We start from the raw sequence: 60,948 nt of genomic DNA on the forward strand, positions 1-60,948 counted from the left end.
CCCCACCAGTAGCAGCGCAGAAGTAAAGGTGGCAATACCGTACCATGCCACCCTTACTTCTGCATTGCTGCCTTCAGAGCTGGGTGACCGCAGAGTGGCAGCTACTGACTGATGGCCTAGCTCTGCAGGCAGCAGCGCAGAAGTAAGGGTGTCAATTCCATACCATACTCTGCCTTCAGAGTTGGGTTCCCAGCCAGCAGCCGCCACTCTCCGGCCGCCCAGGTCTGAAGGCAGCGCCGCCATCAGAAGCAGCACAGAAGTAGGGTAGCAGTACCACAACCTTCCGCTACAATAACCTTGTGACTCCCCTCCACAACTCCTTTTTGAGCCAGGACCCCTACAATTCCAACACTGTAAAATGTCAGCTATAAATAGCTGAAATTTGTGATTTTTAAAATCCTACGACCTTGAAATTGACCAAAATGTGCCATGAATTTGGTAGGGCCCTACATATGTCCCCACTGGAAAATCTCCTTACTCAGTCGGGGAGGAGGGGGGATAAGTGGAAATTTGGCTCTGTTTACCAAACTTTGTATAATGTGAAAAAAGCTTGGCGATGGAATAGCAGAATCTCCAACTATGGTTTAATCATGTACATGCTACAAGGATTCAGTAAAATGACAGAAAACCTCCCTTGCTCCAAGAATTGAGATATGCCACCTGAGATTGTAGCAATATTTTCTTTTGCAACAACTGAATTTCAGAATGAAATCTTAGAGAAATCCAAGCCACTCTGGTATTAATTCTGTTCAAACTGAAAGTCCACTGCCATTATGCAATTTCAGTAATGGATAAATAGCATAACCCAAACCATATTTAGTATTTCAAAACCTGACCACTCATTGCACTACCAGTCGCTTTTCTAAACTCCTAGTTCCCTTTTTATGTTTAAGGTTTTTTTTCATATTGTGGTCTTGTACTGCAAAGTCTGGTCTGCATAACTAGTTCTCCCTTGCCAGTCTTTGACAGATTATGCCAACTCCATGCCCACTTTAAAAGAAGGATGGAGATTTTTGTGCAGCTGATGACATTCATCCTTTGAATATGCAATTTCCTCACCACTGTGTCTGCTGACACATTGTCTTTGGAACCATATGCATGTATTTTCTATTAGCTGCAAGCACAAGTCATAACTCCACATGCAAGCGACTTGAGTGCAAAATTTCATGTGCACAAATACAGGTTACATTTTGAAAATTTGGCCTTCCATAATCTGGTTTCACAGCATTACTGACCGGTTGGTAATGATCAATTATAATTCTTTTTTCTGTCTTTAGTACAAGGATGAATCTGTGTGGAGAAACTGCTATTGTTATGTAAGAGTGGTGGGTGTGGCCGCGGAGACCAAAGGTCAGACTCCATCTTGGAAGTTGGGGTTCTGGACTGCAGGCTACACTCAATAGCAAGTTCCGGTTTTCTGTTGTGTTCGAGCTATGTAATGACTAAATGCTAACTTAAGCATTAAATACAAGCTATCCAGGCCTTAATAAGAGAACAACGCCGAATTCTCTGTGATTGGGAGTGACTCCTGATGATGTCCCCAGAGAGGCCTGCCTTGGGCTATCTAGGTGGGGAAGAACTCTTCAGATGGAGCCACAGCTCACCTCAGGTCCTGCTCTATTCACGTTCTTATACCACACCCACCACCGTAGTGTCCGAGTGCCTGTAAACAAATGCTTACATTTTAATAGCCATCATAATAAGAATAAGAATAAATGTTTCTAAAATAAACAAGGAGTTCTGAAACTTGTACATCTTATTAGGTAAAAGAATGGGGTCCTTTTGATTTCATATTTGGTTCCACTCCTCCGGTTGGAAATTCCTATGAACACCCTCCTGGTAAGAGGTGCAGTGGAGTATAAAATGATATATAAATTATCAGTCTGACCGTTAGATCTTTAACTGCATCAAAGCTCCTTGTGGTACATCTGAGGAGACAGGGGGCAGGGCAAAAGGCAGCTGTAAAACATTTGTCTATTCCCCCGATTCCCAGGAATGCTGAGATCCAGTTTGGCACCCTGAGTAATTTACAGCAGTCTCAAGATTGCTCTGAATTTCACAGGCTTGTACCAGCCATCAAGCCACTGCTATGGCAGTGTGGGATTTCACCAACGCTGTGCAATCTGACCGCAGCCCTCCATCCTCTGACACGTGCCCTACCCAGCAGGCTGTGGGAGGGGCAGGTTAAAGTGAACTTTGCTGGCTAGCCATCAGCTGAGGCTTACAGCCCCTTTGTGCTGCTACAGCAGAAAGGACCATTGTGATCATCTAGTCTGACCTCTGGGGTTAACACAGGCCATAGGACTTTCCCAACATTTGAGAGAGAGAGCACGCACAACCGTTTTCATTAAACTGTATTAAATCTGCTGTATTTCATCACCTGTGAAAGGAGAGACATTTCCTAGGAGATTCCTATCCTGTGACTGTACAATCTCAACTGTAGGGGCCACATTCAGTCTGGTCCTTATTCAGGCGTGTGGTGGCAGAGGGTGCAGTGAAGAGCCTCCCCCTCTGTAAGGGCTGTACAGCCTATGCAAGGGCAGGAAGAAATTCCAGAAAGCACAGGGCTGGGCCATCTCTACCCCAGAGAGAGCTCCTGATGCTCCAAACAGAGTGAGGAGCAGCTCTGTCCCCCTACACATTGTCCAGTTGTGGTTACTGGCTTCATAGGAAGAGAATTAGATGATCACGCTGGTCCCTTCTGACCTTGAGTCTATCGTTCTGTGGCACCCCTTGAAGGAGGTGCATTAGTGTCCACACTCCCCCTGCACACCATGGAGCTTCAGGAGGCATTCTCCTTTCCTGGGGCTAAGCGCCCCGCAGTGCTCCCTCTCAGTCTGGGCAGCTCCGCACTGCCCCTTACTAGGGCCTCCATGTAATGTGCAGATGCTGGCCCTTGGTAACTACAAGGCACATCATTCATTTCCAACTCAAATTTGCCTCTGTCCCATGCGGATCCAGGATCCAATTCAGACCTAGTAGAAGCAAGTGCCTATTCAAGCCAATGAAGTTGCACCTGGTCTGAAGTGGATCCCTAGTGTTGTTATCTGTCCCTCTGCTTACATGCTGCACATTATGGAGATGAGAAATGGTGATGCCTCAAACTGAAGTTATGGAAAACTTTATCCTTGTTAAAACTTTATCCTCTCTGGTCTCATTTCAAATTTCCTCCAGTGCTCTTTGTGCTATAGTGATAGAGAGGCTCCTAGCATCTCTCTTTGAAAGCTGCATTGTCCCACAGTCAGAGCAGGACAGGATGAGAGCCATGCCTCTGCTATTTGGTCCTTTCATTTTTGATGTCACTCTTCCCTTTCCTTTCTCCTCATCCCTTTCACCGCTAGCTTGGTACTTCTATCAATATCACCGCATCCTACAATACGGGAAACCCCCAGAGAGCAGTCAGAGGCCATTCTTCTGGATGTTTGTGGATAATCTGGTGCTGGAAAAAGAAGACAGAGAGACAGCTTCACGATTCTTTAAGGTACACAGAAAATCCAGTCCCTCCCCAGATTGTTTTTTCTTCACATCATGTCTCCTTAGTGTTTAGTAACTGGGTCCTTTTATAGTGATGTTTATTGTGTCTTTTGGGAATGGTGTTCTCTGCAGTGCCATACAACAGAACCAGAACTGATTGCTGGTTCTTTAACCTCTCACTTCCTGAACTGTTGGTGTACAACAGGGGCAGCTTGTGGAAGAAGCAGAGTTCCTCTGGTCAAAATGAACCTCACTCATTTTGTTTAAGGAGTAGAGAAGACTCACATCATAACGTTTGGATCTGGATCTCAATCTCCCCAAAGTCTGAAGTGGGGGAAGAGAGATGGGAAGGGAATGAAGAGCCTGGGTTCTGATTTAGATCCATCTCTAGAGATTAAGCCCACATCATTCCATTTGGATCCAGAGCTGAACTTCCCAAAAGTTTGCAGGGAGTTTTATGTGGAGTTCTCGGTTAAGGACCAGTGCTAATGGACTTCCAAGTGAGTATACACACAGTCGCAGTATTTGTGCATGCCACAAAAATCAATCACTCTCTCTGGTTTCGCTGCATTATAACTCACATGTGGACTAGGAAATCACCAGTAAAGCCATTAGTCAGATGTTAATCAAAGTGCTTTACAATTGTCAGGATACAACACTTGTCATCCGAGGATCTCAGAGCTTTTACAAACAATAACTGATCCTGACAACAGTCCTTGAAAACTAGTAACAGCTCTAATATCCAATATTAAGGGGGCATGGATCAGCATTCATGTCATGCTCCCCGTTAGTACCTGGCCCAGAATGAAGAAGCTAATAACCCAACCAACGGACCAAATTCGGTGATGAATCCTGGTCCCATGCCACCTGAGACACATTGTGCATACACCAAAAAAGAAGTAGCACTGCCACCTTCCCAATACAAGAAGCACGGCCAATGTCTGATGAGAGATACACTACTATTATGGTATTATTTACTGAGTAGCAACAACGTGTTTAGCATAATATGTACCTAATAGTAAGGCATTGTCCCATCCCCAGTGAGTTTAGGTCTTGAATTGCTGAGTGGATTAACACTCTGAGTTCCCATTGACTTCAGTGGAAGTTGCAGGTGCTCAGGGCCTCTGAATCAGGAAGCAAGTGTTGACCTGTTCATAGAAAAATGGGGAACATTTTTTTACAAAAGATCTAGCAAAAAATTCCCTGCTTTTTATTTTTGAATTTTCAAAATTTGAAATGATGTTTAAATTTCAAAATCTGGAAAATTCTGACCAGCTACTGTGCTCTCAAACATGAGGGAGGCTTGCCCAATTTACCCCAAAGGCAGACTACAATCATAAGAGAAAACCAGCTAAGCATGTCATGAATCGGTAGAAGCTGTTCTTAAACGTTCTTGGTGACCACCATACAATACAGTATTAACATTTGGCATAAGTTGTCTGGCTACTAAGACACTTGCATATTTTTCCCTTTTAAAAGACAGAGGCAGTGACTATCCACAGGAAACATGCAGAAACTGTCCAGAATGCTGTGATCTTATGGAGCAACATACCATCTGTTAAGAGGTGATACAACCGTTTACTTTCGGGGTTTCTTCTAAGGAATGGCCTGTCTCTGATCCAAAGAAGCTGAAAACTAGTTTAGTCAATAAAGTGGTTTCTAAAGTTCAGTATCCTCAGACACTACAATGTTTCTGTGTCCCCCAGCTACCTCTGGTACTTTTACTCTGTTTCTGTAGTTCTCACACTCTCACATACTCAAGTGATCTCAACTTGACAGGCCAAACGTGCATTCTGAGTTTGGAACCTGCTGGGAGAAGTTAAAATAGGTTCCATTCACACTTAAATAGCTTAATTAGAAGCCATCCTTTAAGACAGCCACTCCTGAAGCCTTACTCAGTCATTTGGGAATGTGGATGTGGCAAAAGAAGACTGGAGAATTCCATCTCTTACCCTCCAGTTCATCCCTGGTTTCTATTATCCTCTCGGCCTCACCCTTTAAGAACAACGTACATTACCATCAGGGTTGAGAACCTGTTTGCAATGTTTCAGTCTTGCATTGAGATCAGATCCTGAAATGCACTGAGTAACCATGGAGTACTGATTTGGGGCCTTAGGGTTTTTTACATCCCAGGTATGAAACATCTCATCATGGGCTTTATGATGGATACACCAAAGGAACCTCAGTTATATACATTCAGGTGTATAGATGCTGAAAATCAGCTATGCATACACTAGAAAATGCTTACAGGAGGAACACAGATTTCTCACAACTTCTGGACAAGACTTGCCTCACTTCCTGGTTTCCCAGAACATTTCTCTGAAAAATTGGCTTCAGAGAATTTATCATACAATGAATGCACTCCATGACACAGATACTCACAGGCAGCGTCATCACAACTACTAGTTTTGCACACCAAGGAAGTTCTATTAGACAATTTTAAACTCTGAACTCTGTGAACAAGACATAGTTTAAAAAAAACAAAAAACCTTTACTGAAAGACATGAGCTCAAGGTTTCAGAGTAGCAGCCGTGTTAGTCTGTATTCACAAAAAGAAAAGGAGGACTTGTGGCACCTTAGAGACTAACCAATTTATTTGAGCATAAGCTTTTGTGAGCTACAGCTCACTTCATCGGAAGGCTAATATTTTTGCAATTGAATTATAGGCATATGGCACTAGTTCAATCAGAGAAAGCTCTGAGTTATACTGCCAGTTATTACAACAGCTGCAAAGAATCTGCTGCTGGAATAGCCTTAAACTTTTTACAACGTCTCAAGATACACTTTTTTCACACTATTAATCTCATACTGATAAAGCTGTCTACTAGTATGTTTGAAATGTAGAGCCCAGTCCTGCAAACACTTTCATGGATAAGTAGTCCTTACTCACATAAATAATCTCACTGACATTGATGGGACTACTCAAGTGAGTAATATTTGCTGGGTAAGTTCCCTTGCTGGGGAAAATGAAAGACTCGATGACTGCCTCCTTCATAAAGACCAATCAGCAGGTAGTGCCTGACCCTGCAAGGTGCTAATCACGCTGGCCCTGATTCAGCAAAGCACTGGAGCACATGCTCGACACTAAGCAGGGTGGAAGGGTCACTGAAACCAAGGGGACTCCAAACATGCTTAAAGTTAAGCATGTATTTGAGTGCTTTCCTGGCTCAGAGCCAGAGCGCTCAACACTTAGCAGGATTAAGCCCATACAGAAGAGAGATTTTGAAGCACAATTTATGGAAGGAACTTTGTGAGCTTTTACTTTTTGTTTGTTTGTTTTTGCAGCAAGTATTCTCTCTCAGACTTGGATCTGGATTTAGACCTCCTGGCAAAGAACATCCTCAAAACAAGACTGCTCTCTCAACGACCCGCCACTCTAGTGAGGAAGTTTTTTCTTCCATTGAGAGAATATTTTAAATGTTTTTCATAAGAAGTTCTTCCCACTCCAGATTAATTATCTGGATTATCCCATAATACTGGAAAGAAATTCTGTGTCTCTTAAGGCATGATCCAAGCCCATTGAAATCAATGGGATTCTTTCTGTTGACTTCAATAGGCTTTGGATCAAGCCCATACTGCAGGATTGCTCTTTCACATTTATTTCTTGATGTTGTATAACTAGCTCTCTTGTTTTGCCCAAGCATGTTATTTGCTTTCCTTTTGCTATTTGATGGGTTGCTGCACTTTCTTTTATAGATGTTACTTTAGGCTACATAGAGCCACCGTGTACATGCTATCTTTAATTTGATATTTAACACCTCATTGAGGCTTTGATCATACAAACACTTGGGGATGTGAGTAACTTTACTCATGTGAGTAATCTCATTGAATTCATTGAGATGACTCATTTGCAGAAAGTTACTAATATACCAAATCATTTCAAGGATCAGGATTTAAGGTAGAATTTTATTTAAAGACACCTGATTTTATATACTTTTTACCTTAATACTAGAACTAGCAGGAAATGTTTTAATATATCTTTTACCTAAATCCTAATAAAGAGAAAATCTTTTAATATTTTATTTTTGCACACTTTTACCTAAATGTTCTCTATTTATAATTAAAAACTGATTTGTGTATTTAAACTTAAAAAAAGTCTGAACAACATAATGAATGTGAGAGATGAGCAAAACTCCTTAATCTAAAAATGTAGCACATTATTTTGTATCTGAATGGAATGAAGCAAAAAAAAAAAACATGCAGCATATTGTAAGCATACTTGATCATGCTTTATCTTGTTTTAATGGATGTATATTTAAAATAAAGATTGTTTTATTAACATTTTACTAAAAACCGGATACAAATAAGAATCAGAAAAATCAGTCCAGTTCAGGGTTTACAAGAAATAGAAAATAAAGCAAATATAATAAGTAAAGAGCTGTGAGTACAATACTGTTACATGATAAGTGAACTCAACTCACCTTAGCTTCACTGGGAGTTCAGGGTGCTCAGAATCTCCCAGAAAGCGCACATCACCTTGCATTGCAGAATTGGGCTCTAAATGAGCAAAAGGAAAACCGAATCTGGCACAGCCAATAGCATGTTAGCTACACTGTCATGTGATCACATGGGGAAAGGTATCCTATCCCACTTACAAAATAAACCTGGGGACCAAAGACCCTCAGCACAGGGAGATATACCACCCATCCAGCTTACTGAAGTTCACAGGCAGACCTGCTCAGTTGTTACTGATAGAGATAATGGAAGATTCTGAAACTTCAGGTTTAGAAACAAAATCAGCAATATCCTCCATCTAGGCCCTGATCGTGTAAATGGTTACACACATGCTTAGCTTTACAACCGTGACTTATCCCAATGAGTAGTAAAGTTAGGCACATGCATAAGTGTTTGCAGGAAATTGCGGCCTAATAGCATAACTTTCAGGGAGACTATGAAATCACAAAGAACATTGAGTAATGACCTTCTTTGCCACTAAAAATAAAGGCAGAACTACTTTAAGGTTAAAAGGGACCATTGTGATCATCTAATTTAGTCTGACCTCCTTCACATTGCAGGCCACAGAACCACACTCACCCACTCCTGACCCCCTAGGCTCTGACTGAGTTAGTGAACTCCTCAAATCATGGTTCAAAGTCTTTAAGTTACAGATAATTCTCCATTTACTAAAAAGAAAAGGAGTACTTGTGGCACCTTAGAGACTAACCAATTTATTTGAGCATGAGCTTTCGTGAGCTACAGCTCACTTCATCGGATGAAGTGAGCTGTAGCTCACGAAAGCTCATGCTCAAATAAATTGGTTAGTCTCTAAGGCGCCACAAGTACTCCTTTTCTTTTTGCGAATACAGACTAACACGGCTGTTACTCTGAAACCTCTCCATTTACTCTAGTTTAAACCTGAAAGTGACCCATGCCCCATGTTGCAAAAGAAGACAAAAAACAGATTGGTTTCTGCCAATCTGAGCTGGAGGAAAATTCCTTCCCAACCTCAAATATGATGATCAGTTAGACTCTGAGCATGTGGGCAAGACCCACCAGCCAGACACCTGGGAAAGAATTCTCTGTAGTAACTCAGAGCACTCTCCATCTAGTGTCCCATCACCAGTCATTGGAGATATTTGCTACTAGCAGCCGCAGATGGGCCTCATGCCATTATAGGCAGTCTCATGATACCATCCCCTCCATAAACTTATCAAGCTCAGTCTTGAAGCCAGTTAGGCTTTTTGCTCCCACTGTTCCCCTTGGAAGGCTGTTCCAGAACTTCACCCCTCTGATGGTTAGAAACCTTCCCTTAATTTTGAGCCTAAATTTGTTGATGGCCAGTTTATATCCATTTGTTCTTGTGTCCACATTGGCACTTAACTTAAATAGCTCCTCTTCGTCCCTGGTATTTATCCCTCTGATGTATTTATGGAGAGTGATCATATCTCTCCCCAGCCTTCTTTTGGTTTAGCTAAACAAGCCAAGTTGTTTGAGTTTCCTCTAGTAAGGTAGATTTTCCATTCTTCAGATCACCCTAGCAGGTCTTCTGTTTACCTGTTCCAGTCTGAATTCATCTTTCTTAAACTTGGGAGACCAGAACCGCACACAGTATTTCACATGAAGTCTCACCAGTGCCTTGTATAATGGTACTAACGCCTCCCTGTCTCTATGGAAATACATCCTCTAAGGCATCCTAGGAAAAGATTAGCAAGGAAAAGGCATTAGCCTTTTTAACAGCCGCATCACATTGACGGCTCATAGTCACCTAGTGATCAACCAATACACCCAGGTCTTTCTTCTCCTCTGTCGCTTCCAACTGATAAGTCTCCATTAAGAATGAATATTTTCAGTCTTAGAATGAATCAGATGTAAATTTTGGAGATTCAGCAGATACTTGTATCAAGTGGTTCTAACACCACTATTTTGTAAACTTCGTAATAGCTGACATTGTATTTGCCAAATAATTTCCATTTTGGTATACAAGTCACTGCTACCCTATTGTAATGTATGTAACTTCAGTTGCAGCTGCTTTTGTGGTTGTATGGGTGGGTAGTCATGGATGATGCACATGAGTAAGTAAAAGGAAAGAGAGAGAGAGAGAGAGAGAGAGAGAGAGAGAGAGAGTGTGTGTGTGTGAGAGAGAGAGAGAGAGAGCGCGCGCATGCAGAGGAAGTGAATATGCAAGCATGCTCCAGTGAGACCTTCCTGAGTGTGTTTCCAGGAAAATCTTCCATGGTCCCAAAGTTGGAGGGACAGATGTTCAACTGATAAACAATAATAGAGCAAGCAGACAATCTTACTGTGTACTTTCTCAAACTTCTCAAACACCAAGCTAGGGTCTGGCTGAGAGTTGCATAGCACATGCACAGAAGAAAGCAAGAGAAAAAAGACTCTTGAATTTGGCACTGATATAGTGATGTGGTGCCAGTAGGTTCCTGCTGTTTTCTCTCTCTGCTTCTCTGCTAACCCCCTGTGTTCCGGCGGTGTGAGTGTTTGCAGAGAGAAGGACTAAGGAATAGATTAATTTACTAATGTTATGTACGCTTGCTGGGTATATGTACACATTTTTCCCCAATAATATACTGGATGTATGGACACCAGAGCACAGCACCCAACCTGTGAAATTTGCTCTGGAATATATACATGTTAATATCTTGTAGGTAGACCCAGGGGCGGGGGGAGATTCCTGCACTCCCTTGGGAAATTTGTTTAACAATATTTGTCATTCGGTGCAATCTGGTGCATTCTAAAGGCAAAAAAATAACTGTTCTCCAGAGTAGTTTTGTGAGTCCTAAAGAGAACTTGCATTCCTGGCAAGGATGATTTAGCAGTACCCAGAGAAGGAACTCCATTAGAACCATGAAAATAATCCCAATCCTCCCAGTAGTTTAGTGCAGGGGTGGGCAAACTTCAGCCTGTGGGCCGCATCCGGTTCGCCAGCCATTTTAATCTGGCCCTCAAGCTCCCGCTGCGCAGCGGGGTCTGGGGTTTGCCCCGCTCTGGCGCTCCAGCCGAGGAACAGGATCAAGGGCCGCTCAGCATGGCTCCCAGAAGCAGCGGCATGTCCCCCCTCTGGCTGCTATGCATAGGGGCAGCCAGGGGGCTCTGCTCCGCATGCTGCCCCACCCCAACCGCTGCCCCCACAGCTCCCATTGGCCGCGGTTCCCGGCCAATGGGAGCTCCAGGGGTGGTGCCTGCGGACAGAGCAGTGTGCAGCAGAGCCGCCTGGCCACACCTCCGTGTAGGAGCTGGAGGGGGAACATGCCACTGCTTCCGGGAGCTGCTTGAGGTAAGTGCTGCCTGGAGCCTGCACCCCTGAGCCACCCCCGTCCCCCAACCCCCTGCCCCACCCCTGATCCCCCTCCCAACCCTCAGTTCCCAGCCTGGAGCACCCTCCTGAACCCTGAACTCCTCATTTCTGGCCCCACCCCAGAGCCCACACCCCCAGACAGAGCCCTCACCCCCTCCCAAACCCCAACCCCAACTTCATGAGTATTCATGGCTTGCCATACAATTTCCATACCCAGATGTTCCCTCAGGCCAAAATTTTGCCCACCCCTGGTTTCGTGGCAGGGAGCCCAGGAGAGTCCTCTCCAGCACGTCACTGGGCAGCTACAGGTTCAGTGTTCAGATATTGTGTTCAGTGAACACAATAGGCTAGATTTAACCCTGGGCTATGGCAGCACAGCACCCATCCAGAGGAGATTTGCAACAGCATAAAGTTCTAGAATCCTCTCCCTTTATCAAACCTGAGCAGCACTGGCTGGGAATGGGGAAGAGGCCACTGCAGCTAAGGGATGTGCTGATCCCCTAGGCAACCTCCCATTGAGCCACAATCATAACGTAAAGTTGCTTTTTCCCAGCAAAACCGCAAAAGGGAGGACAGTGGCACAAACACCACTAGCCTTCCTTCAGGTGCACTGACACTTCACTGTACCAGGGGTGAGTAGGTGGGTGGGGGAACCAGAATTAGATGTGATTAGATTCTCTTCTTAACCATACTTAGTGTAACCCTTATAGAATAAAAGACCTTAGCAAACCGACAGAATACAGCTGTAGAGGAGAAATAGAAAAAAAGCCATCTTTAATGAGTGTTTACTAAATGGGATCATAACTCTTCCATTCACAACAATGAACAAGTTCTATTTACAACAGGAGTAGAAAACTAGGACTGACTCTCTCAAATGGTAAGGTTGAGATTTTCGCTAGGGAAAATCAAATACTTTAGATGCAGCTTGCATCTGATAGTAACTGCAGCAATGAAAGTCCAGGCAAATGTTCTGGCTCGGTGCCTGCTCAGTTCCTGGGTAGATGGCACAGAAACATTTCCTTGTTTTTATTTAGACTTAACCTTAATGAACTGCCACAGAAAAAAATATAGCCCCAGATTAACCAGAACCTACTTATTTAAGGCATTTCTACTCTCATTAATTATTGCAATGATGGCAAAAGTTTAACATTCTATAAAGATAAAACACAGAAGCAGGAAATACAAAAGGACATTGGGATTGTTGCAGTCATAACACAAACACTCATGTGATTTGAGCATGGTGTGAACTTTAAACCTTCTCTTGTCTCTTTCTAATGTGTCGGCTCTTATGAGCACACCGTGAGGCATTCCATTTATCTGAGTCCATCCAGTTTAAGAGCTGGGATTTTAAGATTGTTGCAGACTTATTTTACCCACCTCCCTTCCCCCCGCACTCTTTAGGGACATATTTTGAAGCACAAATGTAATTTTTGAAGAAAGGATGATTAAATTGGGGGCTTGTGAGCCTTCACAATGCCCCTTTAGGAAATGTAGTTTGATAGTCACATTTGGCTCATTCTTTACATTTTTATAAAAAATAGTTTTTTATTGATTGAATTTGTAAAACAAAACAGATCAGTGTGGTACAAGAACCACCAAGAAAGAAAAAAAACACCCAAGTGGCTGTCAAATATGTATATCAATATTCGAATAATTTCATGGCACTACATATATAGAATAAATACATCACTATAAGTATGGTCATCAATATCAGGCTCCTTGTTAACAGTAATCTGGACTGGCCCCAGAATAAACTCCTAGGGATAGAGATTACCATCTTTTTGTTATTGCAGAGACAACCGTTTAAATCAAAAACATTGTATAATCCAAAATAGCAAATTCAAGCTTAATTTAGCTACTTATTTTAGTCCTACAGAAAGAGAGATACTGTTCTCCTCACATTTTAAATAAAATATAATCAGGTCACATAGGCCTTGATCCTGCAAGGCACTTAAGCACATGTTTACATCCAACTGACATCAAAACACATGTTTACATGCCTCGCCACATGGGGATGGGATTACTCATATACTTAAAAGATAGGTGTGTGCTTAAATTCCCTGCTGAATCAGGGATACAGAGCTTGATCTACAGCCCATTCAAGTCAATTAGTTATTCCACTGATTGCATTTGACTTTGGTTCAGGCCTGGATTCCTTAATTATGTTCTGTGCAAACTGGAATCCTGTGTATCTAAAATGCAGTAGACCATCATTTTCTAAATTTTTATTAATTCATCAAACTGTGGAAGGGTCATGGAAAAATTAGCACTATATAATATCAAAAAAGCTCATGTTAGGTGGATTAAAAACTGGCTGCCACATCTCAACAAGCACTTACTCACAGAATGGGAGTGTTTCTAGTGGAAGGCCATAGGGATTGGTACTAGGCCCAATGCTGTTCATCATTTTCATCACTAATCTGGAAGTAACTACAAAATCACTGCTGATAATATATGCTGATGACACAAAAATTAGTGGATTGGTAAGTAATGATAAGGACAGGACAGTCATACAGAGTGATCAGTTTGCTTGATAAATTGGCCCCATTCAAACAAAATGCCTTATAATACAGCCAAATGCAAAATTACACATCTAGGAACAAAGAATGTAGGCCATAGCTCCAGAAGAGGGACTGTCTCTTGGAAAACTGTGACTCTGAAAAGAATTTAGGGATCATCGTGGATGAGCAACTGAATACAAACTCCTAATGCAATGCTGTGGCAAAAGGGCTATGTGATCCTTGGATGTATAAACAAGGGAATAGTGAGCAGGAGCAGCAAAATAATTTCACTGCCATATACGGCATTGGTGAGACCGAAATTAGAATACTGCATACAGTTCTGATTGCCATATTTTAAAAAGGATGTTGAAACACTAGAGAAGATGCAGAAAAGAGCCAAATGGTTTGATGGTTGGAGAAAATTCCTCACAATCAGAGACTTAAAGAGCTCAATCTGTTTACCTTATCAGAAAGAAGATTGAGGGCTTGTCTTTAGTACCAGGGTAAATCGACCTAAATTACACTACTCCAGCTACGTGAATAACGTAGCTGGAGTCGACGTAGCTTAGGTCGACTTACCCTAATGTCTTCACTGTGCTCCATCAATGGGAGATGCTCTCCGGACAACTTCCCTTACTTTTCCCAGCAAGCTGGAGTACCAGGGTCAACTGGAGAGCGCCCTGCCATCGATCTAGTGGGTTTTCACTAAACCTGCTAAATCAATCCCTGCTGCATCGATTGCAGCAGTGTCGATTTCCCTGTAGTGAAGACAAGCCCTGAGAGGTGACTTGATTACAGTGTAGAACAGGGGTGGGCAAACTTTTTGGCCCAAGGGCCACATCTCGGTATGGAAATTGTATGGCAGGCCATGAACGCTCATGAAATTGGGGTTGGGGTGCAGTAGGGAGTGAGGGCTCTGGGGTAGAGCCAGAAATGAGGAGTTCAGGGTGCGGGCGGGTGCTCCAGGTTGGGAACCAAGGGGTTCGGAGGGCGGGAGAGAGATCAGGGCTGGGGCAGGGGGTTGGGGCACGGGGGGGGGTGGCTCAGGGGTGCAGGCTCTGGGTGGCGCTTACCTCAAGCAGCTCCCAGAAGCAGTGGCATGTTCCTCCTCCAGTTCCTATATGGAGGCGCGGCCAGGCAGCTCTGCTGCATGCTGCCCTGTCTGCAGGTGCCGCCCTTGCAGCTCCCATTGGCCGTGGTTCCTGGCCAATGGGAGCTGCGTGGATGGTGCTTGGAGCAGGGGCAGCATGCGGAGCAGAGTCCCCTGGCTGCCCCTATGCGTAGGAGCTGGAGGGGGGACATGCCGTTGCTTCTGGGAGCCGTACGGAGCAGTCCCCGATCCTGCTCCCTGGCTGGAGTGCCGGAGCAGGGCAAGCCCCAGACCCTGCTCCCCAGCGGGAGCTCGAGGGCCAGATTAAAATGGCTGGTGTGCCGGATGCAGCCCACAGGCTGTAGTTTGCCCACCCCTGGTATAGAAGTATCTTAATGGGGAGAAAATACTGAGTATTAAAGGGCTCTTTAATCTAGCAAAAAAAAGCAGAAGAAGAACTAATGGTGGGAAACTGAAGCCAGACACATTCAAATTAGAAATTGGAAACAATTTTTTAACAGTGAGGATAATTAACCACCGGAATAAACTGCTGAGGGAATTCTCCATGTCTGGATGTCTTTGAATCAAGACTGGATGTCTTTTGGAAGTTATGCTTTTGTCAGACACAAGTTACTGGGATCAACACAGGGCAGCGAGGTGCAATTTAACGGCCTGTGCGATACAGGAGGTCAGATTACAAGATCTCTGGGTCCCTTCTAGCCTTACACTATGAGAAAGGAAAGGTGGTGGCAGCATACAATGCGCCCACAAAGCTCACTCTCGGTTTCTGTTCTCGATGCAGAGAGACTCTTGTGGCCAAAAGAGATTACTCTAGCAGCTGTGGTTAGCTCCGGTTTCAGAAATGCTGATGATTGGAAACCCAAAGAACTGAAGGCCAGTCATAAAGTGAAAACAAATGGTCAGAATTTAGCTGCCTGGGATATCCTTGGATATTGTCAGACATATTCCTAAAGGAAATATTTTGTTATAAAGTCAGGGTAAAATACTTGTTTTGAGCTGTCAGTCGTATTTGATAATTAACCAAGTATTTGTGTACATAAAGTACATACTTAGAATATAAGCTTTTGGGGGCAGCACAGTGTTCTTACACTGCCTAGCACAATGGGACCCCAATCTCAGTTGGGGCCAATGGGGGCTCCTATAATTCAAACAGTAATTTTAGAGATAGGGGGCCCCCAAGCACCAGGCTGACAGACTAGGCCCTGGGGGCCTCTCCCTGGCTCCAGGAATCCTTGGATGAACTACAGATGGTGCAGCAGCTACACCACATTCTTCCAGGCTCCCAAGCAGCATATCAGAGCATCCTGGCACCCGGGTGATCCTTCAGAAATCCAGTTTTAACAGCAATCACACTTTTTATAAAATAGCCTTCCCATACTGCTGGGAAGATCATGGCTTACTTCCTTTAGCAAAGAGAATCAAAAAGAAAAGGAGGACTTGTGGCACCTTAGAGACTAACCAATTTATTTGAGCATAAGCTTTCGTGAGCTACAGCTCACTTCATCGGATGCATACTGTGGAAAGTATAGAAGATCTTTTTATACACACAAAGCATGAAAAAATGGGTGTTTACCACTACAAAAGGTTTTCTCTCCCCCCACCCCACTCTCCTGCTGGTAATAGCTTATCTAAAGTGATCACTCTCCTTACAATGTGTATGATAATCAAGTTGGGCCATTTCCAGCACAAATCCAGGGTTTAACAAGAACGTCTTGGGGGGGGAGAGGGTAGGAAAAAACAAGGGGAAATAGGTTACCTTGCATAATGACTTAGCCACTCCCAGTCTCTATTCAAGCCTAAGTTAATTGTATCCAATTTGCAAATGAATTCCAATTCAACAGTCTCTCGCTGGAGTCTGGTTTTGAAGTTTTTTTATTGTAATATCGCAACTTTCATGTCTGTAATCGCGTGACCAGAGAGATTGAAGTGTTCTCCGACTGGTTTATGAATGTTATAATTCTTGACATCTGATTTGTGTCCATTTATTCTTTTACGTAGAGGCTGTCCAGTTTGACCAATGTACATGGCAGAGGGGCATTGCTGGCACATGATGGCATATATCACATTGGTGGATGTGCAGGTGAACGAGCCTCTGATAGTGTGGCTGATGTTATTAGGCCCTGTGATGGTGTCCCCTGAATAGATATGTGGGCACAGTTGGCAACGGGCTTTGTTGCAAGGATAGGTTCCTGGGTTAGTGGTTCTGTTGTGTGGTATGTGGTTGTTGGTGAGTATTTGCTTCAGTTTCGGGGGGCTGTCTGTAGGCAAGGACTGGCCTGTCTCCCAAGATTTGTGAGAGTGTTGGGTCATCCTTCAGGATAGGTTGTAGATCCTTAATAATGCGTTGGAGGGGTTTTAGTTGGGGGCTGAAGGTGACGGCTACTGGCGTTCTGTTATTTTCTTTGTTAGGCCTGTCCTGTAGTAGGTGACTTCTGGGAACTCTTCTGGCTCTATCAATCTGTTTCTTCACTTCCGCAGGTGGGTATTGTAGTTGTAAGAATGCTTGATAGAGATCTTGTAGGTGTTTGTCTCTGTCTGAGGAGTTGGAGCAAATGTGGTTGTATCGCAGAGCTTGGCTGTAGACAATGGATAGTGTGGTGTGGTCAGGGTGAAAGCTGGAGGCATGTAGGTAGGAATAGTGGTCAGTAGGTTTCCGGTATAGGGTGGTGTTTATGTGACCATCGTTTATTAGCACTGTAGTGTCAAGGAAGTGGATCTCTTGTGTGGACTGGACCAGGCTGAGGTTGATGGTGGGATGGAAAGTGTTGAAATCATGGTGGAATTCCTCAAGGGCTTCTTTTCCATGGGTCCAGATGATGAAGATGTCATCAATATAGCGCAAGTAGAGTAGGGGCGTTAGGGGACGAGAGCTGAGGAAGCGTTGTTCTAAGTCAGCCCTAAAAATGTTGGCATACTGTGGGGCCATGCGGGTACCCATAGCAGTGCCGCTGATTTGAAGGTATACATTGTCCCCAAATGTAAAATAGTTATGGGTAAGGACAAAGTCACAAAGTTCAGCCACCAGGTTAGCCGTGACATTATCGGGGATAGTGTTCTTGACGGCTTGTAGTCCATCTTTGTGTGGAATGTTGGTGTAGAGGGCTTCTACATCCATAGTGGCAGGATGGTGTTATCAGGAAGATCACCGATGGATTGTAGTTTCCTCAGGAAGTCAGTGGTGTCTCGAAGGTAGCTGGGAGTGCTGGTAGCGTAGGGCCTGAGGAGGGAGTCTACATAGCCAGACAATCCTGCTGTCAGGGTGCCAATGCCTGAGATGATGGGGCGCCCAGGATTTCCAGGTTTATGGATCTTGGGTAGTAGATAGAATATCCCAGGTCGGGGTTCCAGGGGTGTGTCTGTGCGGATTTGATCTTGTGCTTTTTCAGGGAGTTTCTTGAGCAAATGCTGTAGTTTCTTTTGGTAACTCTCAGTAGGATCAGAGGGTAATGGCTTGTAGAAAGTGGTGTTGGAGAGCTGCCGAGCAGCCTCTTGTTCATATTCCGACCTATTCATGATGACAACAGCACCTCCTTTGTCAGCCTTTTTGATTATGATGTCAGAGTTGTTTCTGAGGCTGTGGATGGCATTGTGTTCCGCATGGCTGAGGTTATGGGGCAAGTGATGCTGCTTTTCCACAATTTCAGCCCGTGCACGTCGGCGGAAGCACTCTATGTAGAAGTCCAGTCTGCTGTCTCGACCTTCAGGAGGAGTCCACCTAGAAACCTTCTTTTTGTAGTGTTGGTAGGGAGGTCTCTGTGGATTAGTATGTTGTTCAGAGGTGTGTTGGAAATATTCCTTGAGTCGGAGACGTCGAAAATAGGATTCCAGGTCACCACAGAACTGTATCATGTTCGTGGGGGTGGAGGGGCAGAAGGAGAGGCCCCGAGATAGGACAGCTGCTTCTGCTGGGCTAAGAGTATAGTTGGATAGGTTAACAATATTGCTGGGTGGGTTGAGGGAACCATTGCTGTGGCCCTTGTGGCATGTAGTAGTTTAGAAAGTTTAGTGTCCTTTTTCTTTTGTAGAGAAGCAAAGTGTGTGTTGTAAATGGCTTGTCTAGTTTTAGTAAAGTCCAGCCACGAGGAAGTTTGTGTGGAAGATTGGTTTTTTATGAGAGTATCCAGTTTTGAGAGCTCATTCTTTATCTTTCCCTGTTTGCTGTAGAGGATGTTGATCAGGCGGTTCCGCAGTTTCTTTGAGAGCGTGTGGCACAAGCTGTCAGCATAGTCTGTATGGTATGTAGATTGTAATGGATTTTTTACCTTCAGTCCTTTTGGTACGATGTCCATCTGTTTGCATTTGGAAAGGAAGATGATGTCTGTCTATATCTGTACAAGTTTTTTCATGCAGTTGATAGATTTCCACTCCATACGGCTAAATGCAGTGCCTTGCATAATGACAGGTTTCAGAGTAACAGCCGTGTTAGTCTGTATTTGCAAAAAGAAAAGGAGTACTTGTGGCACCTTAGAGACTAACCAATTTATTTGAGCATAAGCTTTCGTGAACTACAGCCACACTATCAGAGGCTCGTTCACCTGCACATCCACCAATGTGATATATGCCATCATGTGCCAGCAATGCCCCTCTGCCATGTACATTGGTCAAACTGGACAGTCTCTACGTAAAAGAATAAATGGACACAAATCAGACGTCAAGAATTATAACATTCATAAACCAGTCGGAGAACACTTCAATCTCTCTGGTCACGCGATTACAGACATGAAAGTTGCGATATTACAACAAAAAACTTCAAAACCAGACTCCAGCGAGAGACTGTTGAATTGGAATTCATTTGCAAATTGGATACAATTAACTTAGGCTTGAATAGAGACTGGGAGTGGCTAAGTCATTATGCAAGGTAACCTATTTCCCCTTGTTTTTTCCTACCCTCCCCCCCCCCAAGACATTCTTGTTAAACCCTGGATTTGTGCTGGAAATGGCCCAACTTGATTATCATACACATTGTAAGGAGAGTGATCACTTTAGATAAGCTATTACCAGCAGGAGAGTGGGGTGGGGGGAGAGAAAACCTTTTGTAGTGGTAAACACCCATTTTTTCATGCTTTGTGTGTATAAAAAGATCTTCTATACTTTCCACAGTATGCATCCGATGAAGTGAGCTGTAGCTCACGAAAGCTTATGCTCAAATAAATTGGTTAGTCTCTAAGGTGCCACAAGTACTTCTTTTCTTTTTGCGAATACAGACTAACAGGGCTGTTACTCTGAAACCTGTCAAAGAGAATCAGGAACTCTCCTCAGTATTCACTGAGATTTCCTCTTCAGAAAGCACTTAGACCTGATTATCAGTGATTTCAGCTCTAGCAGTCACTTAACAAACCAAAAGACTCTCTATGGAGCCTAATCAGCTCTATCTCTAATCAGGAGAGAGGGGCAGGTCACATTGTGACTCTTAGGCAGAGCCCACACCACCAAGCAAAACACTTGTGTCCCACCCTCTCTCTCTCTCTTCACTAGGATATGGCATCCAAACCTCCTGCTTAGGGAGTGCAGTTCAGTTGAGGGTGACCAGGGCTTAATACGAAACAAAAGAGGTGCTGGGGCTCAAGCAAGTTTGTTACTTTCATAACTGATGTGACAAGCCCAGAGGTCCCAGGGCTTTGAATTGCCCAGCCTAAAGGTGCTGGGGCTCAGCCCTGGCAAGCCCTCGCAGAAATTATGCACTGAGGGAGACCCCCCTCATTCAGGCAGGCTAAGTACGGTTCTGCTGCCCTTTACTCATACAGTAAGGATAACAACATTTCATAACCCCCACATTTAATACTTGAGTGATTTGTAACCCAACACCAGCCAAAATCGATCATTGGGCAACAAACTCTGTCTGCTGGATACCTAGGCAGAGTAGGTGTGTTCATGTAAATACAATCTGGTCCTGAAGCCTTTCCACCCACCCCTGGCTCATCACCAGCTGTCAGGGGAGAGCTCATTCAGACCTTGCTTATAAATAATAATTTGAAATTATTAGGTAGGCCAATATAGCCAAAACAAATGTGCTGACATTGTCATAAATAACAGCTGTATGAGGAAGCTAGTCTTTGTTCATACTTTTCAAACCTATTATGCTTTCTCAGGTACAAGTATTTTATCATATACTGTATATGCTTTTAAAGTGTGTATTAATGTTTCAATTTCAATTGAAATTTCCAACCAACGACTAAATTGGCAACACTGCATGTAACTGGGGAGGAGGGGATTCGGGGGGGGGGGGGCGCGTCTACAGAAATCCCTGACACAAATGCTGATTTGTGTAAACAAACGCTTGCACTTTCTGGTGCATCAGATCTGTGAACATTTGTGGACATGCCCATTGTATCCAGGTTTGAACATCTGACTCCAAGACAGTAGTGGGAACGCAATGGAGGGGGATGGGGAAGGAATTAGGTGGGGACATACAGAGGATAAGCCACACAAATTTTCTTTAAAAGAAAAATGTCAGTCAATTATTTCCTCACTAGTCATAGGTAGGAACAATGTACAATGCTAAAGATGTCAGAAGTCTGGAAGATTTTGTACATTGATACACAGAAGCTTGTACACAGTCTGCCACACCAGATTCAGTGATGGAAAAGAGGGAGCATATTTGAGGGGGCTGTGTTGAAACATCTGTTAGAGGGAAGTGTCTAAAATAAAGAACCAGACAAGTCAAAAGGCTGATGCTCTCAAAACTATACAGCAGGAGATATAGCTAGTACTGTTTCCATTACCATTCGTAATATCTTCAGGAATTAAAGTGTTGCAAAACCCCAACATGTCTATAACATAAAAATGAAAGCACGTTCAGCAGATGGATCTGAAAGACATTACAGAGCTGATCATTCAACCGATGTTGCCATTCAATATGGTTCCTGTTTATTCTTTGTAAAATTAATGGCTAATGCTACATGCCTAATAATATTTTTCATTGTACTACACCTGTAGCTGCCAGACAAATCAGCTATTTTAATACTGTAGCTAGTGTAGCTCCCAAGACAATGGACTTTTAGGGGAATTCAACAGAACTAGGAATGTGTTTTATAAATATCATATTTCTAAAAAGATTATGGGCCACATCATAAATTGATCTACACATCACAGTGTCATTGATATCCATGAGAATTGTGTGAATGGCTCAAGAATGTACATGGCTCCTTACAATCAAAAAATTAGTTCTTGTTGAAATTACTCTTACAGTAGCAAAAATTAGAACCAAATAATTTTAATGAACATCCCAAGACGCATAGAGTTCAGTTCCTGTTTCTCAGATCTTGACACTCATCTGACATCCTGTTGTATTACATGGTTTCCTATTTCATTGTGCTTTTCATTCAAAGGTTACATTAAAATGTTAATCTACCTTTGATTTTTTTAGATGTGTGAATAGTATTGTTTTCATAGTCTGGAAACGATCGTAGTCCAATAACCAGGAAAAATTTGCCAGTTCCCTTAGCCCAGTGCAGATGTCTACAACATTCTAGCTGTATGTTAGTTTCTTTTATTATAGTATCATGATCTTTTCTACACCTCTTGTTCTTAAAAAGAACTTTGTATGCAGTCCATTTAGACTGCCAGTTCCCAGATAACTGATTTTTGGGTCATTAGTAATGTCAATTTCCAAAACATTATTTAATCTATTTTATTGCCTCATCCCAGAACCAATTCACCCAAGAGAACCAAAACATTCATAAGTTACAATTAGACCCTTAAGAATTCCAACAATGGCATTCTCTTTTAATCTTGCTTTAAAATTCTTGCAGATGTCGACTAAGTTCAAAAAAGAATCTTCTATGTAAGCAATATACTCTGTTCATACCTACGTTCCTTGATTTTAATCATTTTTTACCATGAGCCACGCAGCCATTAGTTTGTGTTTAGATATAATATATCAGCTATTACTAGTGTGGTTCTCAAGGTCTTTGCTCTGCTCTGCTCCAAACATGCTACTGATCCTCCCTCTAGTATTTCAAGAATGTTAAAAACCAAGGTGGACTTTGACTGCAACAGCAGGTCAAAACCCCATTGAATTCTGGGGAAGTTCAGATCTGAACTCAAATGTGATAGGTTCTATACACCCCAACCAGCAGCTGGTAAGAAAACGGTCGATCGATTTTTGAACAATGAAAACACCACATCTGTATGCTTCTTGTGGCGGGTTTGCCTGGGATCCCATCCATGAGGAAAGTGTGTCTGTGAGCTTATGCTCAAATAAATTGGTTAGTCTCTAAGGTGCCACAAGTACTCCTTTTCTTTTTGCGAATACAGACTAACACGGCTGTTACTCTGGACCCACTTGTAGAGCATTCTTTTATTCCCCAAAGTTATTTAAAAGACGTGTGTTGTGGGGAACCTGGCATTATGATGTAGTCTGCCTTAGAAGTCAGAACCTTTCTTTGGGAAAGCAGAAACTGTGACTGGATAAAAAAACCTCTTTCAGCTGGACAGAGCCATTCTTTCTGTTCCTTGGCCTGATTTATTTTGAGTTTGATCTTCAGCTGTGCAAACCCTCTTAGACCGTGAAAAACATTTTTTCATTGTTGTTAATGTCTGAGCAATAGAATGTATGGTTCCAATAGGCATTTTATTTTCCAAGCCAGGAGGAACTGGTCTCCTATCTGCTACAATTCACTTGATCTATCACATAGGGTGTTAGGGAGTGGGATTTTGCCACTTGCTCGATAGAGCAAGACTTACATGGGATATCCAAAATGAAGATGGATAAGCCCACGAAAGCTTATGCTCTAATAAATTTGTTAGTCTCTAAGGTGCCACAAGTACTCCTGGTTTTTTTAGTAATAACAGAGACAGTTCTTGCAAAGAGTGGGAATAGTCAGAAATAAAGCCTTCTTTGTGACATTTGAAAGATGGAGTCCCAACCTGACCACGGACGATCAAGTTGCACATAGACCATTAAAACTTGCCATCATGAGAAAGATTGTAACCAAATGAAGAACATCATTCTTGGTAGGGACTTGGTAGTTCTAGAACTAAGGATTCCAACCTAGAATTCAGCTCCTTGCTCTCAGACAGTAACAGTGTTACATAAAAGTTTGAAATGATCCTGTCCACCAGAGCATCAAGTCATATGCCCCATTAAGAAATATACAGCTGGCAAATTGTTAAGAAATCAACTAGAAAAGGGAATCAGAATGGAAGACCACAAGAGACTAGGAAGGAACCACTCATTTCATGTTATCCCTGCCAACACTAAACATAAAGAATTATTGAGAAGGAGTAAAAGGGCCCCCAGAAGCATTTCTATACATATGGAGAAGAGCCTATCTTGTTTTTCCTTCCATGGGTGTTATACCAATAAATTAAAAACCAGCAGGATCTTATTAAAGGGAAAAAGGCAAAATACCACATTTATTGTGAATACAGAAAGAATCATAGTAAGCAGTTAGTTATAGCTATAACATTCCATTCAATCTCATATTTCTTCACACATTCATTCATATACACACACACACACACACACAGGTTCTGCAAGGTTGTTATCATAGTTACCAGCCTTAGAGTTGCTCATGCCAAGCCACTGGCCAGGTGGCCTGGACATGAGGAGGGAGCAGGGCCTTGTCAGATGCTCATCTGATGCTCCTGGAAGTTGGTTTGCAGAATCAGACCCCAAAGTTCTCACTTTTTAGAGTCTCTTTTTATAGGAATTTCTTCCTAGGCCAGTCTGTGGGAATTGCTTCATCATGCTGTTGCTGAATCAATCAGCAGATGGCACATTCCTGACGGCTCCGTGCTGCTAGATGTTATCTTGTTCTTTGGTTCTCCCATTCTTGAGGCTGTTGGGTGGATTCCAGTCTGCCCTCCGGGGGTCCTCTGGTTATTTCCACTTGACGCCTTCTTCAGCCGATGGACACTGGATTCTTAGGCTGGCACCTCCCTGATCATTCAGTTATTATCCACACCAAGCATCCATCCACATACATCCTCTATCTCTATTTTAATCACAATTGTTAATACAACAAAAGGGCGGGGAGTCTCTGAGTGCTGTTTCTGTTGCTTTGAGTCTCTCTCTCTGTGAATTGCTTTGAGAACAGACTCTGTCTTAGAATGTACTAACGCAATTAGCAGCTTGCAAGTTTCACACATAGAGGGAGAGAAACAGTACCAAAACCCAAGAGACCTCTTAATTAGTAATACCCTGGAATTTAAACTATGGGGAATCAAACTCATTTGTGATTTTAATACAGAACTTCTTTAATATGATCCAACATGGGAAATTGGATCATTTTGCAAGGGGACATCCATATGTATACTGATTGTTTTAGTGTTTAAACTGCAGAGGGAATCAGGAAGCCCAAAGCCCCATGATCTTCATGGAGTGGCTGCAGTGAGAAAACATTACTCTAGTGCAGAGAGGCTTAGTAATTGTAGCAGTCCCAGAACAATGTGGAGAGCTTATGTTATCTATGAGATATTAAACTTTACAACATGGCCAAAATCCAACACACAGGAGTGGCTGCCTTTACAGCAGTGAGATTAGTGTCCATGACTGTGCTGGGCTGAGCATGGGCTTGGTCCAGTAGTTTATTAAAAGCAAGAAGATCAGTGGAATCCACTTGCTCCCAGTGCTATGAGTTAGAGGAGGTGGGGGACCAAAACTCTGGGGAAGGATTTCTTGACTCTGGTTTACAGTGACTTAAAATTTGAAACCCAAGTGCTGAAAGGAATACTGACCAGCCAAGGAGAATGGTAACAGGGAAGCCATGTCTCCAGGTATCCTGGAGCCCCATAAAAGAATAAATAGGGGCATAAATAAGCTTTCAGTGTCAACTAAGGAGCCCTGAGCCTGTGGCCCTAGAAGCAACCACAGAGGGACTTCCCATGTTTTCCCCCTGATGTACAAAGCCAGTTTGGCTATTGTGGTGGAGGTTAATATAAAACAGTGAACCCACTTTTTACTACAGAAGGATATTTCGTATCAGGTTAGCAGAGAAGTTTGGATAGCCTAGTAAGGTGACAATTGTTTGTCTGTTGGATACTCCACAGATAATTTGTTCATCAGGTACGTGCCCTACATAAGATCGGACACTGACAGCGAAAAAGAGTTGGTTTGTTGTTGCCACCGTTTCTTCAGTGAAGGATACACTAGCAGGCCAACGCATATTGTGAATCCTGTGCATAGTGCCAACTGGTGACCACTAAAGTGGCCCAGAAATCTCAGTGCCTTTCATATTGCTACCAACCATCAATTAGGACAGTATCTAGGGGTCCCTTACTCGCAAGGTACCAGTACCTTGACAGCAAGAGAGCAAGGCACAGTACAGCTTAGTGATCATGCTCTTCCAGCTCCACCAAGGTCATTATTATCCCAAGTTTGTTCCAGGCAAATCAACATCAGCTAAAAGCAGTCACATTCCAATTAATTCTTCCATATTTATCAAATGTCAATACATTGTTATTCCTTAACCACTTTTTCCTACATTCAGTTTCTGAAATTAAAGCATAATTAAAAGGAAAAAGAAGCCTGAGGAAATAGCCATGGTTTTATATAATTGATTTTATTTGAAATTATCATTCTTTGTGTCGCCTATGGGTTATTCAACTAAGGAAGGACAGAAGAAAATTGAAATGCGGACCTCTGCATTACTAAACTGTACCACTGAAAGCAAAGGCAGAATTACTAGGTCAAAAATAATTACTGTATCCCTAACCAATGACCAGAAGGGAATCTTGGCATTCAGTACTATTCAGTTAGAATAGTACAATAACTTAACAACTAACAATTGTGGCCAAGATGTTTTTTAAAATGACTGTTTAAAGCTAAATTCCTAAAACCACATTTAGACAAATAGCCTGATTTTCAAAAGACCTCCCATGAAGCTCCCATGTCTTCAAATATGACCTAAATATGACTGTAGGAGCTTAACTATAGGCACCCATTTTTTAAAAAACCTTGCTCTATATCTATATAGTAATCTCCCCAGTAATATACAACATCCTTCTATTCAGTGTTTGTCAAGCAAACTACGTCAGGCACAGTGAGCTGTAGTTGTAGCTACTTCTCCTTTTGTGGTTGTATGTAGGTGTGTGTAAATGTGCGTAGGAGTGCTCCAGTGGAACTTGAACATATCTGAGGGAGTACCTTAGGTAATGCTCCGACAGTGCAAAGGGGCCATAAAGACAACTTCTTAGGGATTGTTACCGCAGCCTCGGTTAGTGAATAGGTGACATAGGATTGGGGGCATAGCCAGCGTGTCCTTGCACTCCATCAGTTCTCAATTGGCAGAATGCCCCCTTAGGGCCAGTGCAGACGGGTGCAATTTACAGTGGTCCTGAAGCTGTGGTCATGCCAGAACCAGCCCCCAGTCACCCCCAGGATAAAGGCTAGTAGGGACCAGGGCAGTTTCTCCTCAGAAAAGACCCTGCAGACTGCATACCACTACTATATCACAGATGTGTTTGTAGAGAGATGTCAGATAGATTAAAAAAGTAGAACACTGACATTTAAAAATAATAAATTAATTAAAGTCTAAAAATTCATGGTTAGGGTTCAATTCCAAACACTTTCAAGTCAGGAAACTTCCCTAGCTACACATAGCCTTAATCCTGGCCCTGTACAGTATCCCTTCCCACCATCTACCTCTTTTATGATACAGTATCTGAAACATATCAAGAGATTACGAAGACGCAGGTTGTTCAAATCGATAGGTATTTTGGTGGAAGATATAAATTCGGCTCTTTCATTCATAGTGGAATGGTTGCTGTGAGATGGCGCTGGTTCCTGAGTGTATACAAAAGAATCAAATGTTTCTGTTTCTTGCTTTCAATCGGCAATGTAAATAGTGTTTAGACTCGTTTCAGAGCAGCAGCCATGTTAGTCTGTATCCGCAAAAAGAAAAGGAGTACTTGTGGCACCTCAGAGACTAACAAATTTATTTGAGCATAAGCTTTCGTGAGCCACAGCTCACTTCATTGGATATATGTAGTGGAAAATACTGCATGCATCCGATGAAGTGAGCTGTAGCTCATGAAAGCTTATGCTCAAATAAATTGGTTAGTCTCTAAGGTGCCACAAGTACTCCTTTTCTTTTAGTGTTTAGACTGGTGGCCCTTTTATAATGATGGTGGTAGTTATTATATAAATGTAGCATGGTAAATTATTGATATTTCCTAGATGAATTGGAGCCAAAATACTGTAACTCTATTACTGAGGTAATTTTATTAACTCTAGTTCTTAGTCTTTATTTACACTGTGGTGACTAAGGTCTTGCAATCCATATCAGAAACATGGATGTCATCAAAGGAATTGTACTTGGGACAAAGGGATTGTTGGTTGAGAGCTAGATGATGGCCATTGATATAGAGTCAGAATTAAAGTTGCTTGTGGATCTTTAACTATGACTTGCAAATGTTTGCTTTTTAAGTTAAACATGTGAATTTTCATGCACTCAAACATCCTTATAACGACATTCAAACCATGTTGTTTTAATATAATCGCTTTCTATGTCTATCCTTAAATTGTACTGGAAGCTTTGTGAATAAGAATTTATTTAGTTTTTAATAATGTATTTCAAACATTTATGTTTGAAAACTTAATGGATTACAATATTCTGCTTCTTTCTGATGTTCATTAAATGGATGCATTAGAATTAGTCCTTTTTTCACTTCCTCAAGTTAGCAGGTAGGCACTGCATTGACACACAGCTAATTTTATAAAAGGTATTTTCCCATTTAAGAAGGCAAAACCATAAATATTGTGGTTATCATTCTGACACACATACATACACATCATTTAAAAAAATTATTTATGAAACTGTATGTCATGAAAGTTAATTTCTGACTGAAAATAGGGCAGTAAAATCTCAGCACATAAACAATTATTTATTTTAAAATAAATGGAATACAAACAACTGAAGCTCATTGGATATGACCTGGCTATTTTTATTAATTAACATGAAAAAGTACTATGCAGATTAATAGCCCTGGGAACATTTGTGCTGTAAAATTTTCTTTGGATCTAAATATCTCAAATATAATCTAAATTTTCTTTTAATGCAAGATAGGAGCCAGAAACAAGAGTATCAAGTACCATGTGACCACCCAGCTCTCTGTAGGCCTCTGTCTGGGAGCTTGTTCCTACAAACTATCAGTTATGCAAGGTCAACATGGTTTTGTAATATGGAGAAAAGTGGGGATTTTAACACAGATTTAAATAAATGTAAGAGTGTATAAAATTTGCAATTATAGTATCAAATAGTTGATAGCTGTTTAGAACAGTTTTATCATCGGTCATTTTTATGGGCATTTTTATGAGAGTAACAGGTAATAGTCATCATTATCATAACTAGCCTTATTTCAAGTGCATTTTTAATACACACATTTAGACTCAGACTCATAGACTTTAAGGGCAGAAGGGACCATCATGATCTTCTAGTCTGACCTCTGGCACATCGCAGGCCAGAGAACCTCACCCACCCATTCCTGTAATAGACCCCTAACCTCTGCTGGGTTACTGAAATCCTCAAATCATGGTTCAAAGACTTCAAGTTACAGAGAATCCTTCATTTACTCTAGCTTATACCTGTAAGTGACCCCATGCCCCATGTTACAAAAGAAGACAAAAAACTCTTAGGGTTTCTGCCAATCTGAGCTGGAGGAAAATTCCTTCCCAACCTCAAATATGATGATCAGGTAGATCCTGAGCATGTGGGCAAGACCCTCCACCCAGACACCTGGGAAAGAATTCTCTGTAGTAACTCAGAGCCCTCTCCATCTAGTGTCCCGTCTCCAGTCATTGGAGATATTTGCTACTACCAGTCACAAACTGGCCACATGCCATTGTAGGCAGTCTCATCATACCATCCCCTCCATAATCAAGCTCAGTCTTGAGGCCAGTTAGGATTTTTTCCCCCACTGCTCCCCTTCAATGGCTGTTCCAGAACTTCACTCCTCTGATGATTAGAAACCTTCATCTAATTTCAAACCTAAACTTGTTAATGGCCACAGGAGTGATGCCAACTTCTTCCAGGTCGGGGGGCTGAGGTGGGCCAAACAGAAAATTGACGGGCTGTGCTCCCCTTCAACATGACACCCCACCCCCCTCACCAGCCCTGCTCCCACCATGACTCCACCCCATCGCCAGGTCAGAGGCCAGAAGCCGGAGCCAGGCAGTGCAGGCTGCCTGCAGCTGGTAGGGGCTGCCTGCAGCTGGTAGGAGCTGCCTGGGCAGGGGGAGCTGGATCTGGGACTGAGAGAGCTCTTAGGGAGTAGAGACCATGGGGGTGGGGCCCAGGAGCCCGGTTCTGGAGCTGGTCAGTCTGGGCAGCTGTGGGGAGTCCTGACCCTCCACCAGCCCTGGATAGAATACCCCAGTAGGTGGGGACATGGACCAAGGCTGCTCTTGGGGCCCCCAGGGTCCTCCTCCCTGGCTTACTTCTCTGCTGCCACTGGATCTGGGCCCCCAGTCAGCAGCATCCATGCTCTCTGCTCAGCCTTCAGAGCTGGGTGGTTGGAAAGTGGCAGCTGCTACAGGGTGGCTAAGGCAAACTTTTGGGGTGGCTATAGCCCCCACAAGTACACCCCCCCAGCGCTTTCCCTGGATGGCCAGTTGTTACATTGTCTAATTAAAATATAACCATGCAAATCATTATTGCTACCACTGCTGTATAATTGCAGCAAATCTTATACAAAATATAACTCATGGCCGGAAAGGGTTAAACAGCTTGCAGGCTAACTAACCCAAAGCCAACCGTTAAAGATATGTCAGAAATGGTAATTAGGGTCATTCATGCTAAATAGGCTAGAACTTTGAAATGCAAACCTATATTGTTAGGTTTCAGAGTGGCAGCCGTATTAGTCCTTATCAGCAAAAACAATGAGGGGTACTTGTGGCACCTTAGAGACTAACAAATTTATTTGGGCATAAGCTTTCATGGGCTAAAACCCACTTCATCGGATGCATGCAGTGGAAAATACAGTAGGAAGATATATGTACACAGAGAACATGAAAAAATGGGTGTTGCCATATACACTATAACGAGACCAATTAATTAAGGTGGGCTATTATCAGCAGGAGAAAAAAAATCTTTTGTAGTGATAATCAGGATGGCCCATTTCAAACAGTTGACAAGAAGGTGTGAGTAACAGCAGGGGGGAAAATAGCATGGGGAAAGAGTTTTTACTTTGTGTAATGACCCATCCACTCCCAGTCTTTATTCAAGCCTAATTTAACGGTGTCCAGTCTGCAAATTAATTCCAATTCTGCCATTTCTCGTTGGAGTCTGTTTTTGAAGATTTTTTGTTGGAGGGAATATTAACATTTAGATGAATCTTGGGTGAAATAATGTCATTGTCTATATGTCCCTTTGAAGTCTGTGATAGACTGCCTAATGAATAAATTGCCCTATGTTAATTTGTGTAACTAATTACTGGTAGTGTTCAGAAAACAGAAGGTTACATCAAAAGCCTATTGTTTACCCAGGACTGTATGCTAGAACACTGTATACAAAGACCCTTGGGTCCTGATCCTGTTTATCTCAGATCTGCTTGATGTTTCAGATGCAGGGTAAGCGTAGGCCACAAGATTGGTATCCCAGTGCTGACTGGTCTTCCCTGAATATGATATTGGACCTTGGACTATAACCTATGAACTAAATTCTAAAAGAGCTCTTTGCAACTACAAAGCTCACCATCTCTGCTATGTACCTGAACCTCAAGAACTGAACTCATATCTGCATGTATATTGATCTTTTAACCTATACTCTCTCTTTTTTCTTTTTTAATAAATTTTAGTTTAGTTAATAAGAATTGGCTGTATATGGGTATTCGGGTAAGATCTGGAATATTCAATAACCTGGGAGGTCATGTGTCCAATCCTTTGGGATTGGTAGAACCTTTTCATTTATATGATGAAATAAGATTTTCAGAAATCTTCATCATATTTGACTTGGGTACCTGGATGGAGGCCTGAGGCTCGGCTGCTTTGAGGGAACTGTTTTGTTGGTTTCTGAACAACCAGTGAGGTAATAAAGAAGCTGTTTTATGCTGGCTCAATAAATCTAAGTATTCAATTATCCACCAGCTTTGGGGTTTGTCTGCCCCATTCTTTACAGTTCACCCTAATTGAGTGACCTCAGCTGGCCCGCACTGGGACCCCAGTCACACCAATTTATATCAATTTCAACTTTGTTCTCCTTTAAACATATTTCTTATGTTCTTGGAAATACCAAATCAAGATACAGGATCATATTTCAGTCCATGAATCTATGTTCCATTAAGACTACAGACTATTCTCCCACCTCCAGAAAAACATCACAGCATATTACCAAAAAGATGTTTTGTTATATCTTTTTAAAAGGGGAGGAAATGGTAAGGATCCTACTCTGATAGTTCTGCATCATGCATGTTCTATGTGTTGTACATTCTGTGCTGTGCATAGGTGCTGGAACTAGGGGTGTGTGTGTGTTGCCACACCCCCTGGTTTGAAGTGGATTCCATTATATACAGGGTTTACAAAGTTTGGTTCAATGGCTCTCAGCACCTCCACTATAAAAATTTTTCCAGCACCCCTGGTGCTGTGATCAATTTTTCAAACAAGTGCCTAAAATTAGGCACCTAAATCCATATTAGGGCACATAAATAAAAGTGAGCTGATTTTCTATGGTGCTGAGCACTCAAAGTCAATGGGAATTGTTGGTACTCACCACCTCTGAAAATCAGGCCACTTCTGAGGGAGTAACTAGGGATTTAGGTGCCTAACTTTAAACACTATGATGGTGACTATGGATCTATAGGTCACTTGATGATTACCTGTTCTGTTCATTCCCTCTGAAGCATTTTGCATTGGTCACCGTCGGAAGTCAGGATCCTGGGCTGGATGGACCATTGGTCTGACCTAGTATGGCCGTTCTTATGTTCTTCTGACTATAGACGTGCCAAATACAGGTTAGTTTAACATCTATCCAAAGGATATGATCTCTATTAGTGCAACTCCTTTCCCTGTAGTCTTAGCCCTAGATGAGACCAACCTCTCAAAGATGGGGCAGATACTTCATTCCATCCATTCAATAGTAGTTGCTCTATATAAGTAACAATGTCACCTAATCTATTCCGGTTGCTAGGGAGCAATTTATAGTTTGGTTTCTCAACATTTCTTAATTTTTTTTTAAAACTCAAGTAACTGATCTAGGACTTTCCAATCACAGGAACCTGCAGCCACTGGGGCCTCTATCTGCATTTAAGGCCTTGTCTACATGGCTTTGCAGGGCAAACTAGAGGGGTGTGAATTGTAGAACACTCCTGCCTTCTGCTCTAACTGTCCCCTGTAGACCCTGCTGGCATGAACTAAAAAGTAACTAAAGCATATGAATGTAGTCCTTTTTGAAAAGAGACGACATCAACATGAACTAGGTACCTGTTAGTTTGTGCCAACACGGTCTACACAGGGCAGTTAGAGCACAGCACATAAGAGTGCTCTAGAAATCACATCTCTCTAATTTGCACCACAGTGTCATGTAGACAAGACCTATGTGAGAGAGACAGGGATTATACTAATATTTCTCAAATGATCATTCATCTTACGTGTTATTTTAGGATGCATCACCCTCATGGTTCCCAGGTTAGGGCAGTAGCCTAGGACTTGGGAAACAGAGGCTCAATTCCCTGCTGTGCTACAGACTTTCTGTGTAACACTGGGCAAGCCACTTAGCCTCAGTTCCCCATCTGTAAAATGGAGATGATAATACTCCCCTACCACACAGGGATATGTTGTGAAGCAGTGGTTTTCAAACTGTAGGTTGCGACCCAGTACTGGGTCGTGGAACGTAAGGCACAGGATTGCAACGGCTCTGGTCAGCACCGCCGACGGGGCTGTTAAAAGTCCCATCGGCGGTGCTGCCCGGCTAAGGCAGGCTAGTCCCTGCCTGTTCCAACACCACGCTGTGTCCCGGAAGTGGCCAGCAGCAGGTCCTAGGCGGGGCTGCTCATGCCCTGCCCCAGCCCCGAGCACCGGTTCTGCACTCCCAGTGGCCGGTTCCCAGCCAATGGGAGCTGGGGGTGGCAGTGCCTGCGGGTGAGAGCCACGCGGAGCCGCTTGTGCACCTCTATCTAGGAGCCAGACCTGTTGCTGGCTGCTTCTGGGGCGCAGCTTGGTCCACGGTGCCAGAACAGTCAGGAATCCTGCCTCTGCACCATTGACTGGGAGCTCCCCAAGGTAAGCCTGCACTCCAATCTTCAGCCCCGAGGCACCCCCCCCGCGCAACCCCAGAGCCCCTTCCTGCACCCCAGACCTCTCATCCCTGGCCCGACCTGAGCCTGAACCCACAGCCCTGACCCCTCCCACACCCCAACCCCCTGACCCAGCCCTGAGCCCCCTCCCACAGCCTCAACCCCTCATTCCCGGCCCCACCCCACAGCCTTCACCCCCATTCTCTGAGCCCCTCCCACGCCCCAAACCCTTCATCCCCAGCTCCCTTGGGTCGCAGGCATCAACAATCTTCTTCAACTGGGTCGCCAGAAAAAAAAGGTTTGAAAACCACTGCCCTATTGTTCCAGACTCAGCAACAGTGTGACTGTTCCCGCTTATGTAATCAACAGGTTCACCTTTTAAAAAGGAGAAGACTCACTTGTGTGGCGTAGCTGGAAACTTACCAGGGAGCATGTGAGTAGTTTCCATGCATAAACTGATATTATTCAGCACCTTGGGTTAGGGTGACCAGACAGCAAATGCGAAAAATCAGGATAGGGGGAGAGGGGTAAATAGGAGCCTGTTCAAGAAAAAGACCCCCAAAGCAGGGCTGTCCCTCTAAAATTGAGACCTCTGGTCACCCTAGCGTGGGTGTATTTGAGCCCTTCTGCTGTGCGTTGAACGCTGCTGGAAGCCTAGGAGAAGCTCCCCGGGACAAAAGGGAGGCGAGTTTACACGGTGCGGCGTTGGCCCTCCTGGGTCAGCAGCCCGTCTGGAGCTGCGTTCTGTGTAGGCGGGGGTGGGGCTCGTGTCAGGGCGCGGGCGGGACGCGACACTCCGAGGCAGCGCGCGGCGGGGACCGGCCCGCGGTCACCTCCCCGGCCCCGGCCGCGTGGGAAGGGAGAAGGGACCAGCCGCGGAAATCCCCGGCTTGGACGACGTAGGAGGGAGGAGCCGGCTCAGCCCCAGCCTCGGCCCCGCGGCTGCTTCTCCACTTCTCCTCCCGACACCGGCCGAGGCCCCGAGGCTGCCCGAGCAGCGCCCCGCGCCGGGATGGAGCTGAGACGGTGAGTGCGGCGGGGGGGACCCCAGAGGCTCGCCCCTGGTTCACACTCCGGGTCTCCGGCCTGCCCGCACCCCTCTCCTCCCCCCGCAAGTGCCTGCTGGCGCTGGGTAGCTGCGGGGGCTCCGGGTCCTTGTACCCAGCGCCGCCCCCCTCCGAGCGCGCCCCAAAGACAAACCCTGGACAGCGCTGCCAGCCCCGCCGGCCGCGTCCCCTGCGTTCCTCGGCAATGGACAATCACTGAACCGGCTCCTACCCCCGGGAGCCGAGCGTCAAACCGTGGGGGGGGGGCATGGTCCTGATTTTCTTGCTGCAATAGGAGCATCTACTCTTGTTCTCTGTTCAGATGTTAGACATTGGGGGGGAGGGGAGGTTGTTGGCATCAAAAACTGCGCGGCGCTCTCTGGATCCAGGTGCGAGGGCTGGGTGTCTGTGCTGCAGCCGGGGTTGTGGTGCGCCAGGAACAGCTACACTTGCTCTCAATTTTGACAGTACAATTGGTGGGTGGGGAGGGGGGCTGACTACAAAAGTTACCAGGCTGCAGGAAGGTCCAGCTTTTCCTGCCAACTCTTCCCACTGACTGGTGTGTGGGTGTGTCAATCGGTAGGTTGATTCATTCCCACCCCCAATCCATTTGGTGCGTTTGTGGTGGCTGTCAGGGTAAGGCTGAAGCTGCTCATAATTTAATCTTCCTTTATCAAGAGAGGGCAGTAGGGGCAAACCAGGGGGCTGGGGCCTGATCCTGCTCCCAAGAAGTCAGCAGTTTCTGCTCCTTGTGTTATGGGGGAAGGAATGTGCAACTCAGATAAATCTCCCCTTGACACTGACTGGAATTCATAGGGAGAAAAACAGAAAACTCTATTGGGATTGTTATTGCAGGGAAAGGCTACTTTGCTGTTGAATAGCAGTGGTATTTTATTATTGAATTAAAAACACAAGGGGCAAGTTTTACAGCGCCCCCCCCCCAACACACATACACATTGGAGTGAATCAAAACTGGCCTTTGTGGTTCTAATTAGCTTAATATAAAGGTGCTTTCTTTATTCTCAGGTTAAGAATTAGCACTTAGATCCTGCACTACCAGAGCCAAATTCTGCCTAGAGTCTGTGCAGAGACTTCAACTCCCATTGAATTAGATGTACAAATGTTTTTCCCTATAACTCTTATTTTAGACTCACTCATACTCTAGCAGGAGCGTAGGGTTTACCTCAAATTCCTAACTTGCATGAAAACTACAAAGTGCCTTGTCTCACTAGGATTTTACCTTAGGATAGTTCTTACTACAGGTGGTCTGAAAAATTCAGATCAAACCTTTTGGTTGACTTTTGCCAATTCATTGAAATCAAAACATTCTGCAGAGACGGTTTGATTTTGACAAAGTTCCTCCAGAAACCAGGCAGGGTTCTAATGGAAACTGGCCTGGTTTCCTGGCTCCTTGGCAGCCTACCTGGCAGACTGCCCCAGAGCTGGGGCTCCATCCCCTTGCATGGAGAATTTTGAAATTTTTGGTTTTTGTTCTGAATCAGATCAAAATTCATTTTGGAAATAGCAAAATCCTCCTCAAAACATTTCTCTGCCTAGCTGTCATTACCATGTGATAGAGGCACACACCCCTTTTCCTAGGGAAGACAAACCCCTGTGTGAACGCTTCATCTGGGTACTCGCAGTGGCTAAACTTTCTTGCTGCATGTACAAGTTGATTCTTCCCCAAGGCCAATTGCTTATCATGCCCCTTTCAATGGGGGATGTTCCCCGACAACACATTTTTACCATGCACTACAGCAAAGGAGATGGACTACATTTGTTTGTTATGCCTCCAATGAGACGTGGCAACAGAGTGCCAGGGCAGTTGTCAGTGGGTCATATTGAATAAGTCGGACTGCTCTTTATCATTCCCACCTGAGTCCCATCCTCTCCCCTTGACAACAGTAGGAGTTGTGGGAGCCCAGCACCTTTCGGGATTAGGGATACAGAGACAATTAAAGTGAGTAAAATGACTCGCACTGTGGGTTTTGTGATCAACCCCAACTCTGGGCTCTGCATGACTGATTCTGTACTGAAAAACCACAGCAGTGCACCCAACTGTTTCATGTAGGTGGTTACTGATGTTTATTTGTGAAGCACTGTGAGAAGTAGAGAGAATGTCACTGCAGACAGACTTCCTTTTGGTTAAGGTGTGAACAATAGAAAGATCTAAACAAACACACGTTTTATCTGAAAAACTATAATGGAAAAATGCCATGAAACAGATAAAGATTTAGGGCAATTGAATTCTACATAACTCAGCTAAGAGAAATATAACATTGATGAGGCACAAAGAGCTGTTCTTGATACAGTTTAGGACATAGTCAAGGTTTTTAGATTTGATTTAAATGTGAAACAAAACACCCAGTTGTTGCAACATGAACATTCTCATATTTTTTGATGTGCTCAGAAAAGCAAAAACACACCAAAAAATACATTGCAATTTTCAACTGCATCAAATCAGTTCTCATGAGAAGAAGGTAAATTGTATATGTAAATATGCAGATGAGAGTGGGAATTATAATCTCACTGGGCCAGTGTGAGAATGAGGAAGTGAAACTTTCTCCTGTCTCCCTGGAAGTTTAAAAATAAGGGGGGGGGCTGGCGGGGGAGAGAGTAAATAAATGGAGAAAAACAAACCATTTAAAAAGAGACTAAGGGACTGATCCAGTTTCCATTTAAATCAGTGCAAATCATTCCCACTTCAGTTGGTGCAGGAATTAATCCCAAATGGGCATGATGCAGAGGAATTCCTCTGGTTTCAAGGAAAGACTGAATCCTCTCACCTGCTCAGGTTGGTGCTCAGTAACTGAGCCACTCTGCAAGCACTGTGGACTGCAGCAGCATTAACATCCACTTAGGAGGGAGAATGGTCAGCCCCTGGATCTGTCTTGTCTAAACTCTGGACTGAAATATTAAAATTTCTAATCCAGTAACAACAGTTTTATATTGACACCAGTTATGCATTTTGGCTACATAGCACAGACAGCCCCACTAACACTTGTTACTTTCTCATTGGCACCAGCAATACCTCTTAAGGGAAATTCCCTGAAAGGTCCAATGAAAGACAATCAAGCATTGTTGTCTCTTTGGTTCAACAGGAAACTAGACCCAGTGCCACAGCCAAGTGGGGGCCCCCAGAAAAATGGGCACCCCCGCACCCCAACCCTGCTCCCCAGTTGGAGCGCCGGACGGGTGGGCAGAGTAAGGCAAGCCTCCATGTCCAGACCCCATTTCCCCGGCAGGAGTACCAGGCGGGCGGAGTGGAGCAAGCCCCTGCACCCCAAGCCTACTCCCTGGCTGGAGGGAGGGGGACTGCAGGCAGAAGGGGTGGGGAGGGGCCGCCACTTGCTCTGGCCCAGGGGCCCCACAAACCCTAATCCGCCCCTGATTAGACCTGTTGTTTAAGAAGGAAAACAAACAAACAAAACCACAGGATTTAAAAATAGAACCAGGGTGAATTTTTAAAGGAAGGTATTCTAGAGCCATATGTTAGATAGAAACACACACATACATATACATGCACACATGGATCATGCACTATCCCCTCACAGCTCCGAGTGCTAACCAGACTGCATATGCACCATCTCCACACAGTGACTGAGCATGCTGCCTCCAGCCCAGAGCTACAGGAGGGGAGCTGGATTTTCCCTGTAGTGGCAGCTCCCAGCTGTTTCAGGCTAGGATAGGCCCAGGCACTGGAACTGAGTGCAGGGAGCCCGTATCTCCTGTTCTCTCAATGCCCCCCTGCTGGCACCCAGCATGTGTGGAGGAGGAAGCAGTCTGATTTGAATGCAGAAGGGACATAGGCGCCAACTTTTCCAGGGGCCACTGGGTACTTGCCCCCATCCCCGCCCTCATCCCAACCCCTTCCCCAAAGTCCCTGCCCCAACTCCACCCCCTCCCTGCCCCTATTGGATCCCTTCCCCAAATCCCTGCTTGCAGCACTGGGAGCGAGGGGGAGAAATGGAGCGGCGGCGTGCTCAGGGGAAGAGGCAGAACGGAGGTGAGCTGGTGCGGGGGGGTCAGGGTGGGGAGCTGCCAGTGGGTGTAGAGCACCCACCAATTTTCCCCGTGGGTGCTCCAGCCCCGGAGCACCCATGGAGTCGGTGCCTATGAGAGCAGCTTCACACAGCCACATTTGTTTTTATCAGAGAGCCAGAATAATGTGACCCCTCCCTTTCCACCCCACCCCCAAATTTATCCTATCTGAGGCCCAAGATGGGCAAGATTCAATCTCAGCCATAAGAGCTTTGTTAGACATAAAAGTGTTATGGCTTTTATGTCTGATTTCATACATCTCTGAAGAGCTAGTAGTGGGGGGGGGGTTATACCAATGGTATGGGGCAATTAATTAATCCCTGTCCATTGGGACAGGGCATTAGCCCTGGAAAGACCCCAAATGTCAGAGTTGTAGCATTGTTATGTATAGAGATTCTATTTTCAGACTGTTTTGGAAAGTGTATGTTATCTTTATTGGTTTTCATTTTTATATTTCTCCCTCCCAAGTTCTGAACAATGAGACTTATGACAGTGAAGGCACCTGGACTTTATAGGGGGGAGGGTTACAAACATAGCTTTAAAAAATATTGGGACTTTCTAAAACATTCATAAAATAGTTTTTTCCTGTAACATATGACATATACAAAATACTTATTTGTGATGACTGGAATGATCTGCATAACCCATTTGTGGCTTTGCCACTTGGGAACAATGCAGCCATCCCACAGTCATGCCAGTGAGGCCTTTATACCACTCCACACCATGACGTATTCCCTATATATATATATTTTATCTATGTATATATTCCCATACACCAGGGGTGGGCAAACTTTTTGGCTTGAGGGCCACATTGGGGTTGCAAAACTGTATGGAGGGCCAGGTAGGGAAGGCTGTGCCTCCCCAAATAGCTGGGCCCCCACCCCCTATCTGCCCCCTTCCCACTTCCCACCCCCTGACTACTCCCCTCAGAATCCCCGACCCATCCAACCTCCCCTGCTCCTTGTCCCCTGACCGCCCCCTCCTGGGACCCTCCCCCCCCCGCCGCTAGCCACCCCCTGGGATCCCACCCCCATCCAACCGCCCCTTCTCCCTGTCCCCTGACTGCCCCGCGCCCATCCACACCCCCACCCCCTAACAGGCCCCCCAGGACTCCTAAGCCTATCCAGCCTCCCCTGTTCCCCGTTCCCTGACCGCCCCCCCCCGCAGAACCTCAGCCCCATCCAACTGCTCCCTGTCCCCTGACTGCCCCCTGGGACCCCCCGCTCTCCGCCCCATTACCATCCTGGAACCAGCCACAGCGCCACCCTGCCCTGCAGCAGCAGTGGGCCAGCGCACTGAGGCTGTGGGGGAGGGAGAACAGTGGGGGAGGGGCCGGGGACTAGCCTCCCCGGCCGGGAGCTCAGGGGCTGGGTAGGACGGTCCCGCGGGCCGGATGTGGTCCGCAGGTCATAGTTTGCCCACCTCTGCCATACACCCAAAAAGGTGATCTGCATAGTCAACTATTTTTTAAGTAGTCACATCAACAGGTTTCATGGACATGCCACAGACGGATCCAGTCAATTGTTAATCAGAAAGGTAGATAGCATTGGTTTCAAGCCCAGTATAGTGTATTTTCCTTCAATTTATTGCCTTTTCCCACAGAGTGATAATTTTAAAGTGACATTATGTAGCTGTCAAATATGTGGGTGCCTATTCTGAGTCTATATAATAGATACTGCTACCCATATGTTGTTGCTATGCTACGCTACTGCTATTGTATTTAAAACTGTGAATAGTACGGATGCACTTACAATTGCATTATCATCATTGTGCTTTTATCTTTTGGGTTTTTTAGCTCTGGACTTTGGTTACTGTTTCTTTGTGCTCTGGCATTTGGTAAGTTAAGAAAAAGTTATTCTTATTATTATCACTTTTAATACAAGCATTTTTTGAATATGCAGAATATGTATGTGCACAACGTAAATCAGAAATCTAAACAGTACTTTTGAACAGGAATCATAAAGATTCTTTAATATGAGACTTTTTGTAATTTGCATAAAGAATGTCAAATGTCCTTGTGATTTTATTAAGGACACTGGGACTACCTGGGGACCTTTATTCAGACTGAATAATACCTTACTGCCAGAGTACTCCCATTGAAGTCAATGGGAACGCTCATGAAATACAGTACTGTGCAGAATGAGTTATCAGAATCTGGCTCTGAGTTAACATGAAAAAGGAGCTAAACAGTGCTGTGTGCAAATGCACTAGCCTTAACCTCTGGAGAGAAAGATTAACATTTGCAGCACAGTTTTGAAAGCCCTTCCTGCACAGAACCCCTCTGCAAGTTCTGGCCTTGGGCTGTCCTAGTGATCAATGCACAATCAACACATCTGCCAGGAAGAGGCCTCACAGCTAGAACATTAAGACTTGTACAGATCTGCTTTGTCAGCGTGTCTCAACCTCGATACCAGTAATACAACTAGCACCATACATTACTGGTAAGCACCAAACATTTCTCACGCTCTTGATTACTAAAAGCTCCCCAATTTACCCCCAAATAAAGTGTGGGTACGGGGATAGAGAGACTATCAAATGAGATTTAAAGTATTTTTGCTGTTTCATAGAAGAATGAAGAGTTGCCCCATTCTTCTTAGACACAGAATCATGTACTTTTGGCTGAGTCGTTTAGTGTTTGTTAAAACTGTACATGCCTAGTCACAGCGGACTCCACCTTGGCATGGGGAAGGGTGTTTGTTGAGAATGTGACCCTACCACATCAGTAGTAAATGTACTGCAGTATACCGTGACCTTTCCATTTAGGGCCACAATCTGCCACTCTTATTCATAGCAAGTAGTACCTTTGTTCACAGGACTGAGGCCTTTTAGGGTACCTCTACACTGGAATTAAAGCCCCACAGCATGACTGCGGATGGCCCGGATCAACTGACTCGAGCTCCCAGGCTCAGTCTGCAAGACTGAACATTTCTGTGTAGACATTTGGGCTTAGGCTTGAGCCTGGGCTCTGGAACACCCCCCACAGCTTGGGCTCCAGCCTGAGCCCAAATGTCTACACAGCAGTTTTGCAGCCCCACAGCCAGAGCCCTGCAAGTCCGAGTCAGCTGACCCAGCCCAGCAGCGGGTGTTTAATTGATGTGTAGACATACCCTTAGGCTATGTATGCACTGCAACAGGTAAGTGTGATTTCCAGCATGGGTAGACAGACTTGCGCTAGCTCTGCTTGAGCTTGTGTACTAAAAATAGCACACAATAGATGTCACGGCACTGACAGCAGCTCTGGCTAGCTACCCTAGTCCAAGCCTGCCCAACCTTCTGGGTCAGAGCCTGGGTGGCTAGCTCAAGCCATTGCCGGTGCCATAACATCCACACACTAGTTTTAGCATGCTAGCTCAAGCAGAGCTAGTGCAAGTCTGTCTCCCCAGGCTAGGAATCACACCTTCCAGCTGCAGTGCTGGCATACCCTTACACATGTTTAACATGTTACCAAAACTTGAGATTTTATCATGATTCTTACAATATTTGGTGTTCTTCCTCCAAGCCCCAGGTCCTGATCCAAAGCATATGGGAAGTCAATGGAAAGGCTCCCATTGACTTCAGTGGGCTTTGGCTCAGACCCTTTGAGTCCTGTGATTTTGTGAGAATCTAGCATTTATTTGAAGGGGGGATTAAAGTAGGTTTCTAGCCCCTATGACTGTGGAGAAAAACTTGAAGTAACATAAATGTGTTGAGAAACTAGAAGGCAAAGGAATAGAACGCAACATTAAAAATCACAAGATTTTTTTTTTAATTAATCCCATGATATTGTGAGGCCTGGTTTTTGTATGCTTGGGATTGGCAAAACTGCATTATGCACATTACTGGTTGCATTGGACTTTCATAGGATTACTCGTGTACGTAAAGTTAAACGTATGCTTAAGTAGTCACAGACAGAGCCTAAAACACTATTCCTGGGCTTCCCTGTTAACAGTGATGATGCTGGTGCACAAATGAGGAAGTAACTAGAGAGGATTCATGAGGTCCTAATAAGCCCTTTTGGAACACAAACACACACGAACACACAGTTTTCCAAAATGTAAAGAACTGAATGGTTAAGTAGAGTAAATAGCAGCCTTTTTAACCCTTCCACCATTCATTCCCTGGGCTGAGCGCAACTCTTCTGCTGGGCCCTTGGGTAGAGGTGCCATCTCACACTGATGTCTAGCTACCACCTCTAGACAACTGAAAGATTATCCAGCCCTCCCTCCAGAGAGGATGGCTGTCATGGATCTGAGATATCCGAGGGCATGGAAGAAGTGAAAATATAGGGAAGGGAAATCTGAAGAACCCCTAGGGGACAGATGGGCACAGTTTAAGAAGCTTTATTTTATATTAACAGGTCGGAATTTTTTTAAGTTTCAGTCCCTCAAGGGACAATGTGCTGAGTGGGGCTGTGTGCGGACACATGGGTCAGTGCACACACGGCTCCTCACAGGATCATTGCCTAGCAGTCCAAGAGTTACTTTCATTTGCACTCATTATTAGTACAGTAAAAGTCATTATTAATTTTAATGTAGGTTCGATGTCTGGAGTCCTTCACTCAAAACTTAACAGCATTTCAGGGAAAAATTCTCCATATAGTGCCCTAATCTGTCACCCTTCCTCACACTGTATATTACTTTCTCATGGGTGTAGTCAGGGACGGATTTAGGCACAGGCGACCCAGGTGACCGCCTGGGGTGCCGGGCTTGGGGTGCACTGGGTTTGGGGTGCTGTAAGGTATTCAAAAGTTTAACAAATGGAGGGGAGGGGTGCGCCAAAGACACTCCTCGCATGGGGCGCCATTTGGTCTCGCACCGGCCCTGGTCTAGTCCCATTGATTTAAACAGGTTCACCCATGTACACAGGTTCCAGTCAGCATGCCTGAGTGTCTGAATTTTGCCCATGGAAAATATCTTCTCAAAAAATATATTTTATTTCTTTGTGTTTTAAGGAGTTGCTATTCTTTACTTTAATTTTGCTATTTGTTGCCCGTTTAACATGGGGACCATATAATGTTTGTTCAGAGATTCCAAGGCCAGAAAGGACCATTGTAATCATCTAGTCTGATCACCTGTATAACATAGGCCATAGACCTTCTCCAAAATAGTTCCTAACGCACATCTTTTAGAAAGAACATCCAATCTTGATTTAAAGATTGTCAGAGATGGAGAATCCATCACGACCCATGGTAAATTGTTACAAATGGATACATGATGTTACACATGATCTTTAAGGATCAGTAATACCAGTGCAAGTAAGGAGTACCTCAAGTGGAGTCAGTTACTTTGTTTCTGTTGTAGGTACTTGTATGTCCCTCACCCCTTTACTTGAGCACCTCACAATCTTTAATGTATTTGTTCTCACAACACCCTGGTGAGGTGGGGAAGTGCTATTGTCTCCATTTTAATCCCCATTTTACAGATGGGGAATTGAGAAGCAGAGAGATTAAGTGGCTTGCTCATGGTCACGCACAAAGTTAGTGGCAGAGAAGAGAACTTTGAACCTGTGTCCTTATCACTGGATCATACTTTCTCCCTTCTTTGGTGGCAATGAGATCAGAACTTGGCCCTAAGCAATTATTTTGCTTTACAAACAAGTGAATATTGATATTCTTGTTTTTAAAATAGAAGTACTCCTTTTCAAACCAGCTGGTAAGTAGGATTGTGACAAGTATATTAAACTGCTTTTCTTAAGACTGATTTTCTCTTTGTTCCCCTTTTTATCTTTGTAGTTACTGCAGAGGAAAATAAGAAAGTTATCAGCACAATAGGCAGCACTGCTGAACTGAGTTGCAGTTTTACTCCAGAGGAAAAAATCATTTTAAATAAGCTACGGGTCTTTTGGCAAATAGCGGATGGTTTAAAACCGTGTTCAGTGGTACACACCTTTAATTCTGGTCACGAGAACCAAAGCAAGCAGTGTGCAGACTTCAGAAACAGGACTCGATTATTTCAGGATAAGCTGAAAAATGGCACTTTTTCTCTGCTGCTGCTAAACGTCAGCCTGAGAGATGAACACACATATCAGTGCATAATACAGAAGAAGGACACGGTTTTCAGGGTTATTCACAGGGCAGATGTGACCCTCAAGGTAGCAGGTAAGCCCTTCTATCCCATATAAAACCAATATTAAACAGCAGTTTGCCACCCTAGATCTCTGTGGATGCTGCAGAAGGGGCATTTGTCACACAATAGGCTAAGGGAGGAGGATTTCCCCATGCCCCAAATGGTGGTGGTGCCACCACACTAATTTGCCTCCCTTGGACAATCCAAGCTTTTAACTCGGTCAAAGACAGTATCACAATAAACAATTCAAAATCATCTAGTCCTCCAACTTTTGAAGCACAAACTGTTTGGCTTACCCTTCCCTCAGCTGTTCAGGGAGGGACACAAGGGGCGGGGGAACACTTATGTTTACTGAGAGGGTAGTTAAACAAGGCAGTTTCAGGCAGGACTGTACCCAAATTCTGCCTCAGACAGGTACTTGGCCAAACCCCAGTGACAGTTTTGCTATTTGTCTTCAGATGACTATTTTCTTTAATGACCTTCCAAAGCCCAGTGATATCTGTGGCATGGCTGGCTCTACTGCCCCTTTCCCGAGAGCCAGATGTGACATGAACCCAACACAGGTTGGGGGTAGGGAGTAAAAGTAATTTTTTTTCAGAATCAGGTGCCAAAATGTATTTGTGGAAAACAAGCTTTAATAAGGACAAAGGGTGAGAGAAATCCCAACATGCACATAAAGGAATCACAAGTAACGTTCCGTTTGCAGTGCAGTGTTACCAATATATTTTATAATGGCAATAACAAGTTAGTAACCAAACGCAATAGAAAGAGTAATATGTATTGTGCCGTGTTTTGGGAGGCTGATTTACGGTTGGTATTGATTCTCATTACAAACATTCTGCTGTAATGATCCACTTTAATACATTTATACTTCATTATTCAGTAACTGTACAGCTATTTGGCTTCACCCAAATAGCATTTCCAGCTAGTCAGATTTAGCTCAGCTTCAGCAACACACTTAAACACGTTAAAGTTATGGATGTGCTTAAGTGCCTGGCTGAACCAAGGACTGTTTAGGACAGGGACCATCTTTTGTCCCATTTGTATAGCACTAGCACAACAGGGTCCAGTTCTGTGACTGGGGATCTTAGACACTATGTAATACAAATAATAAAAGTGACGGTTAGATATTTGGTACATTTCTAATTTTTGGCTCCCTTCCAGCAGCTGTTCTGGTCCCCATCCTCCCCCCCAATATTTCTTTCTGCTTGGAATGATGAAGTGATCTATTTTATTATCACCCGTATAGGTTTCATAACCTCTGATCTCCTCTGCCTTATTGCATTTATTCACATCATCCCCATCCTAACAAAATCCAAGACAGAGACTCTGAAGCTGCGGATAGCAATTCTAACTCTGCTTAACTGACTCTTCATTTCTGGCTGTTGTAAACAGTTCAGCTTGGAGCAAATGTTACTGTGCAGTTCCACAGGTCACACAGATGTGAGGAAGCAGAAGGGCATTAGCCTCACTTTGGCCAGAATCTGAGTTTTAAAAAAAAGTTAGTCCCTAATCCTCCCTGATGATCACGAGCCAAGGCCTACACCTGGCCAACACCCTATTGAAGTCCGTGCGTACCGTACAGGTGTTGGGGTGAATCTGACTGTAGTATCATAGCCTGAGGCAGTAAACTGAAAATAAGAGTAGATCCTCTTTTGGTGTTTCCTGACACTCTCAGAATTAAAGCCCTGGCCCTTGTGAAAAGTATCCATGTCCTCTGGAAGTTTATTTATCCAGATGGAAAATTAATGAAAAAAATATTTTGTAAGCAATCTGGGAATTTATGTTGTAAAGAGTTGTTTGTGGCATAAAGAAGTACTTCATTTGTTAATCTGATCTGCGTTCATATACCACTCTTTGTCTCTTTCAGTCTTCCAAAATATCACAAAGCAATAAAGTCAATTAGTCCCAAATAGCTTTAAAATAGTACTGTGTGCAAAGGAAGGTCTGGATTGTGCCTCCTAGATCCACGCATGGATTGCATTCCTCCATGTGGAAATAGGGAGATCTGCCAATTCCTTACAACCGTACACCCACTCCTGTCACTTGCAGAAGTCTCTCTATGTGGTCCAGGGTTCCTTATTTGTGCAATGGAACTGTGTTGCCAGGGAATGAAGCGGACAGGGAGTGCAGAGGACATAGGATCTCCATGTGGATGGCCCTAGCCTAATGCAGTTCTGCCAGGCTCAGAGGCAGGACTTCCTCTGTGCAACTGTGTGTGCATCCCCATCTGCCCTGATGGGCATTGTGAGGGATCTCCACAAGGAGAACAGTTGGGAGAGCTCTGCTCTCTGATACATCTCCTACAACCTCTTCCATGGCGGGGCCTGGTCTGAGTTAGTTCAGAATCTTCTTGCAAAATGCTACTGAACTGAGTTTAAGACCCTTTTCCCTCTTGTTTGGCCTTCTGCCTCCTTCAATAAATTACTGAAGTAATTGGCCAAATGTCCATGCAGGCTGATATTTACGTCTGAGCTATGAGTTTGTAATCCCCAGAACCTGTGCTTTATAATCTGTCATTACTTAATCTTTTGAAAAGATTATAAAATGCTAATGATTTTTTCCTTTTCCAGCCAATAACAGCCTGCCAGTACTGAGTGGACCTATAGGAATCCCCCCAAATATTGGAGAAGAGGTGACATTAAGTTGCAACTATAGCCAAGGATACCCAAAGCCAAATCTTTACTGGATAAATAGAAAAGACAACAGCTCCCTCCATCCATCATCATTAAAGATCATCCAAGACAACGATGGCACATACAGTGTCTTCAGCACACTGAAGATTGAAGCAACTTCTGATATAAAAATAGGATGCATCATAGAAAATGAACTACTACAGCAAAATCTAACTGTCCTCTGTAAGTTGTTTAATATATGGCAAATAACAGATGTGTGTTTGTCTACATGTACATGTACCTCTCTGATGAGTAGCAGCCTCATTAAGAGTGGGATAGTCCAGTGGCCGACTGAAATGAGTTTAATTTTTAAAGCCTATATAAATTTAGGCCATAGTGTTTATATTTAAATGTGACTTTTTAAAAATGAAGCTAAACACCCTCTTAAGCCTCCCAGATCTGCACACAGATCATCGTTCCTCTGTGTGGAAGTAAGAAGCACCATCCTGATCATAACAGTTCTCTCCCACTCCCCACCCCCCTGCAACAATTTTGGAATCACTATGATTCCCCCTTCAGCTCCTGTGGGAACCACACTAGGCCTAGCTCAGTGCTGAAGGATTACTTTCAAAGGAAAGACATTTTAATATGTGGTGGATCCATGACTCCTGAAGTCCCACCACATTGGTTTACAACCACTCTCTTAGCTATGCTCCTTCTGTGGGTAGTTTTAAACTTCTGTTTTCAGTCTCCAAAACTGATTTGAAGAAAAAGAGACACTGTTGAAACTAGGTTTGTACCAAATGCCTAATTGGATTATTCAGCCAAGCACCAAATAACTGGAAATGGTGTTAGGCCAAAGCATTGAGAACAATCAATGAGAGACACATGGATGATAGACAGTTTATTGCTGATGGAAGTTATTAGTAATAAAAACCAAGACTTAGCCACTCAAACTCACAAAACAGATAACCTTTCCTGTTCTGTTCAAATCTATGTTTACATGCTGTAGCACACATAGTGTGCTAGATGCCTTATAGACAAGCATAAAGACAAGATAGAGCCTTGCTCCAGACATTGCAATCTTAGGCCCCGATCCTGCAAGCAGCACTATGTGGGTAGACCTCTGTGCCTTTGCAGAGCCAAATGCAGGGTCAGAGCTAAAGGGATTGTGGTGTTTGGATGTTGCTTGTAATTATTAGAATTGGGAGCACCGGCTGTTGGGAGTCTGAAAGGAGAGGAAACAGGAAGGAGCGGGGAAGGAGTTGAAGAGGCTGAGGGAGAGTTACTGAGGGTACAGCAGCAGCTTGGAAAAGAGGTTTCCACTTTAAAAAATAAAGTCCTGTTGAAGTTTGTTAGTACCTTGCCTGGCTGCTACAACAAGGATCTATCTTGCAAACTCAATGAAGTAATACCAATGAAATCAACGTGATTACTAGCATGAGCAAAGATCATGCATACATGAGTACAGATTGCAAGATAAGGGGCATTTGGTAGCTTGCTAGTGCCAACGTTCCACCCTGTAGGAAACAGGAATAACCTGTTCACTATTATCTTCCTAAAGACATTTTGTCACATTCATTCTGAAAAGAATTATTTTACCTTTTATAAGGTTGATAACTTTTCCAGAATACATTGCTCTACTGTTTTTAGAAGAAAGCAAGCAAGCAAACAAAAAAACGTAACCCCACTGAAATCAATGGGAATTTTGCCATTGACTCCAACAGGGCCAGGATTTCACCCATTATTCTGAATGCACTTGTGCTGATTTTATTGCTTATTTACAGCAGATATTTAAAAAATTACAAGTCTATAGGCAACAGCTCAAACCTACTGTCTGCCATGGTTGCTGAATGGAAGGGGAATCTGGAACCAGGAAAAGAGGAGAAGAAGTGGTGTATGTCTCCTGAGACAGGGCAGAAGAAGAATGGGCTATAGGGTTAAGAGTATGATATGAGCTGGCCCTGAGAAGGTGGGGAGAGGACGCAACCTGTATTGTAGGCAGAGACCAGAAGATATCGGAGCTTTCTCATCGCCTCTCTTGTCCCTTACTGGGGCATCGTCCCTACTAGCCAGGAGGAAACGAAGCAGCATAACCAAACCAGCAAGTGCCCTGAGGAAAGGTGGGGATTCTTATGTAGGGTTGCCAATTTTGGTTGGATGTATTCCTGGGGATTTCATCACAGGACATAATCTTTAATTAAAGATTAATCTTTAATTCCTGGAGCCTCCAGGCCAATCTTGGAGGGTTGGCAACCCTGTTCTTATGGCACATGTGAACAATTATTCTGCCAAAGATTTTTGCCCACATACAGCGGAATACTTATTAGAAGCCAGATTTTCATAGAAAATCTAGTTCCAGTAGGTTTTTGGAGTAGGAAACAAAGTTTTAAAATGGCTGTAGGGGATTTTCTCCACTAAAGGAACAATGTCAAGATGGCAGCTGAGTCTTCATAGCTCCTGCAGGAGCCTACAAAATCCTGTACTTGGTCCAATAAGGCAGCATCAGTTTTAAAGTAATATCATTGTGTATCTGTGGGTTGGGAATATATAAATAAATATACAGGCACAAGAATATGTACTCTCTAGTGCTGTCACTTGTGTAGTGTGGTGACCTGCAGGATGAACTGCAGGGTCTCATGGCAATTGCCAAAACATGACTGCCATTTTGGGTTGTCTCCTTAGGGAATCCTCATGGTCACTGGGAGGCTTTGAAAGCTTTGGGACCAGATATCCATGGAGTTACAACTTACACCAACTAAGGATCTGGCCCTCATTCTTATTTGAAAACAAGTCTAATTTTGAGTACACAAATCACTCAAAAACTAATCTTCGAAAGCTGTTCAGTAGATTCCTTTCTAAGATGAACATATCCAAAATGACAGCCAGCTTTGGTGTGGGAAGGACTTTGTCACTTGAACACACACAGTGCTGTCATTTTTAAGAGAAGTTGTGTTACTAAATCCTTCCACAGGAGGAAAATGTATGCCTAAAAAGTGTGTGTAATAATAATTATTAATCATTAAAGACCATATAGGTAGAAATTTGGCCTTGTTCAGAAAATGGTGGTGGGATGAAAGTTATTTGTATAGGAGGGCTATAGAAGCCTATAGACTTGTGTGAATCTCATGTCTATAAAATGCACTTGAACACTCATCTGGAATGAAATTTGAGAGCTTCTCTCTCCTTTTCTCTATTCCTCTTCAGACTCGGAAAACGTCACAAACTCTAACTCTACCAAAAGCAGTCTGTTAGAGCTAAATAAACCGGGAGCTCAGGCTGGAAGTGTCCTTGCCATTGCCGTTGTGTTAGCTGGTCTAGTTGTTTTAACCTGCTGGCTGTGGAAAAGGAAATCCCCTTACCGGAAATCATATGCAGGTAATTAAACCATTTACACTTGTTGGTCAGATATGACTAGTTCTTTTCATTTTTCCAAAATATTTAATATTCTACAATTTGTCATACGTAGTTGTGAATTCTCTACATTATAAGTGAAACTAGAGCTCATGACAAGTGCTGAATTGACAACACTGGGAGCTATACTCTAAATTAGCCACAAAACTGGTACATTTCATGTATATTTCATGGTGTTATACCAACCTACCTCACACCAGAGGAACCATTCCTTTGAATGCAATGGTAGTTTGGGCTCTACATCTGTTCAGTCTTTGGCTTCTCTGCCGAGACTATCCACAAGAGGAGTGTAATGATAAGGAGGGGTTTGTGTAATATGGACAGCTTTCCATTAAGAACTGGTCTGAGATCACACACAAATTTCATATAGACCAAACCAAAACTGGATGATAATCACTTGGGGTTATCACCTGTCTTGAAAAGATTAGAATCAGTGATTTACAGAATCATAGAAGTGTAGGGCTGGAAGGGACCTTGAGAGGTCACCAAGTCTAGCCGCTGGATGAAAGCTCCAGATCCTATTACAAATTCCGTACTCTACCAGTTTCCTACAATTTCCCAAGTGAGAATCAATCATCTCTTACTATAATTCCATGTAACAAACAAACAAACAAATCCTCATTTACAAATACGATTGCTTGCATTTCTGCAGCTGCCCACACAGAAATTTCAGCACTTTACAAAATAAAAGAGAGCACCAATAGATGTCTCAAGAACAAGACTGAAGATATACTAGAGCTGGGGTGGGCTGGGGACTGTTGTCTCAAATAGTGAAAATTTGAGATTTTGAAAAAAAAAAGTTCCATTCCGCATCAGAATGAAACAGACACCTTATGAAAAATTTTTGCAAAAAAAGACGGAGAGAATCACCCCAGAATAACCAATAGCCTGGTGGTTAAGACACTCACCTGGTATGTGGGAGCCCTGGGCAGGGGTTTGAACCTGGGGTCTCCCACATCCTAAATGAGTGCCTGGATCACTGGACTATTGGCTGTTCGGTGGTGGGTCTCTCTCTGATCCTTCCTCCCCCCACGCCCCCCAAAAATTCCAACCTGAACCTGAGAAACCCTCCTGACTAACCTTTCGTCCAAACCAACCCTTTCCCATGGGAAGTGTCAGTTTTAACAAAGCAGCATTTTCCAGGAAAAAAAAAATTTCATCAAAAAATTCCCAGCCAGCTCCAATATTTACCCATGTATGTGCGCTCTCATTGTAGAGCAAATTGCAGAGATGCCAGGGAGAGCATGTGAGACTGGGGGAGCTTTCCCTCTTTGTCCCCATGCAGGGGCTAGCCACAGTGTCCATTCAAGGGTTGCTACTGGCTAGCAGCACTAGGCACTCCCAAAGGAGTGGTGAGAAAGCAGGGACCTGCCCCCTTCTGTATCAGCTGTGCTCATTTGGGGCTTTGCTCACAGGTGCTGACTCCTAATGGCGCCGGTGGGTGCTCGACCCCCCCCCCCTTTGTCCCTGGCCCTGCCCCAATTCCACCCACTCCCCAAAGTCCCTGCCCCAACTCCACCCCCTCCCTGCCCCTATTTGACTTCTTCCCCAAATCCCCGCCCCGGCCCTGCCTCCTCCCCTGAGTGCACCACATTCCCGGTCCTCCCCCCTCCCTCCCGGAGCTTGCTACAGCTGTTCAGCGGCAGCAAGCCTGGGAGGCAGGCAGAGGAGCTGGGACGTGGCGCGCTCAAGGGAGGATGCGGAGGCAGAGGAGGAGGTGAAATGGGGCAGGAAGCTTGGCTGCCAGTGGGTGCAGAGCACCCACTAATTTTTCCCCATGGGTGCTCCAGCCCCGGAGCACCCAGAGTTGGTGCCTATGGCTTTGCGCTTCCCTGAGGCACAATACCTCTCGGAACTGCCACAGGGTGGTGCAAAGCCACTCCAACCCAATGCAGGGCTGTGATTTAAAGCCATAGTCTCAGCATCCAAACTCCATTATGAAACTAAGTTATGCAGTGTAGTTGTAGCCATGTCAGACTCAGGATAATATAATTAAGTATAAGATGAACTGCTAGACAAGAAGGTCACTTGGCCCAATAAACCTGAGGCTTGTAACTTTTTCCTCATGAAGATTAATGTTGTGTAGAGCCAAGCTGGAATTATTCATACAGGCCTGGAAATTTACAAAACCTTTAATTTGTATCTTTAGACTGTTCTAATGTTTTCATCCTTATAAGGCTAGAGAGGTAGTGAGCAAAGGTATTTGCTAACTGTATGATGATTTGCCTGCTTTCTTGTTGCCTCATCCTCCCCTTCCATTTGTGGGTTCCATCCACCTGTTGCCTACACTGTAAGCTCTTGGAAGCAGGGACTCCTTTTTCTACTGTTTGCATAATGCCTAGCACAATGGAGCTCTGATTCTTTATTGATGCTCCTTGGGGCTACTGCAGTTCAAAGAAGAGATAATAAACCACCTCACATATTTAAAATGCTGTATTTCTTTTAACAGATGTTCAACAAAATGAAGATGGAGCACAGCACAATAGTAAGTAGTGAAAGATCAGACACACTCTTACCACAGGTGTCTTAGGGGCTACATAACTTCAGGGCTCCAGTGCTACAACTCTCTACAAAATATTTGATTTGATTTGTTTTTAAACTGCACAAGATTACCCATTTCTGACTTCATACAAATTCGGTACACGCCTCAAAAGTGCTGTTCTCTTCCTTTCTGTGTACCACCTCTTAGGGGGACAAGTCCTTCCCTTGATCAAATCCAGATAGTTCCATTTACTTCAGTGGATCTATGCCTGTTTACACTACCTTAGAATCTGGCCCATATCTTTAGAAAATGTGTTATGTACTCTCCTTTCCCCAACGAAGAAATACAATCTAAACCTACAGCCTGTTAACATTTTAATGGCCAAGAGTACAAGATTTAATGTGGCAAGTCAGTTTAGAAGGGCAGTACCCATTTGTAAAAAAAGAAAACAAGGCATGATTTAAAAACAAACTCAGATCTAGTGAAAGCAGACAGAGATAGGATTGTCTGGATGCCTACTTGATATTATTTATTGTGTGACAAGTGTTAACCATATCCTATGCTGCATCTGCAAAATTAGCTAGAGATACGGTGGATCTGTGTGGAATTACTGTATAAAAGTCCAGAAAATACACTGCTTTAAAAGCATATAAACAGCCGCTATAACAACTGCTCTGCACCAATACAACTTAAAATACCTAATGCAAGCAAGCATCCCTTACATCAAAAAATGCTTAGCTTTTCATTTCTGATATATAAACTGGCTTAATGAACAATTTACATACTCCCCAGACCATTCTGGGCTGATTCAACAGACCATTTAAAATCAACAGACATTAAACCATTTCCTGCTTAATGACCTTTTATAAACAGTGGGTTTTCTTCTCCAGACAGCAATGAAGTCTGTTTACATGGTACAAGCAGTTTATTTCAAGTCTCTTGATTTATATTGAGTGCTTCTTGGCCAGATCCCAGGACCCGGCCCATAAACATGTAGTTAAGTGAAAAACTACTTGAGTCACATTAATATTGGTTGTAGTAAATATTTGTGTTACGGTGGGGCCCCATGGTGCTGAGCGCCGTACGGACACATTTTAAAAAAAAGACAACCCCTCCCCTGCCGGTTGGGGTTCTCTCTGTTCAGGGTCAGACCCCTAAACACTAATCTGGTTTGCTTTGGCTAACAGAGCGTAGGAACATGCCAGGCCCACTCTCCCTTTCCCCCAGGCACAGCCCTGTACCAGCCATGGGAAGGGGAGGTGGTTCACGACTCACTGCAGGGACAGGTCCCCTATGTCTTCCTGCATCTACTAGTTTTAGAACCATTTTGTGCCAAGAGAGCAGTGCAAAGCTTCCCTAGTGCACCAGAGGATCTGGCCCTACATCATTTTAGCTTTTCAGTCTAGTGGTGCAGGGTGCGTGTAGCCCCATGTGAAAACACCCTGGGCAGATTGAAGTGGCCATTCCACTTTTTAGTATTAAAGCAAAAAATTCTTCTGCTTTAGCTGTTTAATTTTCACCTTATGGAAGGTCAGATCATTTACTGGGAAATCCTCACTGATATGAAAATAAGAGGGTCAGCTGAGGCTTGGCTATATTGCTACAATACAGGAATTTTTAAAGTTAATGCCTCTTTATTCTAGTGGCAGCTGAAACTAAACAATGTTGAAGTAGGCCATTGTTTGAGGGAGAGGGGACATTTCTTGCATTTGCAGGGTGAGATGCACTTGAAGATTAAGGCCTTGACCCTACAACTAGATCCGCACTGATGGACTCTAGGGCCTGACTGGAGTCCCATTGAAATCATGGGGCTCTGTGCAGGTGCAGGGATCCACCCATGAGGATTCAATTGCAGGATCTGGCCTAAAGGGCCTTTCCTATCTTTGACTTCATGATCTTTCTCTGTTCATTGATTGTCAGTTAAGCACATTAGTAGTTTTTGTCTATAAAACGAATAATTATTTTGTCTTTACAGCACATGTTTAAATGGGAAATTCTCAGAGAATTTGGGCAGCTAGTGATGTACCAAGAGAATGTTGAAGCTAAGGACGCTATGTTGAAGCCAAGGATGGCAGCATTATCTGCAACACGAATGGCATAGTGTTTCCAGAGCATGGGCCAGGACAGATGGCAAAAACCTTCTCCGACAGAGGAGAGAGCAAAATCCACCTGCTTTAGTCTGCCACTTCTAATCAGCAGTTGCGCTGGTTTTCAAAACACTCTTCAAAACACCTGTATGAGTGAAAGGTACAATGGTATCTTGATGCTGAAGCATTGGTTCAGGAATGAAAGACTGCCAACTGTTATTTTGTGTCAGTCAAAGAATGCCCTACTAGGAGATAAGCAACTGTTTTTCAGCAGTGCTGAAAATTCTCTCTGCCTTTCAGACTTTTCATAATGATTACTGAACATGAAAAATGGCAGCTAGGCAAGTGAAAACTGCAAGACTTTGTGTAGAGCAAACTTCATTGCCTGTTTTTCTTCTTCCATGCATCCTTTCACTGTTTCTGGGCAGCCGCAATGGCAACACAAAAATATCCCGAAGCTTCCAACTTAGACATGCAGAGGTACAGGTGCCTGTAGCTGAACAAAACTTCTGAGTATGAACATTGGGAAGCCTTATTTTATTGCAGTTTAAGTGTGCATTCTACATTTTACAGAGTACTCTATCAAAAAGGGAGTCTCCATCAGTTGACAGAGCACAGAAATTACCTGGATTCCTAGGAAGTGTACAGCACTACCTCAGCACTGTCTGGGCTGAATTCAGATCAGCAGTTGCCTGTGCATATACTTTGGAGACAGGACAAAAAAACACAGGGTGATTATCCTCATTTTGGCATGTCAAGCATCAACCAGTCCCTCCCTCTAGGATACTGGAGGTTTGAAATACAATCTTTCTGCACACACACCCCTCCACCCCCATAAAAACAGGTGTGTAGAATGCCATTTGCCATTGGTACAGCAAGAACATCATTAACGGACAAAGTAAATGGTTGGTGAAATCAGGGCCATCCTTAGGATTTATGGGGCCCTATGCAGTATTATTAAACTGGTAAACTACACCTGACGGCAGCCTGGGCTCACATATGTATTTTAGATAAGGGTAGTCTTTTGGAGGATTTATTTTAAAAACTATATGTCTGAAGATCCAAGCATTTAAGGCTAAAGATGAATATTCAGATTGTGCATCTAAAAATCTATGCAAGGATTTTTTTAGAGATGTGATTTTATAATCTTCAGCAACATACTAATGAAATATTTTTAAAGCAAATTTTAACCTAAGGTCCTGTAGACGAACATGTTCTGAGTAAATATTAAAGTAATGCACAACTGTTTTTGTCAGTAAATTCAGAAACTGACAGAATATACCTGGGGGTTGGCAAATGCCTGTTAAATGGCTTCATTACCACTTGAATGGCTCTTTAACAGTTTCAGTGTTTGTGCTAACAGGTCTGGCAGGCTCGAAAGCTTTTTCACTTTTAAGTACTAGATCCCCTCTGGAGGAAGACTCACCCGGCTGCAGCAGCCAGCTGTGGTGGGAGCCTGCAGGAAGGGTCAGATTAGAACAGGGATAGGTAGAGGTGGAAGGGTGGACACTAAGACCAAGGGATGCCCCAAATTTTCAGGTTCCCTCCGCCTTGTATGCTGCATATGCCTGAGGACGGCTCTGGGTGAAATAAAAAGATGAAAAGACAGCAGATGCCTGACACTGAAAGCTGTAACTTGCCTGTGCCTAGTGCACAAGGAGAAGTTGAAAATACGATCCCTGTAAAGCTGCCATGGCCAGGGCTCCTGTGAGTGAAAGATGTAAAAATCAAAGCAACTAATTTTTCCCAGTGCGTAGGGTTTTGAAGGAGGCTTAATTTGCTTGCTTCGGGCACTTTACTCCCTCTAGATCCATCACCATTCTGCATTGTACCACCTTTATGCCATCCAAATGAAAGAATCATAACCCTGCTTTTCCAAAATATGCTGGGTATATGGCACCGGGTGGCAATGGTGGGTTAGTGCCCTGGCTTCTCACTTTCAAATCCTAGTTAAATTAAAATAAATTTGGTGGCCACATTCCATCATTGTGCATATTACAAAACCACCCGATGATCTGATCTGAGTGTCTGCTGAAGCAATAGTCAAGATTGGGCTAACAAAGCAGTAACTTAAGAACAAGTTAGATGAACCCCTGTCAGGAATCCTGCTTGAACACAGGGGGATGGAATAGATCTCCTCTTGAGGTCCCTTCCAGCCCTACACTTCTATTCTTCTACCAGCAGGTTACAACACCGACCCAACTTTTTGTGGGAAGATTGCACAGCCTTAGTCTGCTCTAGGTCTAGCCCAAGCTCCAATTAGCACTCACTTTAAGGCAAACTAGATCTGCTCTCAGATTTTAAGAGGGTGGGGAATGTTTGGAAAGCACACAATGCTGTAAGCAGTATGGGAAGAAAAGAGGCATTTAAATACTTTGATTTTTAAATTGATTTGTCCATGAGCTTTAAAGAGAGAGTGATACATGTGTGTGCAACTTCTAAATATATGCAAAAAGAAAAGGAGTACTTGTGGCACCTTAGAAAGGTGCCACAAGTACTCCTTTTCTTTTTGCAAATACAGACTAACACGGCTGTTACTCTGAAACCTGTTCTAAATATATGTGAGCAAGAGAGAAGCCTGGTATATTTATGACTACAGTAGAACCTCAGAGTTCTGAACACCAGAGTTACGAACTGACCAACCAAAACACACCTCGTTTGGAACCAGAAGTACACAATCAGGCAGCAGCAGAGACCCCCGCCCCCCCCCCCCAAAAAAACAAATACAGGACAGTACTGTGTTAAATGTAAACTACTAAAAAAAATAAAGGGAAAGTAGCATTTTTCTTCTGTGCATAGTAAAGTTTCAGAGCTGTATGAAGTCAGTGTTCAGTTGTAAACTTTTGAAAGAACCACCATAACGTTTTGTTCAGAGTTAGGAACGTTTCAGAGTTACGAACAGCCTCCTTTCCCGAGGTGTTCAGAACGCTGAGGTTCTACTCTAGTTTAAAGAATGTGAATTTCATGTTGCGACTATGCTGCCTGCTAGTCTGTGATAACAATGTAAAGGAAGGCATGTGGAGGGAACACATGGCACACGAAACTGTTCTATACATTGAGATTTTGTTGGTTGGTTTTTGTTTCTTGTTATGAAACAAGAGGATTTGATGGACAAAATACGCATTGCTTGGTCTCTAAGGTCTCTGGGGAAAATTCTAAGTTATACAGAACTCTGTTCCTTGAGCGTTTTGATTAATCTAGCTTCAGCCTGAACACATTGCACAATGGCATCTTTAACCAGAGCTGTTCACCCCCAGCTGGGGCTGCAAGCTTGAGGAGTTTTGCAGGCAAGATTAGAAAGGTGCCCTAAACTACTTCTAATATCAGCCTTTTTCTTTTTCTTCCTTGACCTAGACATTGGATCTTTTCAGCAGTCCAAAGTCTGTCTGTATTTTGTTTTTACTGACATCTGGAGATATATTGATAAAAAGCTATAGTGTTGAACGAGATACCCTACAAATGTGAACAAAAGCTGTAAATGTATCCATTCCTTAATGGTCCAGTACAACATCCTGCAGAAGTTTTGTTGTTATCTTTCAGATCAGATATGGCTGGCTTTACCAGCCCCTAAACCGCTATCATGCCTTACACATACGTACCTTTTCTAAAAGCACCTTTCTTCCTTTGTATTCCTCAGTCAGAAAAGGCCACACCTATTATCTGGAGATGTAAGAAATGAACGTAGCAATTCTTCTTAATAGTTTTGTTAAGTTAATTATATTTTATTTGATTAGATTACTGTCGTGTGTAGCAAGTACTGAATGGTGACCGCTTGATTCTGCTAGTTTGATATATTTGTTTGGGTTATGTCTTATGTTTTGGAGGCAAATTCTAGGTTACTATTATGTTACAATCAGTGGGACCAGGATACAAGACTGACTTATTTGTTCTTCTGTCCTGATTAGTTACCATATTTATGTTTCCAATAAAACAAGCCCTGATTTAACTTGTCATGTTTAGTCAAATATATCTGTCTCAGGCATGGGTCCCTATTACCAAAGGGAAAATCTCACCTGCTTCTAATTTCAAACCCATTCATCACACATTGTAATGCTGCTCTAGAAAGTCAGATGGAGTGATCAAGGCAATGCAGCCACAGATAACAAGGCCTGTTCGAATTGCCTTAAGGGCAAGCTTCTTTTTCCTTCATTTAAAGAAGTTTAATTATTTTAATTCCATGTTCTGATCAGGCATATGTCTGATGCTGAAATTGTTTGGCTGGATGGAAGAGACACACATACAAATCCCCATCAATGTAGCTCTTAAAGCAGATTCTAAGAAACAGATTCATGTTCACAGGAGAGCGGAAGGGTTGCATGGCATGACTGGTAAAACCACAGTTTGAAAGCCCCAAGGCAGAACACATTGTTAGTAAGTGATCCAAATCCATCCTTCTCCTGATCAAATGCTATTAAATGTTTACCTATGAAATTTATTCCTTTCTATCTCAAAATGCTTCCCCTCATCCCACTCCCATAACTGAGACTCCAAATGCTCTCTCATTTCAATGGCCAGTTGCACTGTGTCAAAGGGATTTTATTAGAACTTGTTTTACCATTATTAATAGTCACAATCCTTTGTTCACATGGTGGCTGATCCTGTGTCATTTAAGCCAGTGGGAGCGTTAGCACTGATTTCATTGGGTGCACAATCAAACCCTTATACACCATCTTCCATCAGAGGATCTCAAAAGTGCTTTACAAGGATTCTAAGAGTTTAAAGTTCTCCCGATTTGTGTAATAAATGACCTACAACCGTGTGTGTGAAGTTGAACGTCATATCTACCATTTGTCCAGCAACAGAGGGAATTTAAATAACAGCCACAAGCTATTAGCTTCTTTATCATTAAACTTCCAAGTGATCCTCCTGTAGAACGCCTCTTCAAATGTGTGTATGCCTTACATAGTGTTTTGAAACTTACCATAAACAATGCTGGAGGAGAGCCTAAGGCTATGTCTACACTACCCTAGAGTTCAGACTATGGAGGCGAGAAGCAGTGCACACCAAAGTGCTGTGCTGTAACTCCCCATGTGGATGCTGCGGGTGCAAACTTAAAGGGCCTTAGTTCACACTAACATAGTCCCCTTTGAAGAGCATGTTAGTGCAAACTCGGGACCTTTACATTCACACCTTCAGTCTCCACACAGGAGTGTTACAGCATAGCACTTTGGTCTGCGCTGCGGGGCTGTGTAGACATGCCCTTAGTCTCCTGA

The 60,948-nt window shown here is 43.6% G+C and overlaps 2 protein-coding genes across 2 annotated transcripts in view; both read left to right on the top strand.

Annotated features, from left to right (window-relative positions):
- Positions 1-6,904, top strand: part of DNMT3L (DNA methyltransferase 3 like) — a 20,368-nt gene extending 13,464 nt beyond the window's left edge. Inside the window, exons 10-13 of the mRNA XM_074944356.1 lie at positions 1,764-1,839; positions 3,342-3,481; positions 4,954-5,039; positions 6,760-6,904. Of these exons, the coding sequence (XP_074800457.1) occupies positions 1,764-1,839; positions 3,342-3,481; positions 4,954-5,039; positions 6,760-6,904 (447 nt within the window). The remainder of the gene's footprint in view (positions 1-1,763; positions 1,840-3,341; positions 3,482-4,953; positions 5,040-6,759) is intronic.
- A 27,885-nt stretch (positions 6,905-34,789) lies between these two features.
- LOC141983331 (ICOS ligand-like) lies at positions 34,790-58,424 on the top strand. The gene is made up of 7 exons (XM_074946368.1): positions 34,790-35,032; positions 40,889-40,929; positions 44,804-45,169; positions 47,711-47,995; positions 50,960-51,130; positions 53,616-53,651; positions 55,624-58,424. Exons 1-7 carry the CDS (start codon positions 35,019-35,021, stop codon positions 55,632-55,634), a joined length of 924 nt encoding a protein of 307 aa, XP_074802469.1. The 5' UTR covers positions 34,790-35,018; the 3' UTR covers positions 55,635-58,424.
- Positions 58,425-60,948: the final 2,524 nt, after the last annotated feature.

The sequence above is a fragment of the Natator depressus genome, chromosome 1, assembly GCF_965152275.1.
Source record: "Natator depressus isolate rNatDep1 chromosome 1, rNatDep2.hap1, whole genome shotgun sequence".
NCBI lineage: Eukaryota > Metazoa > Chordata > Testudines > Cheloniidae > Natator > Natator depressus.

Coding starts and splice junctions, on each gene's coding strand:
- LOC141983331 (XM_074946368.1), top strand. Junction 47,996..50,959: donor GCAAAATCTAACTGTCCTCT/GTAAGTTGTTTA, acceptor ATTCCTCTTCAG/ACTCGGAAAACGTCACAAAC. Junction 51,131..53,615: donor TTACCGGAAATCATATGCAG/GTAATTAAACCA, acceptor TTCTTTTAACAG/ATGTTCAACAAAATGAAGAT.